Genomic DNA, 57,792 nt, shown 5'->3' with positions numbered 1-57,792 from the left:
CGACCGATGCCAGACAGTCCCGCTTCTCCCGTTTGAGTCTGGGTCCCTAGAGACTCGCTCAGAATTGGAGCTCAGAATCTGAGACTCCCTCCCGATTGAAAACGACAACCGCGCCCTCAGCCACTAGCCCGCTCTGCTTGCACCTCCCCACCTTTGTATTTTCCACACTGCGCCTCCTCTGAGTCTCGGTATGCTGTTCTCTTTCCTTCTAGTTGAAGAATTTCCCCTCAGCCAGCCTTCCTGTGGTTCTGGGTGATGTCCGTTCCGTCTTTTAGTTGTATTTTTGAAGTGGTTGTGCGAGGCAGCAAACTCCGGTGTTTACCTATGCCGCCATCTTCTCCAGGAAATCTTCTAAGTGAGAATTCTTCTCATCTTAAAGCAGAATGACAAGAGTCCCACCTCAAATTTTCCCATTTTCCCAAAAGGACTCTAGAAGCATGTACAAAAATATCCATGATAAACCTTCTTTGATCCCAGCATAAAGAGAATATAAGGCATCAAGAAGAAAAAAACATGTTGAGGAAAAAGAGAAACCACAAAACATATTTTATTTCACTAATCAAACTTTGAAACAATCGTCTTCACAAGAACGGTTTACCTTTAAAGACACAGCCTTCGTCTTCAAAAGACAACTGAAAGCATAGAGGTTAAAATTTAATCAAAAACCTTGTCAAAATGATTGCTAGAGATTGCCAACCCTTTTCAGAAATGGAAAGATTTTGAGATTTGTCCAGGCTGTGAATTTTAGATAGAAAGATCCTTCTAGAAGACATTTGACTGTCGGGGTTCTGTGCACAAAAGGGTTCCTGACAATACTGAACGTGCTGATCCTGCTGGTCTTGTGTCCTGTGCACCTGGTGTTTGGACATGCAGAGACAACCAGATATCCCTTCCTAAAAATATCTTTTATTGATATTTAGAGAGAGAGAGGGAAAGAGAGGGAAATGGGAGAGAAAGAGAGGGAGGGAGGGAGAGAGAGAGAGAGAGAGAGAGAGAGAGAGAGAAACATCGATTGGCTGCCTCCTGCACGCCCCCTACTGGGGATTGAGCTGGCAACCCAGGCATGTGTCCTGACTGGGAAAAGAACCAGTGACCTCCTGGTGCCTGGGACGAAGCTCACAGGTATCTCTTTTTATAAAAGTTTGAGAGCACAGAGGAATCACACCGAAACACAATAGGCTTTTATTTATCAGCTTATCAAGAGATTTCTGGGTCTCCAACAGATAGCAACACAGTGAATCTGAAAGAAAAAATATGTATCGGATGGAAAATCAATAGAGCGAAATGTTCTGTAGTTGCCATTGAAAATGGAAAGCGATGGTGGAGTGATAAGTGACTTGCGGATCATCAGCATGAGGTGCTTTGTTTGCACCTTTCAGTGGGGCTTTCCGAAAGCACCTGCAACAGGGCATCACGTCGCAGAAACGCTGGTCACACGCAAAAAGGGTGGAAGGCCAGGTGTAGCACTCGGGCTTTAGCGGAAGGTAAACCGTGCGACACATGGAGATAGCGAAACTGCTTCCACACACACGTCACCCAGTGGCACAGCATCCACGCTGGGTTGGAAAGGCTGTTTGGTGAAAAGAAGGTGTGATGCACGTTACCGATGACAAGACTGGGTAGTAGAACTTGCCAACAACCAACAGTTGTGAAGAAATAGCTGGTTTACTGGAACCCACTGAAGAATTCATCTTGAAAACACCAGCCTGCTGACTCAGAGCTGCTAGAGGACCCTGCCCTCCTTCCTCTACAGAGGTGGGTGTGTGACAGCTGAGCTGCAACCTGGGAAAGTTTATTAATGAACACCAAATGCCGGTCACGTTGCTCCATGGCCCAGTCTTAGATTCAAGGTTTAAGAACCAGCTTTTCTCAGGTGCTTGTATGGAACCCCAAGTGCATGGAAAAGTAGGAGAGATGGATAAAAGGAAAGTGAAGGCAGTAATCATGAGCCTGTGTCTTGGCTTGCGGTCCCCAGAAGGCAGAGTCCCAGATCCAGGCTCATGTGCTGGAGTTTCATCCGGGAATGTGATCATCCGGGAATGTGATCTCAGGCAGCAAAGGTGAGGGACAGGGTAGAAAGCAGGGGAAGAGGAAGGACCAGGACAAGGATGCCTTGCAGCCACTACCCCGGGTGCTGGCAGCTAGGAGACGCTTCTCCAGACTGTCCATCTTGGGGACGGAGCTGGACACATTTCTCCATCAGCTCCTGTCTCCCACTAGGCAAAGCTTTGCCCCAGTGGACGTCAAGTCCCCTGCACGTCCAGTTTGCACGTGTGGGTGCTGAGTGTCAATGGAGAAGTCCTGGGACCGGTGAGAGGATGACCCAGCCCGGACCAGGTGCCATCAGGCTGCACCTGTGCAAGGCAACTGGAGCCCACGGCAGAAAAGGCCCAGGGGATGGGAAGTGGCTCCCAAGAGGTGTCCATAGAGTCAGCTTCTGAGAACACAGTCATGTCTTCTTCAAGCAGCACACAATGAAATCGCATTGTCACCAGCGATGATATCTTTGATTCCAAGAGTTGGGGAGGAGACCAACTGTCACCTTAGTGGACTACCATGAGAGATAAAGAAAGGAAAGCTGAGTAACTCAGCGCCAACATGGCTGTGAGTACTTTCCCACACTGGCAACTAAACCCCAAACCGCTCCTCCACCAACCTGGGTTGGAAGCCAGGGACTATATCGTACCTCACACATGCTGCTGTGTGTGCGGTGACCACAGGGGCCACTGAACACTGACAGTCCCGAGAAGCGATGCCACACTTTAAAATGAGAGCGCTCACTTTTAATATGACATGGCGGTTATCATAGCATAGGACTGTAATGACTTGCTTCAGCAAGGGAACCAAATTTAGAAGAACACACACAATTGAATCACTCTCTGATTTAGTTGCAATAACTCTACTGTTATTCTCCAAGACCCATCCTTTTTATGTAATATGTGGCTCGGTTGGTTTAATGTCGTCCCACGCACCAAGAGGGCGCCGGTTCGACTCCCAGTCAGGGCACATGCCCGGGTTGTGGGCTAGATCTCCAGTAGGGGGCGTACAGGAGGTTTCTCTCTCCCTCCCATTGATGTCTCTCTCTCCCTTTCCCTTCCTTCTCTCTAAAATCAATAGAAACATAGTTAAAAAGGAGGTTTGATAGGAGCTTCTAGGTCTGCCTCTTTCTCATCTGTGAGGGGAAAATCTGCTATTTTACATGGGGGATAGTGTGTTTGTTTTGATTGGCAGGACAGGAAGTCTCCAATGGCTTCCACATGGATGATCCTCTCAGAGTAACTTTTCTCTACTGCCTGAAAGCCAGTGTGGGGATCCCACCCTTTGCTGACTCTATCTATCCCTGCACTGCACTTGGGGACTAATGAAAAAAAATCACAAGGTGGGTTCAGGGCCGGTTCAGTCCATAATGACACAAAGTCACATCAAAACTCTATCACCTGGCTCTCATAAGCACCTACGCTGTGCTGACCTCAACGATGTCCTGGGTTATTTATTTATTTGCTTATTTATATTTATTTATTTTCTTATTTATATTTATTTATTTTTACAGGAGGTTTCTCTCTCCCATTGATGTTTCTCTCTCTCTCCCTTTCCCTTCCTTCTCTCTAAAATCAATAGAAACATAGTTAAAAAGGAGGTTTGATAGGAGCTTCTAGGTCTGCCTCTTTCTCATCTGTGAGGGGAAAATCTGCTATTTTCCCGGGGGGATAGTGTGTTTGTTTTGATTGGCAGGGCAGGAAGTCTCCAATGGCTTCCACATGGACGATCCTCTCAGAGTAACCTTTCTCTACTGCCTGAAAGCCAGTGTGGGGATCCCACCCTTTGTTGACTCTATCTATCCCTGCACTGCACTTGGGAACTAATGAAAAAAATCACAAGGTGGGTTCAGGGCCGGTTCAGTCCATAATGACACAAAGTCACATCAAAACTCTATCACCTGGCTCTCATAAGCACCTACGCTGTGCTGACCTCAACGATGTCCTGGGTTATTTATTTATTTGCTTATTTATATTTATTTATTTTCTTATTTATATTTATTTATTTTTAACACTATCCTATTTATTGGCAAAGGTTCTCTCCTGATTTTTGTTTTGTTTTGTTTTTTGTTTGTTTTTAGAATTACTGTAATTTACAACTGGCATCCAATGATGCCTAACAAGTTTGAGTATCACTTTTCCCAGTACACATCAAAACTCTATCACCTGGCTCTCATAAGCACCTACTCTGTGCTGACCTCAACGATTTCCTGGATTATTTATTTATTTGCTTATTTATATTTATTTATTTTTTAACACTATCCTATTTATTGGCAAAGGTTCTCTCCTGGTTTTTTTGTTTTGTTTTGCTTTTTGCTTGTTTATTTTTAGAATTACTGTAATTGACAACTGGCATCCAATGATGCCTAACAAGTTTGAGCATCACTTTTCCCAGTACGTGTGATTCCAGCAAAAGTGGCTGCAGGCCCACTTGGGAAAGGCTGGAGTGAGGGTTCTCATGAGTGGCGATAGCGGAAAGCTCTTCCTCAAAGACGTGTGGTTTCCTTATCAGCAAGAAGCATGGGTTGTGAAATGACCCACTTCTGAGAATTTGGAGAGAGGCCACATTCTCTTCAAATCAACTCAAGACAGGCCTGGTTTTGGCCAGACCTAGCATTTTCTTGAGTAAGTCGTGATAGAACTCCTGGGATCGCCAAGGTGAATGAACACACTCAGGGGTTTCTGGATGCCAGATGACTCCTCGCGCCCTGATCGCCATCCTTTTCCTGTTGGCTTTTATAACGGCCACACCTATGTTGTTTCCAGCAGGTAAAACATCCACACTTAGTATATCCCCTGATATACTAAGATCAAGGATTGTATTTGAATTACAGCTCCTCCCACTGCCATTCCAGATGACCTTCCTCTCCAATCTTGTCTTCATGACAAAGGAGAGGAGGGTCTTCTCCACTACATAGAGAGAGAGTGAGGGAGACGGATCAGAACCCACGTGATAGAGGTAATACAGTGTTCCAATCTTCCTTTAAGTTATTCCAAGGGATTCTGGCCTTTCCTGCTCACCTGGCATGGACCAGTATTTGGTCCAAACCTGTAGTAGCCCAATCAGAAACCTCTTAGACCTTAGCCATTGAGTTCAGTGTTTCTGATGAGTACACATGCCCATAAATTCAGCCCAATCCAAAATTCTGTCCTGCCCTCTTTTATGAAGCACTCTCAAAATCCAAACTCGGGTTTCTGATACGACATATGAAACAAGTCCTATAATTCCTTAGGGAATCGACTTCTCTGCTCTGATTCTGCATGTTATCTTCTGGGCCATGTTGAATTCAAATCCTATTTACTATTGAGCGTGAAGAGTGGTACATGGGATGAGCTGTGAACTTTCTCATGCTCGGGAAAACGGCTTCGTTGGGAATGAGGGTGTAGAAGACAGCGTGTCTGAGGGCACAGGAGGCTCAGGGCTTCTCAGGTCCTCTGCGTCCTTCCAGATATTCCCAGCCCCATGGATTCTCCCTTTATCTCCATGCTTTCCATTCATACATGGTTTTCTCTTGACTACACAGGGCTTGCTGTGGCTCGGCATTAGCGAGGGCCCCCTAGTGTTCTCATTTCCCACTGCAACTGTAACTGAAATGTGTTAGCAAGTAGGGGACCATTGGAGGCCAATTTGCCAGGACAAACTGAGCCACGAAGAACCTTGTCCTACCTGAAAATTGAGAGGCTTTCCTCAGTTCAGAAAGTCTAGACTGCATCTGTTTATATCTCTATGTATATTTGATATCATTGCTTTTCCCTCCTCTGCCTTATTCCTCAGCCAGGATCTGGGTCTCTAACATCTTTTTAAACCCTGCAGGCTTGTCCTGAAAAATTTATGTGAGCTCCATGTGCACATGAGAGGGCTGAAATTTGGGGGTTTTGAATTTCCACCAGTATGTCGAACCAACAGGACCCATGTGGTATAAACAGAAAGAATCTTTATCATTGTGTCTCATGTCCCTTTCAATTAAATTAGAGGGTGAAGTTCTAGCCCCAGAGAAAACTTGGGCAGTCCCATGACTTCTGTCATCACACTTAGATCCTAAAAGTCCCCTAACCACTTGAGGTCACAGAAGGACAGAGTTTTAATTCAGAAATAGAAGAGTTGATCCCCATATGGATATCAAAATTGATTTGACATTGATATCTTACTCTCCACCCCTGCTCCAAGCTGGCTAAGGGATGGACCTGTTGCAGGAGAGAGAAATAGGGGTGCCATCCTTCTTTCCTCTCTCCCTCCCTGGCATTCCTCCCCTCCCCGCAGCTTGCTAAGCGTGGTTTATAGACCTCCGACTGGGTGGGCACTGGGATGGGAAGGGAAACCGGGGTTAGGAAAGTTTCTGGCCCCAGCATAAGATGATGTGACCCTTGGGATGGGCAGGTGTTTAAGAGTTGATTCTTTCTCCCACAGACTGCCTTGTAGTCATTGGACACATCCCTGGGAATATTTAACATAACCTCTGGGATTTTAAAGAAATGCATTTTCCCTGGCTGACAGCTTCCCACCAGCTTCTGTTGTCTGGCGTCCCCTGTACACACATTTGCTCATGGGGTCCCACAGACAAGCTCCATCCAGGCAGTCTTCTGGGGAAAGATTAGAAATCCTCCAGTCAGCACTCTCTCATCTGGTCCATGGAAAGGAAATCGCACAAAATCAACTCTCATGACCCTCGTTAGGCGACCCTAACTATCTGAACATAGATCCACCCTAAAGTAGTGGCAGTTTTTCTCTACTTCACCCCCAAAGCAGCCAACTGGCCAGTCTCTTGTCCCCTGATTTCCTGGGTGAGAGTCAGATCCCAATGCACAATGCTTCCTGAACCATGGAGACCTGTCTCAGGCTTACATGACAACTATATCATCAGTGACATTGGCATTGCTCTTACTGGGCTTGAGAGACTAGCACCCACCATGCCTTCCCCACCCCCCACAATCCAGGGTAGGTGGCACCAGCAGCCCTCAACAAAGAAATATCTCCCTAACTGTCATCAGTCTAATCTCTTTGTCCCCAGTACAGGTGAGGGGTCTCAAGAGTCAGGACACCTGTTTTTACAATGCCTTTGTAAATTCTGCGCATCCAAGATCTCTGGGCTCTTGCTTCCATGGAAACTTTCAATTTGCTACCTTGGCACAACATTATTCTACTTCACAATTTAACCCTATTTAGTTTGCCTTGAACTGCATCCAAGGTCAAGGTAGAACTACCCAGGGGATTTAAGCAGCTTGTCTACAGACCTCACATCCTGACTTTCCCCCATAACCTGGTATACCTGGTTAAGGTGTGACTATCAGAGCTCCAGAACCTGTGGGAGGTGGATTGTCAGGGTCAAAAAACTTCTCTAAAAGACAAAAAAAAAGTGAATATTTTAAAATGTGTGGGCCATGCAGTCTTTGTCATAATGACTCAACTCTGTCATGGGGCAAAAGCCACTTAACCAATTGGTGAACAATTGAGCGTGGCCATATTCCAGCGAATTCATGGTTCAGGCACGGGCCGGATGTGGCCTGTGGCTCACATTACACCCACCCCTGGATCAGATCGGTGCAGAGAGAAAGAGAGTGGTGGCCCTGCCTGTACTGGGATTTTACCCAGGGGCAGAAACAGAAGAAAACCCAGCAAAGTTATTGGTGGCCCCCAGGCTAGGAAAGAGAGGAACCTGCTTTGTTCAGATGTCAAGACTAAAATTTTAGTCCTGGAATTTGAAGAAAGCCCAGAAATTCAAACTGGGAAAGGATCTTTTTAAAAAAATATATATTTTATTGATTGTTTTTTTACAGAGAAGAAGGGAGAGGGATAGAGAGTCAGAAACATCGATGAGAGAGAAACATCGATCAGCTGCCTCCTGCACACTCCCCACTGGGGATGTGCCTGCAACCAAGGTACTTGCCCTTGACTGGAATTGAACCTGGGACCCTTGAGTCTGCAGGCCGATGCTCTATCCACTGAGCCAAACCAGTTAGGGCCTTTTTTTTTTTTTTTTTTTTTTTTTAGTAGCAGAGTATGATGCTCAACACAAAGGAGGAGGAACAGGAAGTCCACGCTGTGGTGTGTTCATGATCACCTGCTATTGTCAAGGTCAGATGGTTCCACCATCTGTGCAGTGCCTTTTGGGCCACTATGCCTTCCAACCAATGGACCCCCCTGCCTGGACACCACCCTCACTTCCACCCTTTGCTTCATGAAAAAGTGGTTCACAAACCAGTTCGAATATGTTGCAGACGCTTTACCCTCCAGCCTTAACTGAGTGTTTCCAACACCCAGCTTCCCGGGAGCTTTCCCCAAACTAGGAAGGGCCCTGGGCCTGAGTGCTGGGAAATCAACATCCCCCAGGAGCAGCCCTCAGGCGTACAAAGTAAGTACCCCAACCCCCTTACCCCTGGAGTTGGGTAACTGAGGTGTGACCTACACTGTTTCTCGAGTTTTCTAGCAGTTTTGAGCTCCAGGCACCCCCCGTGGAAGGAGCTTGGTGATGTACCCTTTGCTGGCATCTTCCTTTTCCTTCCCCACTCCCTGCTGGAGTTTCTTGTACTTTCCAAATAAACCCTTGGCTCTCCTATCCTTGCCAGGCACTGCTCTTGGGGGAACCCAACCTAAGCAGAATGTCACTCTCTCTGTGTCCTTTGTGAAATGTCTTCATTCTGCTTTCTGCAGCAGGGTCCCTGGGTCACCTGTCACATTTCATTATGGTCATTTGAGTCAGATGGGTCTCTTCCACTGAACAATGAGTGAGTTTTCTAGAAATGGGTCTCGTTTGATTTTGTTTGCATCACCGGCATTTCCCCTGGTCTGTGACAGAGTGTTCAAGGCATGTGTGTGCTGACTACAGGACGCTGGTTGCATAGGTAGAGTAGAGGTGAAGAGGCGAGTTTGAAGGGAATAGTGCTGCACTACTTACCACATGAGGCAGCCACTAGCTTCACGTGACTATTAAAATTGAATAGAAACTGCCCTGGCTGGTGTGGCTCAGTTGGTTGGGCGTTGTCCTGTGCACCAAAAGGTTGCCAGTTCTATTTCTGGTCAGGGACATGCTTGGGTTGTGGGCTCAATCCCCAGTAGGGGTGTGCCAGAGGCAACTGATTGATGTTTCGCTCTCACACCGATGTTTCTCTCTCTCTCTCCCTTCCTCTCTCTCTAAAATCAATAAAAAAAATATCCTCAGGTAAGGATTAAAATAAACTCTCTCTAAAAAATCAATTAAAAATGAATAAAATTTAAAATTTCAGTTCCTCAGTCACACTAGCCATATTTCAAGTGCTCATAGCTGCACGTGCTGGTAGTGAGCACACTGGATGGTGCAGATGTGCTGGGCTGGGGAGCACAGTGGAGCACCCTGAAGTCATGATTTGATTGTGGGCAGTTTGTGTGGGTCACAAAGCTCCTAAAAGCCTTCAGGGACCAGGGGAGCATATAAACAAGCACCTCTATCTGGCACTGTAATTACCTAAGGGCAGACACTACTTCTCAATGAAAGTCAGTCTCTCTCTCTCTCTCTCTCTCTCTCTCTCTCTCTCTGTCTTTCTCTCCCTCTCTCTCTTTCATATGATCTTGGCCTTTGATTTTTTCCAATCAACCATATATCACTCCTGGTGCTCTGACATCATGCTGTCTCTTGGCCACGTTCTTCTCTGGGTGCTCCTGCCACCTCTCTTCCCAGCTGTTGGTCTTTCGTTGCCTCCACACTTGCACTTGTCCCCTAACTTATCTCCTGCATGGTTCTGGGGCCTCCCCTCCATCCTCTGTGTATGACCTTCTTTATCTCCCTAAGGCACCAGGTTGATAATTTTCTCAGAACCTTTTACTAGCTCCCCTTGCCTTCCCAACAAAGCCCAAGATGCTTTGCCTGAAATTCATGACCCTTCCCGGCCCACCAGGCCCACCCTTCCATCCACACATGTTCGTGCTCTCCCCTCTCATCTTTGTATTGGGCATTTCGTTGGCTTAAGGTGCCCCCCAAATCCTCTCCCTTTCCAATCCTGTTCCTCCTTCATAAACCTGCTCAAAAGCCACTTCCTCCATGAAGTCTTCGTCTCTCAGACTCCCCCTTCCTGGACCAGGCATAGCATTGAGTTTGTTCCTCTTTGCACTGGAGTTATTTGTTTCTGTCTTACACCCCTACTCAATGAAAGGTTTCCTGGAGGCAAGGATTGTGTTTTCTTATATATTTTGCATCCTTCCCTTAGCTAAAAGCTATGATAGTGCATCCTGTCTATATTACCTCACACACAGTGGTTGAATGAGCAATGAGACAGGCATTTAGGAGTACAGTGTCTGTACATTGAGGGCTAAAAAGTGTCTATGAGCAGGCCCTTTATCCTCTATACTGAAAATGCCAAATTGCTCTTCTGTTGAGTCACTCATGGGAAATGTGGTCATTTGGTGTGAATAGAAAATCAACTCAATATTAAGAATAATCAGAGCAGGTGTGGCATACCATTATGTTACTTGAGAGTACATAGCCATAAACTGTAAAAAAAAACAACAACACAAAAAGAGCCTTCTTATCAAGCAAGGAAAGAGCTAGGCACCTTAAGAAGTAACATAATGGATTTATTGTATTTTGTGAAATATGTTTCATTCATGTCAATAGCTGGCTGAAGTGAAGATTTACAATATACAAAGCTTTGCCTGTTTGTAGCTGCATATCTTAACTCTCTAACACGTGCGTTAAAATGTATGTTAACTCTTCACAAGCAAAGCTCTGCTTTTCAGGGTTGACAGTAAGTAAATTGGCCAGCCATTGGCCTCTGGTAATGACTGCGTGGTGCATGGATATACCGCAACCATTGTGTCTATATTTTTAATGTCTTCAAGAGCTTTTTCAGTGTTGCACCGGAAGTTCAAAGCACGGATGTCATTGGCTCCAATGCATTTGCTTCACGTGCCCAGCGCATCTTCTTGAGGCAGTTTCCTGCATCCGACCTAAAATACAGCAGAGAGTTCCTGCTCCCCTGTTGACGGGGACACAGAGCTGGTTCTTTCCAGTTTCTCACTGGGAAGGAAGAGGTGGCATTTGCCCAGGCGCACCACCACCTGCCTGTGGAAGAAGTGGCGCAGGTGCTTCCGGAACCTCTCCCCGACGAAGGCGTAGATGATGGGGTTGACGCAGCAGTGCGTGTAGGAGATCACCTCCGTCACCTGCAAGGCCATGTCCAGCTGTTTGCTCCGCACGCAGCTGATGTCAAAGAAGATCTCTTGAAAAGCGGAGAGAAGGACCACCAGGTTGTAGGGGGCCCAGAAAATGAAAAAGACCACCATGATGATGAAAATGAGCCGGATGGCCTTGTGCTTTTTCCTGCTGGGGCATCTCATCAGCGTCTTGATGATTCCGGAGTAGCAGACCACCATAATGAGCAGGGGCAGAGCCAGGCTCAAGAGGTTCATCCTCACGGCATAAAAATGCTTCCAGGCGTCCTCCTCGTCCTCGGGGTACAGGGAACTACAGAACAGCATTCCGGACTGCTCCTGGGCCTTATGGAAGATAAATTCAGGGAGGGCCACCAGCCCCGCCAGGGCCCACGTGATGACACTGCTTATGATGCCAATAGTGACGGTCCGGGTCCGCAGGGCAAACACGGCATGGACGATGGCCAGATACCGGTCTAAGGTCAGCAGGATGATGAAAAAGATCTCCCCGTACAAGCCGATGCAGTAAAGCCCCGAGAGCAACTTGCACATACAGTGGCCAAAAACCCACTCATTCCACTTCAGATAGTGGATCCAGAAGGGCAGCGTGAAGAGGAAGAGCAAGTCACAGATGGCCAGGTTGAGCAGGTAGATGTTGGTCAGAATGCAGAGGCGCCTGTACTTTGTGAGGATCACCACCACCATCACGTTGCCCAGCAGCCCAACCCCGAACACCAGGGCGTAGAGTGGGGGCAGCAGCTGGGTCCCCAGCACTTGGACGTCGGCTTTGACACATGGTGTGGAGAGCCCATACTCGTAGAAGGTGGTCTCTCCCTCCATCTCAGGCCAGACTATTGTGGTTGCCATGTCTCTGGTCCCTGCGGTAGAAGAAGCAGAAACAACCCCACAATTAGGCACGACCACTGTTTCTGAATCCCAGTTGGTTTGTTACTTACCCAACAAAACCACATGTGATAAACAGCCTGTATGTGCAGAGGTACTTCAGTGTGTCCATCAGAGCTGCTATGAGGGAGGAGTCAGCAATGCCAGATGGAAGATTGGAAAGTCACCATGACCGCAATGAGAAAGGAGACAGAAAGGCTGTGGGTGGCGGTGAAGACTGGGGATGTTGATTTCTGAAAGCATTTGAAAGAAGTACAAAACAGGAAAACACAGGCTGGAAAACAATGACAATAACAATACTATCATCGTTATTCCTATGACTGTAACTTTTAAGATAGTTTGCATTTTATGTTTCACGGTTTATATATGACTTTCAAAATCATCTTACCTATTTAAAAACTAAATGCTTTTAATAATAATAGTGATAATTGTTATTATAAAAAATGGCCTCTCTCCCTGGCCTTATGATAATGTGCTGGTCACCATAGCTAATGGGGAAATTGAACTTTGAAGAAATTTAGTTATTTACTCCAAACTCTCTAACAAGTGAATACAAAAGTTCAGGCTAGCCCTGGCTGGTGTGGCTCAGTTGGTTGGAGTGTCATCTCATTCAGGTTATGGGTTCGTTCCCAGACAGGGCACACACCCAGGTTTCCTCCTGTTGAGGTGCATACAGGAGGAAACCAATTGATGTTTCTCTCTCACATGGATGTTTCACTCTCCCTTCCTTTCTCTCTAAAAATCAATGAAAGTGTGTCCGAGAGTGAGGATTAAAAAAAAAAAATTTTTTGCCCAGCCAGTGTGGCTCAGTGGTTGAGCATTGACCTATGAACCAGGAGGTCATAGTTCTATTCCCAGTCCAGGCATATGCCCAGGTTTTGGGCTCAATTCCCAGCAGGGAGTGTGCAGGAGGCAGCCAATCAATGACTCTCATCATTGATGTGTCTTTCTCTCCCTCTCCTTCCTCTCTGAAATCAATAAAAATCTATTTTAAAAAAAATATACATATATTTTTAAGTTCAGACTAGATCTTCAGTATCTATGACCCATTTTCTCATCACTAGAGTCAAATGCTGTGATTTTTAAGTTTAACTTTTGATGATGTAGCTATTAGATTTATTACTAACTATTATAACAATTACAGTTATTAGCAGTATTAACCTAAGTTAATTTACCCCCTTTCTGCTCCTCATTATACTGAGACAAGCCTGTCATGTAGGCCAATGGGATGGATTCCTTATCAGATTTGATATTTTTAAGATCAGGATCCCCAAGGTCAGTGCCTGCTTTTCTTATAATTACAGACTTCACCGGAGAAAGAGGAAAACCAGACGAAGAGGGCGTCCTAGGAAGGACAGTCAATCCCTGCACTACTGCCTCAGAGGACATTCTGCTGACTCAATCCTCTCCGTGCAGATGATGGGGAAGGACATGAATGTTTAAGACCAGAGGTCCTCAAACTTTTTAAACAGGGGGCCAGTTCACTGTCCCTCAGACATTCCACACATGCGCACTGCGGGCCCGGGACGAGTCGGCTGCTAAGCAGGACAGGCAGCGGCGGCAAAAACACCCGGCGGGCCGGATAAATGTTTTCGGCGGGCCGCATGTGGCCTGCAGGCCGTAGTTGGAGGACGCCTGTTTAAGACAGCGGGTGTTTCTCCAGGCAAGTCCTAGAAAAGCAACAACTAGAGCCAATGGCCAGGACTTGTCTTTGCTCCCTAACAGAGCACTGAGCCCCCAAAGATCTGCCCTACCAGGGTTCTGTGTGGGCAGGAGGTACAGCAGCCGATCCTGGCCCTTCCTCTCACCAGCTGCAGGCCTAGGACAAGCCCTCACCTCTGAGCCTCATTAGCTCATCTCCAAAATAAGGATCATGATACTGCTTGAGGTTGCGGTAAGGACCAGATGAGACCGTGCACATGAGGCCGCATGTGAAACTCAGAACAGCTGTAACATGGGAAAGAAGCAGAAGTGAAAGAAAGGCAACGAGAAGCCATTGCAGATGAAATTAGGAAAATGGGGCTCTGTGGACCTGTTTGCATGGCTCTGACCCAGTACATCAGTGACACAGGCAGGCTTTCCAGCTGGAACACGGAGGAATGGCCGATTGATCTGATCTTACCAGCAGTCTTATTCCTAATGGCATAATCCACAGCAGCTGAGAAAAAACCCACACCCTTCTATGTGTTATGCATTTACAACCACAGAGAGCATCCCTCTCTGCTTTAATGTCAAAGGAGTAGAGCTGCCCGCTCCAGACAGCAAAGGTGTAGTAGCCTCTATTCAGCATTCATTCTTTGTATTTCCTTTCCTTCTCTCCCAGACTGATCTAAAAACAAGACAATTTAAAATTTTTTCCTGAAGTTTTGTTCAACTTGAACAAATCACATGTCTTTAAATCGCATGTCACTTCCATAAAATCAACATGATCGGTGAGCTAACATTGGGGAACCTTTAGGGGGCGCTAGAGTGCAACGCATAGGGGAGCACACAAGCAGATTCTATAGAGTCAAGAATCCAGAATTACTAGTCACATGGGGTCAGAAATATGAAAACTGGCTTCATGTAGTTAGATGCGCTTTTCATCTGTCTACACAGTTTTAGTGAAAATGAATACTTAAATCTGAAATAGGAGGTTTGAATTAGGCTTTTAAAAATGGCTTTTTACATTTCAGAAAAATAAGACAACAATAGTAAAGAAACAAACATCAACAATAAAGGAAAGCAAAAAATGAAAGTTGAAAAGCACCCCAAATCTCCTCATGCTGAGTTTAGCACTAATATTAACATTTCTCCCTGCGATGTGTACACACGGGTATACAGTTTACCCCCCAAAAATGAGATGATACTGCTTTAGCTGGCTCACTAAAATTGCTCTTCGTACAGCTCCACTGTGCAATGCAAATGAAGCCTCTGTAGTGTCCAAAACTATTTGGATCTCTGTTACCAGCTTTGCACTCGCTGGGGAGCCAAAAACAGAATTCACAAATTTGAGTCAAAGTGGTTTAAACTTTGCCTGGCAACATATAGAGAAATTAGTAAAACCTAAAATTGTTGCCAGCTCATAATTTTAGTTTCTTGTCTTCTCTCATTGGTCCTTTCTAAAATGGCAGTGGTGCCCAGCTGACATGGCTCAGTGGATGAGCGTCGACCTATGAATCAGGAGGTCACAGTTCATTTCCCAGTCAGGGCACATGCCTGGTTTGCAGGCTCAATCCTCAGTGTGGGGTGTGCAGGAAGCAGCCGATCAATGATTCTCTCTCACCATCGATGTTTCTATCTCTCTCTCCCTCTCCCTTCCTCTCTGAAATCAATAAAAAATATATTTTTAAAATACAGGGTTGAGGCAACCTAGTCCCAACCCTGAGCCTTTTGCTGGCATGTGCTGCAATGGTTTATAGCTAATGGCATCATGATCCACGGATCTTTGGTCTTCCTTGGACACTGTGACTTCCTCCAGGTGAAAGTGTTCCCTAGGCTCTGGCTGGAACCGAGACCCCTCTGTCAATGCCACATCCCATCAGGGTCCTGGCTCAGGACCTGTGCCCCTTCAGAATGGACAGGCACCCAAAGCCTCATACAAACCAGGAGCTCTCAAGAGGGCAGACTAGATTTTTTTGCCTCCTGACCTCCTACTTAACTGCTATCCCATGTGGGCAAAGAGGTGAGTTGCAGGGAGACACAGGGTTCCCCCCAATTTATCAGAGTCCTCCGCACACAGCAACTCCGGTCAAAGCCTGGATGGGAAAGATAGGGAACCACAGGTGTGATGGCTTCCTCCCATGACCATTGTCTCTTTCCTCACGATTCCTGGAGGCAGGAGAGGAGCCTCCTCCCCACATTCCTGTCCAGCCAGGTCCAAAGAAATATATATGTTAGGTCCGTGCCCACAGGAGCCAGGCGAAGAGACCTCATTATCATGTTGGGGCCAAGCCGTGTTGCAGTAGAAAATGAGCCCTTTGGGTCTGATATTGGCTTTGAGGTTAAGATCCCATAAGAGGCAACCCAAAGGGGTGCTGGTTCCCCATAATGGGTTGGTGTGGTGGAGAAGGGGATAGGTGACTAAGAAGTTTATCCCGGAGGTGAGAAGTCTGAAGGAAGGCGTCCCAGCCAGAGAGAAGCGGAAGGCTGACTGCTATGTTAGGGTGTCCCACTAACACAGGGTCGCCAGGGATCTAGCGGTGTGGTGGAGAAGGGGATAGGTGACTAAGAAGTTTACCCCGGGGCTGAGAAGTCTGAAGGAAGGCGTCCCAGGCAGAGAGAAGTGGAAGATTGCTATGTTAGGGCATCGCACTAACACAGGGTCGCCAGGGATCTGGCCTGGCAGAGTGGACCCTCCTGCCTCGCATGCGAGGACTTTGGTGAGGCAAAAGCTGGCAAATCAGAGGGTCAAAGGAAGTGATGCTTATCAGAAATTTGAGTGGACCGTGTGGCCCGGAGAAGCCTGCAGTCAGATGTGGGGGTTCCCACAGGCCCGTGGTTTGGGCACCAAAATTAGTTCTGCAGGGGCAGGAGCCAAGTAAGGGACGTTGTGAGAGTATTATTGCATTTTCTCACAATAAACCATTGTGTGTGGATGTCAGCCCCAAGGGGATGGTTAGGTTCTCTTATGTAGGGTAGAAGTATGCAACATAGGGTCAGGGTGTGGGTGCGCCAGATGGTCAAGCAGAAGGAATGGAGGGGAGGGAAGGGCAGGAGTCGGTCCAGGGAGGCAGGGAGGAGAGTGCACAGGTCAGTCAGGTGGAGAGGAGTTCTTATCTTGCAGACGCCAGCTGTCTGCCCCAAGCTATGAGAAAAGGCTTATAACACTGTCTATTTCAGAAACATGTCTGAGCAGAAGAGATTAAGGGTAGTTCATCCTAACAATATATAGGCAGGCTCCCTTTTCAGTGTGGAATATTTAGCAAATACCTCTCCATGTTGACAAGCATCGTCTTGTAGTCATAGGTTTAAATTTTAATGAATTTTGCAAAGCTGAATTGAGTATAATCATTTAATATTTGGAGGCACTTCTTTAGAAAATATATTTAGGTTTAGAATGCCATTTTAATGATCACAAAAAACACACACACAAATTTTAATGATGACACTCAATGCTGGTGAGGTTGCTCCCAGGAACCTGGAGCACCGAGTCATTATTTGATAAGTTTTAGAAATCTTATATATAACAAGAATCATCAAGCTTTCTTTGATTGAAAGAAATTCCTAGTAGTTCATCTCCTAGGAATTTACCCTTAAGGGGAAAACACAATTGTGCACAAAGGTGTCCATTGTGGCATCATTTTCATTATAGAAAGAGACAAAGAAATGGAAACAGTCTAAATGTTGGACACATGAAGGATATTCTGAACAAACTGTAGTCCATTTACACAATAGAGTATTTATTATGCAGTCATTGTAAGCAGTTCTGGAGACCAGGTAGAAACACAGACAAATGTTCATGAAAAATGGAGAGAAAGGACGGTGCCTAAATTGAGATCACAACATGGAACTATATGTACATATAAAAGGCAATGAACAAAAAGTAAAAATAGCGGTGGCAGGAAAGTGGATGATCATTTTTAAAGTTGTAAAATTTGAAATTTTTCTATATTTGCTTACAATTAAATTGTAACGGAAGGCTAGTGCTTAGAAGCAGTGGCCACTGGAAGACTTAGCAAATACCTAAGGTAAACTGGGTTGAAACCCTAGGCAAATTACTTGACAAAGGGCTTATTAGTACTCATCAGAACTTGAAACCACAGCGGAGACCTAAGAAACCTGAGGTGGAGGCTATGCTAGATGAAGCATTTGATTTTTGCTTAGAAATGTTAGTGGCTTGCTTCTCCTTTTTGATCTTGGCTGGAGCTGATGTACAACCACCCAGACTGGGGACTGACTTTTGACCAATTTAGGATGCTGTGTAAATGGTCACTTTCCATGATTTGCATACAACACTTCTCTTAATGTGATCCAAGTTTACATGCAGGGAGTTTTTTCAAAAACCTCATCACAAGCTAACCTTATGGTCACCTAGAATTACAGATTAGCAGGTGATGAGGTTTTTAAAGTGGTCCAGGACTGTATCCAGAGCACTGTGCTAGGTCCCAGGCAAGACATCTAATGCGAACATTGCCCAACTGAAACGCAGTCAAGAGGAAACCCTACCCAGTGAAGATGAGCGAAGGAGCCAGGGGCATCCACCCTGCAGAAATGGCCCTTGGGAAGGAGAGGGAGCAAGGTGCTGGCTGTGGCTGGGGGTGTTCAGCATGATCAGAGGGTTCAGCTTCCCGGCCCCTGGTCCTTCCACCCCCGCCTGTGCCATGGAGAGAGAACCACTGTCTCTTTTCTAGGTATCATGTGTGTTGTCATTGATATCACCCTTGTGAATTATTTTATATTCTGATAGTTTAAATTTTATATCCTGCATCTAGTTCCATGTGGTTAAAAGTTATTAGAAAATATAATTTGTAATGATTCCAACATATTGTATAGATATTTGTGATTAATCATTGTCTTATTGATGAATAATTGTTTCCAATTTGCACTTTTATAAAAAATGCTGCAATAAACATATTTGCCTGCATTTTTTGTTATTTCCTTAACGTAGATTTCCCAAAGCACCATTTCTACTTGCAGTCATATTGCTAAGGCTCTTGATGCATTTTGCCAAATTGCTCCCAGAAAGTGTGTAACAATATATTTACTCTTGGCACTAGTAGGTGGTGATACCCTTCTCAGCAAGCATCCATCAACACAGAGAAGGTTTAAAAAGAACATAATTATTTTGCCAATTATATGGCCAAAGGGCTGTCATTATTGTTGTAACTAACATTTATTTAATTTCTTTTTAAACTGTAATTATTAGTCACGCGTATTTCCTTTTCTATGAATTATCTGTTTGTGCCCTCTACCCTTTTTATTCTACTGGCTATATCTGTTTTTCTCTTATTGAGTCATACAGTGCTTTCTTTCCCCCAGCAGAAGTAACTCAGCCTGCATGGTTCAATGTTATCATCACCACCCCTGATAAGAGCTGCAAATGTGTTCCAACTCCTATTGCTTCCATATGCTAAAGACACCCTATTCCCACCTTCCTCTCCCCAAACGCTCATCAAATAACACTAATTTCCATCTCCAGCCAATCCAAGGTTTCCTAGATTAGAAAAGATTTCTATCCCTACCCACCCTCTAACACAGGTCCAGGCAAAGCAGTCAACCTTGTAGATTCAGACAAAAAGACACCAGATCAGGCCACTGATTCATCTAATAGTCTGACTCAGAGTGGATTTTCAATGAAAACTTGAAACAAGTTTTCTTACAAGTCAGTATCAATAAACACAAAACTACTAAGTGTAACCCTCGCGGAGTGGTCAGTCAGCTTCTCAATTAGTTGAGAATTTATGAAAGCCTTAGGGAAGGCAACATGGGCACAGTTATGGGTATAGTGACCGAACAGGCATAAAAGGCTGAGTTAGGATGAGTGGGAGGGACAAACGTATCTTGGTGTGAGTGGGAGAAAGACAGGGAAATGGGAGAAAGCAAGAAGATAATGGACGTATTTTACAACACACTCTCCCACTTTGGCCCCATGCTACTTACTAAACGGGTGGATCTCCCTCCCCTCTGCCTCCCTCATTCAAGGGCACTCCTGGGAGGTGTTGCTTCCACCCGCCTAGACCCCTCGCTCCATCTCCTCTTTCCTAGAAACCTGACAGTCTACCTGGAAGTCTCTTCTAAATAAACAGCTTCTTTTGCATTTAGTAAATCCTCCCCCAGATGAAAATAAAAAGAAGACAAGCGGTACCTGCTAATTTAGCAAAGTCCGTTAGGCGTCCAGTGACAGCTTAGGTCTCGCCACTGATGAACTGGCGGTACCATCTGTTCAGAGTTAGAAAGGTGGGAAACAACCCAACTTCCTTTTCTGAACAGGCTACTGTCTCAGGTTTTGCAAGTTTTCAGAAAGATATCAAGTTGGGTGCAGTTCTTGTTTTCAATGATCAATATCGCACACTCAGTTGAGTAATCCTTAACAAGAACGCTGCTGATGTTGAACAGTTCCTAAAGGGTTCTTAGGGGTTCTGCATTTGCTTGGCATTGCTCATTTTTGAGGAAGGGGTGATAATTCTTTTTTTTTAAAAAATATATTTGTATTGATTTCAGAGAGAAAGGGAGAGGGGGAGAGAGAGAAACATCAATGATGACAGGGAATCATTGATCGGCTGCCTCCTGCATGCCCCACACTGAGGATCCAGCCTGCAACCCAGACATGTGCCCTAACCGGGAACCAAACTGTGACTTCCTGGTTCATAGGTTGATGCTCAACCACTGAGCCACGCCGGCTAGGCAGGGGTGATGATTCTCGAATAATTATTGCTTTAACCCACGGAGAAGCAGGATAATGAAACAAGATTGGAATTTCCCTGTGCAGGAAGAATGTTGACTAGAGCCGTGGTCGGCAAACTGCGGCTCGCGAGCCACATGCGGCTCTTTGGCCCCTTCAGTGTGGCCACGAAGTTTCAATCGCACTGTACGTGCGCGCCCACACGTGGTATTTTGTGGAAGAGCCACACTCAAGGGGCCGCAGTTTGCCGACCACTGGACTAGAGGATAACTTAATTGTTCTGCAGAGCTCAAGAGGCTATTTCAATGAGGCAGGTTGTAGCACAAGTTTTCACAACCCAAGAAAACTGGAGTTCGAGTTTCAGTTGTAGTACCTACAGCTGCATGACCTTGGGTTAATCATATCGTCTACCTGGACCTCAGCGGTCTCACCTGTAAACTGGAAATAATAACCACATCACAGGGGTGCTATGGAGCCAACTGGATAAATGTGCAAAAGGGCTAAGCAAGCATGGTGTGGGCAGAGTAACATATGGTATAAGCTTCACAGGGCAGAGCCCAGTGCCTGCTTCTGTGCGGATGTGTGCAGGGGACTTAGCACGGTGCTGGGCACAGAGCCGGTGCTCACCCTACATTTGTGGGAAGAGCTCTGACCATGTTTGGTGCCATTTTTGATGAAATGGCCAAGTGGACAAGTCAATGAAATTCACCACGTGTTTATGAACAGCTGCTAGGTATGTAGGACTGTGCTATATGCTTCAAATGATGCAGAAAAGATAGGAAGAAAGGACAGACATTCTACCAGAAGGGCATCTGGGCATCCTGGGGCCGCAGCTAGAGGGAGCTTAGCAGCCAGCACTCAACCAGCTGGGTCAGCGGAACCCCTGTCAGAGAAGAGGTAGAGGAACTGGAAGCTTCTGGTCTGAAAAAGAGAAGCTAAGAAGTTCTTAGTTATTTTATGTTATTAGAAAATTGGCCTTTGCCATGGGTTATATGAGGCATCCCTGGGTGGAGAGGTTACAAGGGTCTGATTTCTAGCCCCTTGAACAAGAACGGTGTTAGGAGAGTCTCCCAGAAGGGGGGCTGTCTTGGGAGCCTATTTCATCCAGAAATTCAGCTTTAGAAAAAGTTAAAACGGGGGTTACTTCACGTGAGGATAAATACAACCACATACGATTCCTGATAGGAATATGACTCAGGAGTCTGTAGACTCTGGCAGGCCATGAGGTGACTCCGGGGATCTCGCTCAGGTTCTTCCCACGTGGCCTGAAGCTTTCTCCTGGGCCATTTTTGGTATCAAGAGCCTCAGTGTCTTTCAGGTTGTGGCTCCTCTTTAGCTATCACTGGTTAAACTAACGAATCTAGCCCATGTATTTGATGTCTCTCTCTCTTTTTTTTTAATTCAGCCCAGTTTTTACCCTTCCTTTTTTTCAATACAGCCTCTTTAGCTATCACTGGTTAAACTAACGAATCTAGACAACGTATTTGATGTCTCTTATGATCCAAGCATTCCCTTCCTTTTTTTCAATACAGACTCCATTACAATTTTAAACCATCTGTAAAGACTGTAGACGATGTCTCTTAAGATCCAAGCATGAACGTGATAACTGTCAAGATGATGCCTGTGTCCTCCATGGAAGGACTGTTGTGTTCTCTAATCTGCCATTGCTCATAGAGGGTGTTGTGTGGAACCTCCCAGTTTTCCACATAATGCTTCTCTCCTACGCTGTTTGGAAAACACTCACGGAGATTCAGAGTACACGCAAGTCTCTGAGAAGGCCTGCAGTGAAGAACCGATTTATATTCTGTTACCCCAGAACGTCCCAAACCTATTCTTAACATTGAAAAAAGTTCTTTTCCAAATAACACCCATTAACATCCCTCAGAACTGGGGTTCCTTAGGAGAACTCTGGGAGATGCTGGCCTCCTGCGTGGCCATCACGACACAGTTGCAAACTGCTCTCTGGCCCATTCTCTCATTTTGACAGGGGTCTCCACAGCAGCCCCAGGAGGTCGGCAGGGATGCTCTTGCTACCTTGTGTTATAGACGAGGAAACGGAGATTCAGCAAGGACTTGGCAAAAGCCACCGAGAGAGTGACGGGCAGAGCTGAGCCGACCTCTCAGGTGCTCTTTTCCACCTACATGGTACAGCCGTCAGAAGGACAGGTGCCTGCTGTCCTTCAGCTGAAGATGAGGATGACATCGTGACCAAATGTGAAGGCAGGACCCGAACCGTTTTCCCCGAGGTCTACAGGAGCTTGTTCTGTCCTGGTCCTTCCCAAGTTGGGCAAGTTATTGTTGGTGCTGCTTTCAGGCTACTCATGGTCCTCAGCTCACAGGTATACTAAGTTATATGGAGCAACCTGACCCCAAAACTATTACCCTCCAACCTTCCAGATTCTCAATGTCACATCAACTAAAGCAGAAATCTTTTAGGAGGAAACAACCAAAACAACAGCCAGGACAAAGGAAGCAGCAGTCAGATTAGAACTTAGCAGCATGTGAAAAACAAACAAACAACCTTCAGAAGTTATGAAAGGGCCAGAAGTTTCTTGCAGGAGAGCTCAGGTCAACCCCAGCCTTGAGTGTGTGAGAGGAAGTAATTGCCAGAGCAGCAGGGACGAGTGCACAGCTTCCTTTAATTAGATCCATCCTGTCCCAGCTGCTGGGGGCAGGGTCTTGGGACCACCCTGGGACAGGAAGGTTGGGCTCAAGCCAACAGCTCCTTCCACTAATCTTTCTCTCAGGAAGTTATTGGAAGGATCTTTGTAGCCAGCAGGGCCGGCCTCTCGCACATTGGTGGAGTGTCTGGGTAGGTAAAGGCATAGGTGTCACTTGACCTACCACTAGACAGTTTTCCAAGTGGTTGTACCAATTCATACTTCCACCAGCAGCGTCTGAGCATTCCAGTCGATCCATGTTAACTTTGCTTCACAGAAGAGGAATGAGACACTTAGGAGCTTAATTAACATGCCCACAGTCAGTAAAAGGTAGGCCTAGGACAGTGATGGCGAACCTTTTGAGCTCGGCATGTCAGCATTTTGAAAAACCCTAACTTAACTCTGGTACTGTGTCACATATAGAAATTTTTTGATATTTGCAACCATAGTAAAACAAAGACTTATATTTTTGATATTTACTTTATATATTTAAATGCCATTTAACAAAGAAAAATCAACCAAAAAAATGAGTTTGTGTGTCACCTCTGACACGTGTGTCATAGGTTCGCCATCACTGGCCTAGGATAAATAAAGGACTGTCTGACTTCAGAGACCCGTCACTGACATGCACCCCTCCACATACACCCTGCTCTCTGCACAAAGGTGGCAAGTTCCAGGCCGATGGCCATCATTGTGTTTGTGTGTCACCTCTGACTTTTAATATTTTATTGATTTTTCACAGAGAGGAAGGGAGAGGGAATAGAGAGTTAGAAACATCGATGAGACAGAAACATCGATCAGCTGCCTCCTGCACACCCCCTACTGGGGATGTGCCCACAACCAAGGTACATGCCCTTGACCGGAATCGAACCTGGGACTCTTCAGTCCACAGGTCGACGCTTTATCCACTGAGCCAAACCGGTTAGGGCTCTGTTACCTTTTTACCTCTCTCTTTCACCATCTCTCTGTGGACAGGCTGTCAAAGAGGGGAGACCCAACCCAGCAGTCTCCTGGGATGTTCCCAGGAAGGGGACACTGGGGCACCTCATCTAAAGTCTTCATTTTTACAGATGAGGAAACTGAGCCTTGAAAAACTGAGCAGTTTCAAAGCACGTTCAGGTTTATGATTTCTGCATGGCACTTTGGGGCGGACTGTGAGAAAGGCTAACAGGGACAGAAAAGCAGATGGAAACTGAGATAGACTCAAGCACAGAGCAGGTATTGGTAGTTGTGGAGAGAATCGTGATAAGCATCACTTATCAGACATTTTCCCTTGTGCCCCTGGCATTTTTCACACAAGAAGACCTCGTGCATCCTCCTATGAGCCTCAGCATTCAATATTCTCATTTGATGGCGGGAGAACCAAGACTTAGAAAGGCTAGTGATTTGCCCATGTCTCAAGCGGAGAGCTGGGATTTGAACTTAGCCTGTGTTGGACCATTGCGAGAAACAGGAGCCCGGACTCAGAAGAGGTGGCTAAACTCTATCCTACAGACCTGTATTCACTTCAGGCTGGAGGCTCCTCTAGGTAAAATCAACTCTGTGGGGTTTTGAGGGTGGGGGTGGGGGAGGGGGCATACTGGGGAGAAGAGAGGGACAGTGAGCAGTCAGAAGTTAAGAATGTAGGGGGCGCCAAAGAGAAGCTGCTGCCTCTCTAGTAGCCAGGCCATTTTGAGGAACAAAGGACTCGGTGTTCCGGTTTAAATCCTCCCACTTACAGTCTTTATTATTATTTTTTTTTTAAAAAAAGGCTACTCACTGACCACAAGAACTCCACGCCCTGCATCTGCCTATCCCTCCATTTTCAGGCCTCAATTGCTCCACAAGTTCTGGGAACACCTCATTGCTCCTCCCTCGCCCAACTCAACTCCACCCCACTCCACCCTACCCAATCCCCTTAAAACAGAGCTCTCCAGGGAGAAGTGCAGTCAAGTGACCAAAAAAAAAAAAATCCTTTGAGTGAACTCAGCTCCAGGAACTGGCCACCGGTGGGCATTGTGGCCATTCATGGACACCCAGCTCTACAAAAAGAAGAATTTTTTCCCTTTCTTATTCTGAACACCTGAGCACCCCAGAATCCTATCTCCATCATTACATAGGAAGCTAAGGACTTCTTACTCTATCAGGACCTTGAACCTTGCAAACAGAGACTCTGAAAGCTCTAGAAACAAAGACTTCGTGGACAAAATCCCTTGACGCCAGAGTAAGTGGCACCTGTCTTTTCTGTCTTGTCAGTTTCTGTGTAGGGCAATCTGATTTGAATACATGCAGGCAGCTGGGCAGGACTGTGGTCCTGCTCACGCTGCTGGGGATCATTGCTTTATCTGTCTATCTCCTCAAAGGGGAGTGGGGGAGGGATTCTTCGAGGACCAGGCAGATGTCTGAGTAACCTGTTGATGCACTTGTAAGGCAGTGAACTGTGTAGCCATCCCGAGAGTGGGTGGATTTATAAGACTGGGTACTCATACATAAAATAGGTTTTCATTAAGCTTTCTTGAATGATAGGTTGTTGGCTACTGATTTAAAAAGTCAGCCCAGTATTAAGGGACAAGGAGCACTTTCTGTGGAAGGCTATTCAAGAGGAAATTACTTGCCAAGTTTCCCCCATGTAAATGAAAGCCATACATGTTGTATGAAGTCATTGTAGCAAGAGGGAGGTAGGAATTAGAAAAGCCCCTGCAGGTGCAAGGACGCTCTGGTACTGAACCAACTTCTTAAGAAGACTAGAACCAGGGATCCTCAAAGTCAGACGGTGGGCTGAGCTTGAAGGAGGTAGAATTTCACCCACCTGAAGGCAGGGAGTTGGCCAGATGATTTCTTGGGATGCATCTATTCTGTTTCACTAACAAAGAGGCAGCAGAATTTTGTTCTGAAGATAGAGGGGCATGGAGGCTGCTTGGAGGTATCTACTTCAACTGTTCCTCCTTATCTGGAGGGTCTCAGATTTCCAGAGTTAGAAGTTCCCAGAAGTTTGCAAAACCTGCCACCGGGCTGTGTGCCACTCGTTGACTTTTTAGTCCCCCCTCTGACTAGCAGGACAACTCTTGGCTATTGAGACTGGGGGGACGGAGGTGGGGGGAGGGGTGATGTGCTGCTAAATATTTCATAATGGGTTCTCCTGAAAAGAGCCCTGATTTCTAGTCTTGCCAATTTCCGCGTGTAAATATTCCCACTACGGTTGATTTCAAGCTACCAAATGCTGAATGTGGAGTTGGGAGGACACGCAAACAGTTGGTTCTTATGAGCCAGGATCAGCCAGCTGCACACCACCAGGCCTGGTGTCTTTACCCTCGCAGACTGCCCTTTCTCTGCTCAGAGACTCATCAATTCCCAGGTAGGAGGATAATGGCATTGAAAGGTTCCTGGCTCCAGGGCCAGAACTGACCACTGTGGAATGACCTTGGGGCAGACTTTTGCAGCTAAGACATGGCTGTAGGTTGGATGGCCACAGGGTCCTTGGTTTCTCCTCCAAGGCCCCACCCCAGCCCATCTCCCTTTGGGAGTGAAAGGTTTGGAGTGGGCCGGGGTCAAGCACCTATGACATGAAGCCATCATGTATCAAAAGAACTTTTATTTCAGGCGTCTGGGTGTAGGTGGGCTGAATCCGAAAAAAAGAGTCAGCCTTGACTGAAGGAAGGCTTTTGTCAGCTATTGCTGGCTGCAGGCAGTTTCTGTTGGCGTAAGGGTCCCGTCCTTCAGTCTCCCATTGCCAGGTATCCTCTGGTTATCTAAGCTATACGGTGCTCAAGGCTGCAAACTTCTTGCAAGATCTCTGCTAAGCACAATAAGTTTCCTCTGCCCCGTTTTATTCTCTTTAACCCTTTCAGGGAGCAGTGTGTCCTGGAGTTACTACATGGTGCCCACAAGTTGGGAAAACAGGGACTGGAGTTGGAGGTCGGGGGTATGGAGATGACTCTGTTTAAATAGCATCTGACAATGCTGGCTCAACGTGCCTTCGCCTTGGTCAAAATTCCCCCCAAAACTGGGCTCATGGGGTCAGTCTTGCACTAGTTGCTCTTTGTGCTTCCAAAGTGCTTGTTGCTTCCACTGTAAACCTACTGGGCCCCGAAATGCTGACTGTCGAGCGGATCTGCCAGCACTGGCAGTGGCAGCAGAAATCAGAAATTGTCGACACAGCTTTGTTAGTGACTGCCAGCTTGGGTTTCTCCAGAAAGAGGGCTAATTATTCAATCAAGGGGCAAGTCCAAAGGTGGAGGAGTGAGCCAGAGGAATGGATTTGGCAGTAAATAACAGCCCCCAGCTGGGGTGCCCAACACTCCCCATCTGCGTTAATTTCCAATGGTCACTGCAGAAGTATAAATTTCTAACCAAGAAGGAAGCATTCATTAAGCAGTGTAGAAGGAAGAGCACTAGAGATTCCAGATTGAAGATGGGGATTCTGATATTGTTAGGGTCACCGAAGGAGGAACGCATGAGGCCGAAGGTGGTAAAGAATTGTAAATTTATTAGGTCATCTGGAAACGAGATGGTCTGAGCCCCCAGATAACATCCCTGACTCAGGGATGGGGAGTCAGAGATTTTAAAGGACTCTAGATGGGCTTTTTCAGCGTGGAATTCTCTGGGTGGGTCCAGATCCTGGGCAAGTCCGGAGGGGAAAGTTACTGGTTTTAGCAAACAGAATGTGGTCTAAGCGAGAGGGAATGTCGGTTTCGAAATGATCTAAAGGTCATTTTCCCAGGGGAAGAGTATCAATTTGATTATTTTATCAGACCTAACATTCCAGCCTTTTTGTTTTATGGAATAGGGACAGATGTCATTTCTTCCATAGTTATTTTCCGCTAAGAGGGGACATCGAGATCAAAAGGGGATGGACTTTGATTGCAGTTGGCTGGAACACTGTATAGATGCCTTTTGGTTGGAGTGAGGGATTGCAGCAGCATGATTTCCCCCAAGAGCCTGGTTGGCGAAGGCTCAAAGGGGGTCCTAAAGGAAAGATGAAAAATAGTACAGAATACAGGGGTCAAAAACATGGATGAGGAATAGGAATGTCAACGGTCCTATGAAGGGAAGTAGCCAGGTATACCAATTTATATTTTTTAGCCAGTAGTCCCATGAAGTTGACTGACCTCTAATCTTTGTGGCCCTTTCTGTTAATTTTTGGATGGCATCCCTGACTAGGCCAGACTAATTGACATAAAAACAACATTCTTCTTCAAGAAAGAGGTGTGGTTAGGAGATGTAGTCCTCTCCAATTTTGGAGGGTGACAGCCACTAGTGAATCTATCTGATCTTGAATTTGAACCTAACTTTTGGCAATGTCATCCAGGCTTTCTTGTAGGTCCTGAGACAGGAGTTCAAAATATGATAGAGCAGTGGTTAAGCCCCCTATGCCAGTTCCAGCACCTGCTGAGATACCGTGGGTTATGAGGAGAGCGATTATCTGCACTGCCCTTTTGTGCTGGATATGATGGGTTACTGGGACAGCTAAGACTAATTATTAGGGGCTACGTCTCGTTGGGTGAGAGAGAGACTAGAGTACAGGTTCCTGTCCAGTTGATCGTCCCTGTTTTGAGTAGAACTCTGTCTCCTGTTAAGAAGGAATGTAGAAAAAAAAATCTCTAGCACATGCCAGATCATTCATTACAGTCAGTGTTTGATTAGGATGCCGGGTGGAGTTTATATGTGATACCCAAGGCTGAGGAAACCTGTTGAGTGACTAGGGAGGTAAAAGCTGGTCCTGAGGCAGCCACAGTGTCACTTGTCTGGTTTTGCTGCTTTTCTGGGCCTGGAGCAGAAATACAACTGAGGCCTAGATGTTATTTTTAGGGAGGAAAAGGTCAGGGGTCCAAACTGCCTGACTAGTGATAGGAAAGGGGAGGATAGGTTACCCTGGGGGCGAGGTTCTTGTTTTCCCAGTTTTGTCCAGAGCTTTCTGCCCTGGTGAGTTTCTGTACCTGGCCCATCGTCCTTGCTCTGGGGGGCTCTCTAACATTTCCCTCCTCAAGGATTTTTTGGCACTGAATTTTTTTCCTTCAGAGCTCTCTGTCAAAGGGACGATGAGGCGGTTGTGTTACAAAAGAAAATGAGGCGCTTGGGCCTGATCTGCTCTGTGAGTCTAAGGTGGTCAAGATTTTTAAGGAGATAGCCAAGAGAGGTCATTTTAGGGGATGCGGAGAGAGTGTTCCCCACAATAAGGAGAATTAGTGTGGCCCATGAGAGAGGAAGGGTGAGTGACAGACCATAAGTCCAAAGGTGACTATTTAGGGCAGACATCCCTACCACTATACAAATCACCAGGAGAAACGAGAGGTGACCCTCCAGATGGGGTGCCCCCAGTTTCGAAGGACCTAAGGCTGTATGGCCAAGGAATCTTCTGGCCTAGCGCTAGGACTTTCGAGAAGAGACTTTTGAGAAGCCAGTGAGAGTAAGTGGACAGAAGACTCGAGTTGAGGGAAATTGTCACTCACCTAGAGAAGATTAGCCAGTGTGGGGTGGAGGGTCAGCAATGGGAAGGAGAGGTTCCTGATCTGGTGTCCTCATTGGCTGGTTTGGGAGGAACCATATGGAAGGAGGCCTTAATTGCGTCCAATGATCATGTCACTCTAGTAGAATTTGGAAGTAAGCCCAGGACGAGCTGCCACTGCCTACCTCTCTCCGAGGAGCAAACTTGGGGTGACTGAAGCTGGGGAAATGGCTTCCATTCCCCAAGGAACCCTCCTGGCACCAAATGTTAGGGTCACTGAAGGAGGTACGCACAAGGCCGAAAGTGGTAAATAATTATAAATTTATTAGTTCATCTGGAAACCAGATGGGCTGAGCCCCCAGATGGCATCAGCACCTAGGGATGGGGAGTCAGAGATCTTAAAGGACTCTAGGTGGGCTTTTTTGGCAGGAAATTCTCTGTGCGGGTCCGGATCCTGGGCAAGTCCCGAGGGGAAAGTTACTGGTCTTAGCAAATGGAATGTGGTCTAAGTGAAAGGGAATGTCAGTTTCGAAATGATCTAACTTTTGGCAATGTCATCCAGGGAGGGGATATTGATTCGATTATTTGATCAGACCTAACAAATATAGGTGCCACCTACTTTACTGACTGGTGTTTAAGTCAAAGCAATTCAGATTGGCGGCAACATATTGAAAATTTCAAAGCACAGTTCATATTGGAGGGGCTGTTGTGTTTATCATTGTCAAGCAGAATTCACTTTCTAGATTTACTACATAGAGATGGGGAGGTGGGGGTAGGGGGACATCAGCCAGAATAGGATTGCAGCCTGGGACACTTCTGGTGGCAACAGGCCTCAGGGAAAGAAGTCCCCTAATACTTACTAAGGTCCTGGTAAGTGCCAGGAGTGGCTTTTTTCATACTTTACCTTACAGTAGCCCTTCAAGGTAACTGTTACTTTCCCACACTACAGGTGAGGAACTGAGGCTCAGAGAGGTAGATTAACTTCTTCAAGGTCACACAGCTGGTCAGTTACACCAAAGCCCATGCTCCCTTTGGGGAGGTGTCTTCAGTAAGTGGTCAGAAAGAATTGAAGAGGAGGGTTAAAAAGTCGGGTTGAGGAGTCCTGTAATAGCAAGCTATCGTTTTGTTTATGTTTGTTTTGCTTGTTTCAAGGCAACCTTGGGTAAAAATATTTAAAAGCTTATTTCAGCAGAACTGTAGCGTCCATCTGGTTGTTGTGTAACACCTCATGGCTTGAGGCTGTTCTGAGCTCTTCCTCCTCAGAAGCTCCTCTTCTCTGGCCAGGTTGCCCCACTCCCCCCAGCCTGAGCTTTCCTCTGAATCCTTACAGCTCTCACGGTAGGCCTACAGTTACTGTAGACCTGCCTGTGCCCCTTCAGGGCCGTGTAATGTGGGCCAGGCTGAGCTCACCCTGGTATCCCTGATGCCCTCTATGAAGAGACGGGGTTGGCCTCCTAGAATTTCACTATGGCAGCACTACTGGGGTTTGGGTGGGATAATTTCTGCCCTGTAGCACATCCTTGGCTCTGCCTAACAAATGACAGGAGCATCCCTAGTCTTCGTGACAACCAAAAAAGATCAAACGTCTACACATTTTCACATGCCCCCCACACCCTATGTCACTCCAGTTGAGAAACTTTTTAGCCCCCAAAGCCATGAAGACCCATTGGTTAGTTTTTGACTCTCAGCCAGGACTGTTTTCCTTCCCATGTCCTTCTGTGGACTCCAAAGTGCAAGGTCATTGCTCTGTGATTGGAGGCAGTGGTTTCAGGGATGGGCACCGGGTTGGAGCTCCAGCTCTCATTCTCACCAGATATGTGCCCTAACCACTCGGGAATTCTGTGTCATCTCTTCTAAAATGGGGAACAATAATGGTACCCCGCCAGGCTTGTTTAACACCAAGTCCAATGCCAAGTGCATAGGAAACATGAGGGAAGCATTGGTGATGAAGAATGTGGGGAGGTCTCCCTTTGTCTGGGTTCTCCATCCATCGGACTTTTCCTTCACAATGCTCATTGCCAAAGTAATTGAATTCATGACTTCTGCACTCAGTTGTTTACTATCCCTTTCCCCTCCATTAAACTATAGTTTCCACGAGGGCAGAGAGGACCTGGGTCCCCCTTGCTCAACGTTGGGTCCCAGGGCGTGGTGCACAGGAGGCACTCAGTAAAGAGTTGTCAAGTGGTTGAGGACATATAATCACTGCCTTGTCTTTGTTGTCCATAGCCTGCTGTCTTTGACAGCAAAGTCAATCCAGAAACCATCTTCCTGGACCCAGGGGAGAAGCCAGCATGGAAACGTCAACCACTCCAGAGGACTATGATGTGACCACAGAATATGACTATGGGCTATCAACCCCATGCCAAAAAGGAGCGGTGAGGGCTTTTGGGTCTCAGCTGCTGCCCCCCTTGTACTCCCTAGTATTTGTCATTGGCCTTATTGGCAACATCCTGGTGGTCCTGGTCCTCATGCAGTACAAGAGGCTCAAGAGCATGACCAGCATCTACCTCCTCAACCTGGCCTTGTCTGACCTGCTCTTCCTCTTCACGCTGCCCTTCTGGGTTGACTACAATCTGAAGGATAGCTGGAGGTTCAGCAAAGGCACATGTAAGTTGCTGTCGGGGCTTTACTTCGTAGGCCTGTACAGTGAGATCTTTTTCATGATCCTGCTGACCATCGACAGGTACCTGGCCATTGTCCATGCTGTGTTTGCCCTGCGGGCCCGGACTGTCACCTTTGGTATCATCACCAGCCTCATCACTTGGGTCCTGGCCATCCTGGCTGCCATCCCGGGCTTCTACTTTTCTAAGATCCAGAAAGAGAACAGTCATTACACCTGCAGCCTTCACTTCCCTTACCAACACCTAAAACAGTGGCAACAGTTCCAGGCTCTGAAACTGAACATCTTGGGGCTGATTCTGCCCCTGGTGATCATGATCATCTGCTACACAGAAATTATAAAGATTCTGCTCAGACGTCCCAATGAGAAGAAGTCCAGAGCCGTCCGCCTGATTTTTATCATCATGATCCTCTTCTTTCTCTTTTGGACCCCCTACAACCTGACTATGTTTATTTCTGCTTTTCAAGACGTCTTTTTGGTTGATGAGTGTGAGCAGAGCAAACAGCTGGACCTGGCCATCCAGGTGACAGAGGTGATCGCCCACACGCACTGCTGCATCAACCCCATCATCTATGTCTTTGTGGGCGAGAGGTTCCGCAAGTACCTGCGCCAGCTGTTCCACAGTCTCCTGGCAGTGCCTCTGGCCAAATGGCTCCCCTTCCTCCGCACCGAGAGTCTGGAGAAGACCAGCTCCATGTCCCCCTCCACCGCGGAGCAGGAGCTCTCTAATGGGTTCTGACTAAGGCCCCTGCAAGAGGGGCCTGGCAGGCCCGCTGGTGGAGAGGAGGCAGCTGGGCTGTCCCTGCCAGACCCGGACCATAGGCACAGCGTGGAAAGACGGACACCCCCTAGGGGTGAGGTGGTCTAGACTAAATCACCTCTGGTGCTTGAGTCTTCTCCATGAACTTCTCCCTGGAAATGAATGAGTGAACTGGAGAACATTCCAGAAGACTAGACAAAGGGTGCCAGTGCAGGGCTTGGGCCCAAACAGGGTTTCAGATTTGTGAACATTCACAGTTGTAAACAAAGCCACTGAGCATCCCCTCTCCTCTATCCCCACCACCAATGAACTTGCAGATAGTGATTTCCCACCGTTGACTTGGCTCAGAGGCTGGAACCATTCAGGAGCCAGCAGCTGCCTCCACGGCAACCCCCACCCCACTGCAGGGTTTGGGCTCCTGGAAACCCTGAGAAACAAAGAACTCGTGATGGAAGAACTTGAGATCTAATGGGAAATAGGATTGGGAAACTGATGTTGGCAGTGGAACTTCCCTTCAGGATGATTTTTGTATCCACAAATAACAAACAGTTCAGGCAGTGTGTACTTGTGGAAACAGCCATAGAAGGGAGGGAGTCATTATTCCCATGACCATTCCTTTCTTTCTGAATATTTCTGGAATCTCCCTTCCCTGTCAGTCGGGTGCTGGAGCAGGAGATTCTGATGGCTTTATGGCAGAAATTACTAACAGGCCAAAGGAGACCGGCTTGCTTTTCTTCCTCTGGATCTCTGGCTCCCACCTTGCGCCAATCATCAGAAAAACGACCAGTGTGTGAGCTGATGGTGTTGAGGCTGGAAGACAGGAGACTGTCTACAGGCAGCATGGGGTGGGGACTCTGTCTTGATGCAGGAGGTTGAGAAGGCCCTAAACTCAAACTTATTTATCCTAAATGTCTCTAACACTTCACCGCTCACCAAGCACCTCCCATTTATCATGGCTCTGTTCCCTTGTTTCTAAGATTTGTATTTCCTTAAAAATCATTTTCCAATAACAAAAATTGTTTCTAGAAATGCTTTAAAACGCAAAGGGGGGAAAAACTCGGACATCAAAATCACCCACAAACCCCACTGCCTACAGGCAACCGCTGCACGTTTTTTTGTATACTTTCTTTTCCTTTGTATACTTTCTTTTCCTTTGTTTTTTCTCTGGTGCATGTTTATGATTATAACAAAGATGGACTTTGGTACTCACCCTTCTGCTTGTTGTTTTTAAGTAGTAGTATGTGCGATTGCTCTTCCAAGTCAATAAATTATCTCAAAGCTTTGTTTTGGTGCCTGCACTGAATTCTACGGAACAGATACACTTGAACTTGCCCGTTTTCCCCATTTTTGCTTGCGCAAATCAATTCAATCCCACGTGGCAACTGAGGACCTGCTCCAGTCAAAGCAAACCCTGGGAGACACAGGTACAGGATGGAGGTCTGTTCTCGAAGAACCCTCTGCTCAGTGAGGTGGACAGACACAGGGACACCAACAGAGCCCAGGTGGGATGGGTGGGGCAGCCATGGAGCCTATGGTGCCAGGACAGCCAAGGGGAGGAAGGCATGCACCAGTCAGAAAGCACCCTAAGGGACTGGGCACCCCACCTACAACACAGTGACACCACTGGGCTGGCCTCTCTCTTTTTAGACATGCTCTTACAAAGCCACCCTCCCATTCAGGTGGGGACCTACTATGTGTTTTTTTAAATGTTTTTATTGATTTCAGAGAGAGGAAGGGAAAGGGAGCGAGGGATAGAAACATCAATGATGAGAGAGAATCATTGATCGGCTGCCTCCTGCATGCCCCACACTGGGGATCGAGCCAGCAGCCTGGGCACTGACTGGGAATTGAACCGTGAGCTCCTGGTTCAAGTGATTGATGCTCAATCACTGAGCAACACTGGCTGAGCGGGGACCTGCTATGTTTGCAGGTTGTCTTTGTGCAAAGAAACTGGTACCACGAAGGTTTAGCAAACTTTTGTCTGGGGAGAAGGAGGTCACACTGCCCTAGGCTTTTCTTGACCCAGCAATCCCACTTCCGGATATATATCCAAAGGATCACGATCCCAAACAGAAATCTGTGTCCCCTTGTTTATTACCGAATTATCCACAATAGCCAAGGGATGGAAATAACCTGTTAGCAGATGAATGGGGAAAATGGAATGACCCAAAGCTGAAGTCCCATTCTGAGGTTTTTAATGTGTATCATTTTATTTTATTTTTTCTGTGTTGTTTTTTTTTGTGGTAAGATACACATAAAATATACCATCTTAACCATTTTTAAATGCACAGTTAAGTGGTAGTATAAATACATTTATAATGTACAACCATCACCACCATCCAGCTCCAGAATTCTTTTCATCTTGGAAAACTGAAAGTCCATACCCATTAAAAAATAACTTCTCACTTCCCACCCGACCCCCAGGCCCTCATGGAATCATGGGATCATGCAGTATTTGTCTTTCTCTGAATGGCTATTTCACTGACCGTAATGTCCTCAAGTTCCATCCATGTTGTAGCCTACATCAGAATCGCCTTTCTTTTTACGGCTGAATAATATTCCATGGTACGTATATACTACATTATGCTTATCAACGTATTCACTGATGGATACTTGACTTGCTTTCATGTTTTAGCTATTGTGAATAATGTTGCTATAAATATGAAGGTACAAATATCTCTTTGAGAACCAGTTCTTGGACATCCCAGGAACTACGAGTTTGAGGTAGTTTACAGTTTCAATATTAGACTGTAGTACATTCCTTTCAAAGTTGCTATATCTTTGCAGAGCGGTTTCCAGTGGTTTGAGAGAAAGCCGTGAGGAGCAGGATCTGAGGGTGACAGTGTCCAGGGGATTCCAAGATTCGAGAATGGGGCTGTGCCCAACAGGTGTGCATATCCCACTGACACTGATTAATTAAAAATATAATCAAATATTATGTTTTCTTTCCATTTGTATGTATTTTCAAACAGCTCTACACAAAAGCACTTAAGTTGTTTGGATCTAACCACTTAAGTGGAACAGTTTGGTGTTTCTTTTGGCCTTGGGGCACTGAGGAGAAAGTACTGAGATGGGAGGGACTCCGTGAACTGAGAACTGAGCTCCTCTGGACTAAGGACTTGCTTAGAAGCTGGAGTGTATGCGGTTGTGGGAGCTGGCACGTGTCTGTGCAGGCTGTCGCCTGGCATCCAGGACTGGGAGGGAATCTCTGTGGCTCAGCCACACAGGCAGTCAGGGAGAAAAGCTAGATGTGGACAACGGCGAGGACCAAGTGGAACCTGGCAGGACTAACCGCTATGCACATGGACAATTAGGCCTCATGAGGACAAAGCGTGTGCATAGGGACCTGCAGGGAAGCTGCCCTTACCCATGCTGATGCCAGGCGCCCAGCCCAGGACGCAGGAGCAGCGGGACCTGCAGTCGCTGTGGGGCCAGGTGCTGCCCAGCTCCCGCAAGAGCGGCCAGCAGGTGGACAACAGTGTGTGGAAGCCACCACGGCCCGCGCCTGCTTGCATCTTCAGAGCACGACATTGTTGCTTCACTCTTACAGATGGCTCGCTAATGATCTCTCCTGGCGGACACTCACATGGACCCCTACAAGCAAGGGCTCCTGGGAAATGTTGGTCCAGCTTAACTAGACAGACACTGGACAAAGCCACCAGAAAGGGTGATGTTCATTTTCATCTGTGCCCTCTTTCAGTGCTATCCTTTAAAAAACAAACAAACAGCCCTGACTGGTTTGGCTCAGTGGATAGAGCATTGGCCTGCGGACTGAAGGGTCCCAGGTTCGATTCCGGTCAAGGGCATGTACCTTGGTTGCGGGCACATCCCCAGTGAGGGGTGTGCAGGAGGCAGCTGATCGGTGTTTCTCTCTCATCGATGTTTCCTACTCTCTGTCTCTCTCCCTTCGTCTCTGTGAAAAATCAATAAAATATATATTTAAAAAAATAAAAATAACAAACAAACACACATCATAAGAAAATCTATTCTTTGTGAAAAAAAAGTGAAGAAAGAGAGGGAAGAGGGGAGGGAAGAGCAAGGGGGAAAGTTGAGGAAAGAGAGTCAGAGAAAAGAAGATGAGAAGTTGTTTCTGAAAAGAACAAATTTGGGATGAGCATTTCAGAATGAGGGTTTGGTGTCAGTGGAGACCCTGAAACATGACACCCTCTGGGAACCAAAATGTTGGGTAGGATTTCCACAGTGTGCATGGGGAGCCAGGCGGCACCCGGGGTGGGAGGGATGAGCTGGCAGATGGTCAAAAGCAAAAGGCCACCAACAAATATTGAAGTTGAGACTGGCCAGCATGGCTCAGTGGTTGAGCATTGACCTATGAACCAGGAGATCGCGGTTCGATACCTGGTCAGGGCACATGCCCAGGTTGTGAGCTCCATCTCTAGTGTGGGGCGTGCAAGAGGCAGCTGATCAATGATTCTTTCTCATCATTGATGTTTCTATCTCTCTTCCTCTCCCTTCCTCTCTGAAATCAATAAAAATGTATTTTTAAAAATATATTGAGTTTGAGTTTTCTATCAGGAGGTGACTCACACTTTGAGCACAGGCTTTCTAAGATGGTATTTACATGCCAGGAGACCCTGGGTAACATCCCTCTGAACTTCACTTTTCACATTAATAGAAAAGTGTAGTTAAAATAGTGGGAGTTATAAAGACTTGAGATAGAGTCCTTGTCAGGTAGTACTAATTGCTCAGAACCCTCCTGTCCCCACAACTCCTACTGCTGAACCTCCTACTGCTCACCCCTCCTGGGTCTCCCAGGCCTCTTTCCGCCTGGTAACAGTGGAGCAAACGGGGTGGGTTGCCGCAGAGCTGCAAACGGGGATTTAATAACTTAACTGCCTATGAGGAGCTGCTGCCCCAGAGTGGCCCCCATATTTTATTTTTACTTCTAACAACGTTTTCTGAAAAGGAAGTTTGAGTGCCTTTTCTTTGAAACAGTGTCACACTTCAGTGATTTCCTTGTATTACTGTGATGCCCAAGACACCTTCAGGAAGCTGATGCTGTGGCCATTCACACTTGACATCACTGGGGTCTGTCAGGATGACTGCTGAGCCCTGCAGGGCTTGCTTAATTCACTACTTAGCTCCCGAGAGGGAGAGAAAAAGGAGAAGTCACCCTGGTAACTTCGCTTCTGAATATGTGTCTTTGCAAAATTGCAGAAGTTCAAGCAGCTTCGTACTTCTGTTTTGTCAAAATTCAGGTTTTCTCTGTTTTCACCAGGAAGCAAGGCTGGGTGTTGTCCTGAAAGTAAATAGAATGGCATTACTAAATGTGACAGCAGAAAGGCTGCAAGGATGTTGCCCACAGCTGTGCCTGTTCTGAGCGAGAACTAGACACTTCCTGGAGGGCTGGCATTCATTTAAAGCAGTGAATAAAATGGACTGCTGCTTCCTGCTTTCTTGGACACCTTTTATATATTGAAGGTAAAAGGGGGAACAAAAAAGAAGCAATCAAAAATCAGAAAACCCCAGGGGATTGGTCAAATAGATCCAGTAATGATGTTCTGCAGCCAGCTTGTAGCAGCCACAAGAACCAATTGCATGATCTCTTTCCCAACGCCATAATAAGTCATATAACATTGGTATCTTGGAACTGGACATGGTTAGCGTATTTACACCAGGGAAATTGGCAATGCTACAAATCAGGGCTGGGGTTTTTTATTTCTTTGTTCATTTTTTGTTCTGTTTTTTTGCTCATTTTGAGAGACAGTGGTTAAACATGAGGACTCCACTGTTTGTGGTATATTCATGAAATGGAATATTTAGCTCTTATCAATATTAACATTACCGAGAATGTTTAATGATAAAATAGTATGTGTATGGGAAAGATCAACTTAGACCCTCACCTCACACTACACACAAAGATAAACTCAACATAAGTCAGACTTAGATGTAAGAGCCAAAACAAACATTTAAAAGAAGACATAGAAGAAAATCTTCAGACTTTGAGCTAGGCATAGATTTGCCAATGCAATACCAAGAGCATGGTTCATAAATGGGGAAAAAGTGAGAAAATGGACTTCATCAAAATTCAAAACTTTTGCACTTCCAAAGATAACATTAAGAAAATTAAAAGACAGGAAATAGACCAGGAGAAAATATTGGCAAAACACATATCTGATAAAAATATTTTTATTCAATACTCACAAAGAACTCATACCTAACTGTGAACCTAAATGTAGTCACAAGTAAGAAAGAGGAAGATAGAGGGAGATTTGGCTACTGAAGAAGGAAAGGCAATGCAACAACAAAAGCAGAGACTGGAGTGAGGGGAGTCACAAGTCAAGGAATATGTCAGCCAAGAGATATTGAAAAAGACAAAAAAACAGATTTTCCCCTGGACCCACCAGAAGGAACAAGGCCTGCCAACACCTTGATTTTAGCCTCATAAGATTCATTTTAGACTTGTGGCCTCCACGACTGCAAGAAAAAAAAATTGTGTTGATTTGTTACAGCAACAATAAGAAACTAATACAGACACCCTGGTCACAATTTCCATCCTTCCTATTTTATTGATTTTTTACAGAGAAGAAGGGAGAGGGATAGAGAGCCAGAAACATCGATGAGAGAGATCGATCAGCTGCCTCCTGCACGCCCCCCAGTGGGGATGTGCCCGCAACCAAGGTACATGCCCTTGACCGGAATCGAACCTGGGACCCCTGAGTCCGCAGGCCGACGCTCTATCCACTGAGCCAAACCGGTTCAGCTATTATTTTTAATATTTGAAATTTTATTTCAAGAATTTCTTGACAAGTATTGAATATTGCAAGACTAGGGTCAAAACTCACTCATGACTTTTAGTTCCACATTTGACCCTTTTGGAGGCTGAAAGACTCTTTAGACGGTCGTTTCGATGTGGCAATACCCCCCTGTGATAGGCCAACAGAAAGCCATCCAGCCCCTTTTGCATTCTTCTAGTAACTAGGAACTTGCTTTCTTCTATGAATTTACAAAGAAAGTGTGCCCTTGTTCGGGCCAGCCAATCTCTAACTAGCCTGAGACCCAAGAACTAGACAACAGATGTTGAAAACAGAGGAGCATCTGAAAACCGGGATCAGAATTGAGACCTCACTTCTAACCACCCACATCTAGAGCAGCTACTTAGTATGAAGGAGCTACCGAGTTATATGTGTGGCCATCGTTGTATATGTGCCCCAACTGGTTGTTATTTTCACCCAGAAGTAATTTATCCATTGTATTCTTTTGATTCTCCCCAAGTATTGGGAGAGTGGGGAAAGGGAAGTAGACTTCATTTGTTTTCTAAGTCCAGAGATATTCAGATCTTTGCAATCAATTTTCCAGAAAAGTGTCACAGGGTTGGTTCTTATTGTCCTAGTTGTAAGGTAAGTCTTTTCCACTTTTGACGTGGTCACAAAGTAGTTGTTTCCCCTGAACTGGTTTCCATCCCAGATCTTACCATCTAGTTCTTGTGCAGGACTGATGTTTTAAGTATGAGAGCATGAATTTACTTTCTTTCCTATGAAATCTCATCTTGTCGGTTTCAGTTCGGCAGCCCGGTTAATCAAGATCCATTGAAATCTTCATCTTTGCTGTTCACCTTTGCATTGCAGTCATAACCCATGTTCTCCCTCTCAAAATTGACCAGCTGTAAATGCTTCACGGAAGGTTATTGTGTCAACTGTTATAAAATCAGCTCTGTAAGAAAACTAAAAATTTGAGCTGTATTCACTTTCTCTCCCTTGAGGAAGTTAAAGGTCAATGCAGTAGAGATAGGAGTAGTACAGAGTTCATTGGGCACTGTGGCTTAGGAGCCGTGATTACAGAGCAGAGGATCTAGGTGTGTACTCATGCATGTGCACAGAATATGTCAGCCAAGAGATATTGAAAAAGACAAAAAACAGATTTTTCCCTGGACCCACCAGGAGGAACAAGGCCTGCCAGCACCTTGATTTTAGCCTCATAAGATTCATTTTAAACTTGTGGCCTCCATGACTGCAAGAAAATAAACTTGTGTTGATTTGTTACAGCAACAATAAGAAACTAATACAGACACCCTGGTCACAATTTCCATCCTTCCTGGAGCTGGTCATCCAATCACCATCTGTCACTTTACTCCTTCTCTATCCAGACACTTGATCCCAAGCTGTCCTCATGGCATCTATTATCTTTAATATTTGAAATTTTATTTCAAGAATTTCTTGACAAGTATTGAATATTGCAAGACTAGGGTCAAAACTCACTCATGACTTTTAGTTCCACATTTGACCCTTTTGGAGGTTGAAAGACTCTTTAGATGGTCATTTCGATGTGGCAATACCCCCCTGTGATAGGCCAACAGAAAGCCATCCAGCCCCTTTTGCATTCTTCTAGTAACTGGGAACTTGCTTTCTTCTATGAATTTACAAAGAAAGTGTGCCCTTGTTCGGGCCAGCCAATCTCTAACTAGCCTGAGACCCAAGAACTAGACAACAGATGTTGAAAACAGAGGAGCATCTGAAAACCGGGATCAGAATTGAGACCTCACTTCTAACCACCCACATCTAGAGCAGCTACTTAGTATGAAGGAGCTACCGAGTTATATGTGTGGCCATCGTTGTATATGTGCCCCAACTGGTTGTTATTTTATCCCAGAAGTAATTTATCCATTGTATTCTTTTGATTCTCCCCAAGTATTGGGAGAGTGGGGAAAGGGAAGTAGACTTCATTTGTTTTCTAAGTCCAGAGATATTCAGATCTTTGCAATCAATTTTCCAGAAAAGTGTCACAGGGTTGGTTCTTATTGTCCTAGTTGTAAGGTAAGTCTTTTCCACTTTTGACGTGGTCACAAAGTAGTTGTTTCCCCTGAACTGGTTTCCATCCCAGATCTTACCATCTAGTTCTTGTGCACGACTGATGTTTTAAGTATGAGAGCATGAATTCACTTTCTTTCCTATGAAATCTCATCTTGTTGGTTTCAGTTCGGCAGCCCGGTTAATCAAGATCCATTGGAATCTTCATCTTTGCTGTTCACCTTTGCATTGCAGTCGTAACCCATGTTCTCCCTCTCAAAATTGACCAGCTGTAAATGCTTCACGGAAGGTTATTGTGTCAACTGTTATCAAATCAGCTCTGTAAGAAAACTAAAAATTTGAGCTGTATTCACTTTCTCTCCCTTGAGGAAGTTAAAGGTCAATGCAGTAGAGATAGGAGTAGTACAGAGTTCATTGGGCACTGTGGCTTAGGAGCCGTGGTTACAGAGCAGAGGATCTTGGTGTGTACTCGTGCATGTGCACGAAGAGCAAAAAGAAGAGGGCTTCTGTGAAAGAAGGGGATCTGGGAGGGTAGAACCAGCCCATCGAGATGAAGACCAGGAAGAGTGGACACCAAGACTCCCTGAGCTGCCTTGTAACTACTTGCACGACGTTAAAGCTGTTATCTGCTCTGTTTTCAGGTCCCGTGGAGTGAAGGAGAGAAGGAACCTCAGCAATTCGAAGGCGCTTTGCAGAGAGGTCAACTCATGGAGAAGGGAAGCAGAGGCATGAAAGTGAGTGTGGGCAGAATGCAAGGCAGTTGAGGGAGGAAGGGGGTGCTTAGATCCCCAGCTCAGACCCGTATAAAGAGCCATCCCTGTCCCCGCACAGGTGGGGAGCAGCAAGATAGGATGGAAAGCAAAGGTCTCTAAACTTTTTTTAAAATTATTTTTTAATTGATTTCAGAGAGGCAGGGAGAGGGAGAGAGAGATAGAAACATCAACGATGAGAGAGAATCATTGATCAGCTGCCTTCTGCATGCCCCCCACTGAGAATCAAACCCTAACTTCCTGGTTCATAGGTCAATGCTCAACCACTGAGCAATGCCGGTTGGTCAAGTCTCTAAACTTTTGATGACAGGCTGCTGTCAATAAGTGCTGGGCAAGTATCTCCAATGTGGAAATACTCGTTTATTTGTTATGATATATGTGTTCCAACTCCACTTTTCTTAGCTATGTGACCATGGGCAACACTTCATTTTCTCTCAGCCTTGGTTTCCTCATCTGGGAGGTGGATATTGACCTCAGTATTCACGACAGAGGATGTAGAGCCTTGGGGAGGGTTCAGAGATACTTATACCGCACAAAGAGTGTGTGACATCTGGGGATCAGTCAATAAAAGCTCATGTCTCTAATTATGACCAAGGAAAATGAGGAGGGGATTTGGGGAGTTCTGGTCCTCAGTCTAGTTCAGTCCTCCGTGGCCTGAGCAGGTCATTTTCCCTCCCCGGGTCTCAGTTCCTCCATTTACAACAGGAAGCCACTGGGCCCAGCACTGACATCACAGAGGAAGCTGTAGACAGGGGTGTTAGGTCTGCACTGAAAGACATTGCGAGAGTTTAAGAAATTGTATTGCATTCTCTCACAGCGGGCTGAGAACAGTGTGTCGGTGTCAGCCCCAAGGGGATGGTTAGGTTCTCTTATGTAGGGTAGAAGTATGCAACATAGGGTCAGGGTGTGGGTGCGCCAGATGGTCAAGCAGAAGGAATGAAGGGGAGGGCACGAGTCAGTCAAGGGAGGCAGGGAGGAGAGTGCACAGGTCAGTCAGGCAGAGAGGAGTTCTTATCTTGCAGACGCCAGCTGTCTGTCCCAAGCTATGGGAAAAGGCTTATAACGCTGTCTATTTCAGAAACATGTCCAAGCAGGAGAGATTAGGGGTAGTTCATCCTAACAAGGGGAACAATGATCTGGGATGTCCTGAGTCCTTGTGGGATGAATAACCTGGTTCAGACTCAGTCAGATAAGCCTTAAGCAACGATCACATGATCTAATCAATTAGACTTTATATTTCCTGTCTTATTCACGTGACCAGCTTAGGGTATGGTTGTCATTTGCTACAGTAACAAAAGAAACACCTAAAGCTTGCTGTCTTAAAATAACAATACTACTTATTATCTGGCATAATCCTGTGGGTGCTGAGGGGTTCTTCCGGGTCACGTGGCATTGGCTGGGTGCCGAGAAGGCTGGAAGGTCCAGATACACCCAGTGTTAATATTTGTGCCCCCCCCCCTTGTGCTATCATTCTCCTCCCCCTCCATGTCTAATATACGCATTATTTTCCTGGACAATGGGGAGGAAGTTGTAGATATCATGTCCTGCATACTTTCTAAACACTTCAGGGTGTATTTCCTAAGAACAAGGACATTTTTTTGTGTAGCCACAGAACAATGATGGAAATCAGGAAACTTAACATCCATCAGATGCATGGTCCATCCTCACATTTTGCCAATTGCCCTGAAACAGCCCTTGGCAAGCTATCTCCCAACTTGGGATCCTGTTTTGCATCAAGCCGCCACATCTCTGTTTCCAGCCGATTTTCACCTGGAAGAGCCCTCGGCCTTTCTTGGTCCACACCTGCTCTTTAGGCAAGTGGATTTCTGTGTGAGGGCTGGGGGTGCTTAGAGCCATCTCCTTCCTGCCACACCCGCTGCCTGCCCGTAAGAGTCCATTAGAGTCCATTAGGGACAAAGAGTCTATTTGCTCTTTGTCCCTAATCCTTCTGGGGGTAGACCAGGAAGTCCCACTGAGCAGCCTCGCCCTGGGGCTGAGAGAAGAGACAGGGAATGTAAAATATTCCTCCTGTGCTGTTTTCTTGTGACTTCTTTCCAGCCAGGAAAATGTGATTCTGGTAACCCATGCTTGTTCCCTTTTCTTTTTAACCACATTTTGTTACAAAAACAATATGCTGGCCATCATAAAGGGAACTTCCCAACAAGGACTTTCCTCTCTGAACCTGTTTATTTTGACATGTGCTGGTCTAGTGATGCATTTTGGGTTTTTTTAAATATTTTTATTGATTTCAGAGAGGAAGAGAGAGATAGAAACATCAATGATGAGAGAGAATCATTGATCAGCTGCCTCCTGCATGCCCCGTATTGGGGATTGAGCCCTCAACCTGGGCATATGCCCTGACAGGGAATGAAACCGTGACCTCCTGCTTCATAGGTTGACGCCCAACCATTGAGCCATGCCGGCCGGGCTAGCAATGCATTTTATACACTTGAAGCCACTGTGCTATGCTTACATCCTCTGCTTTTTCACATTTTCTAAAATCTGATTGTTCCCTGTCACTCCCCTCCACATAGGACACTCAGAATAAGGTGGGGACATGACCTCCAGTGGCTTGGGAGACCCCTGCCTGTTCTCACCCCAACACGTGGCTCCTGTGCTCCCCACACCAGACCACCAGGCTCTCTCTCAGCTCTGCCTTTCCCTGCCATTGATCCATAGTGTCCACCTGTTACATGTCCCTCGGGGTGGCCTAAGCATCACCTCCTGCTCTTGCCACCCCAGCTGCTCCCTCAGACCAGACCAGTCACTCTCGCTGATTCCAAGTAGCTGTTACCACTGTTTTGTAAATGGGCTCACGTGTCTGCCTCCCCCACTGGACTGTCATTTTCTCGGAGTTTCAATGTCCCCAGCACCAGGCTTACCACATGGAGGAACCCCCGGAACTCTGGGGGTGAATAAGGCAGATGTGAGGAACAGTATCAGAACCCTTTTACCCTGATTTCACTTCCAAGCCGTGCTCATAACACTCCTCTCTTTGAGCATCATGACATCTGCTGTGCCCCTCCCCCCTTTCCACACCCCCACCGGCTTCACCCCCTGGTCTGACAGCTCCTTTTTTGGATTCTAAATCTGTTTAACAAAGGTTCTTTGCTTGATCAAACTTGAATCAGGCTCCTGAACCTTCTCCTAGGCCCATACATCAGGGCACTTCTTTGTAAAATTCGGTTTTTATCAAGAACCCTGCAGAGTGGTTGTAGTAAGAGCTTCCATCCTTGATATCTGATCACCCTTAGCCCCTGACTGGGTTTCTCCGGCTCTGCCACCACCCTGACCAGCCTCAGCAAGAATCCTGTTACCTTGCTTTCGCCAGAACCCCTTCACCCTGGGCATTTCCTTGTAGTAATTTTCCATGCACTGCCCCCACCCATTCCTGGGTTATAAATTCCCACTGTTGTCCTCACTGCAGTGGTCCCTGCGCCCACTGTGATGGCTTGAACCAAGTGCTTTCACATGTGTCAGCGAACTTGATCCCCTCTAACAATTCCATCTCCCCGGGGGACCAGCTGTGTAAAAAGGTGCGCTACCCTTCCGCCCTTGAGTTTCTTGACCTCAAATTCTTTGTCCTCCCCGCCCTTCAGCCACCCACATTACAAACCTTGTCACCTCCAGAATCTGCCTTACCAAGAAATCTTTAACTTAGCATCTCCCTCTCTGACCACAACATCCTACTGTTCCCACCCCCTCTTACCCTCCCTCAGTACATCACTCCCTCCTGTTTTCCACCCCGTCAAGATCTCTGGCAGCTTGGACCTGCTATTTTTATTATTATTATAATTACTAGAGGCCCGATGCATGAAATTCGTGCAAGGGGCTCAGCCCTCGCAGCCCCAGCTTTGTCCAGAAGGTCGTTCGGCTATCCAGTCTAATTAGCATATTATGCTTTTATTATTATAGATCATTATTATCAGCCCCATGCTGTCTTTTTGTTTTGTCTTGTTTTTGTTAATCCTCACCCAAGGATATTTTTTCCTTTGATTTTTAGAGAGAGTAGAAGGGAGGGGTTGAGAGAGAGAGAGAGAAACATCGATGTGAGAGAGATATATCGATTGGTTGCCTCCCTCAGGGTGGAGCCTGCAACTGAGGTATGTGCCCTTGACCAGAATCGAACCCACGACCCTTCAGTCTGTGAGCCAACACTCTAACCACTGAGACAAACCAGTCAGGGCCTCATACTGTCTTGACTTAATTCTTCCTTCAACCAGACACATGGTCACTACCTCAGTCCATCTGGTACCAATACACTCTACACGCTGCCCTTCTGGCACCTCTGCCTCAAGGAACCCTGGCTCTATCTAGCAGTTCCCCTTCTGTATGGATGCTCAGCCTTCTAGAGACATTCCCCCAGGGGTGAAGACTCCACAGACTCATGGTCTCCAGTGTCAAGTCCTGGCTCTGCCACTTCCGGCCATGAAATGCTTGTTACTTCATCTCTGCAAGGCTTGGCTTCCTCACCACCAAGTGGGAATCAAGAGCACATGGCTCTCTGGAGTGCGGGGAGGACCGGCGCGGCATGCAGCACACTGCAGTAAATGTGAGCGACAGCAATTGCCATCATTGCTGATGGCCAACCCTCCACATGAGGGCAAGGGGAGGTTTCTCTGAAACCACTCACAGCGGGTCCAAGCCTCCGTCTTCCTTCTCCAGCCCCTCATCCCACCTCTTCCATGCTCATTCACCACTCAGCTCCTCCTTCATGGAGGAGAAGAAGCCACTGGCATAGGTCTGAGCATTCTGTCTCATTCTCATTTGTCCGCACCCGCTGCCATTCCTAGCTCCATGTTTAGGATGTGCTCTTACCCTGCCCCTGCCCAGGGCTGATTCCCCTCTTCGGCCTTCGGGTGTCAGCCTGCCCCTTGCCCTCACGTCGGCTTCCATCAGCGGGTCCCTCGCTGTTTTGCGCCTTCGACCTCTCCAGTGACCCCGTCCTTCCAGCAACAAAAAAGCGAGCACCTAAAGAGACATCCACTTCTGAGAAGATGGAGTCAATATCCTTTTCCTGTTCCCTTCTCTAAGTACAACTAAAAACCCAGGATGTTATAGATAAGACAAACATAGGAAGACTGAAAAGTGGAGAGAAGAAGAAAGACTGATTACAGATCACAGGACTAGAGGAAGTACACAGTGGTGAGTTACCTGGGTTTTCGTTTTCCCTTATCTATCCCAAAATTGGAGCTGAAGAAGCCAGCAACCAGGACATACCAACAGGGAAGGAGGCAAAAAGCCCACAGATTGGATGGCTTTGGTATTGGGATATGCTTATCTCACAGAGGTGAGGTAGAAACTGTTCCTTCCTCTTTGACTTTTTAGAAGAGTTTAAGAAGGATTGGTGTTGATTCTTCTTTATATGTCTGATAAAACTCACCACTTAAGCCACAGGGTCCAGGACTTTTCTCGGTTCAGAGATTTTTGATTACTCATTCAATCTCTGAACAAGCGTTATCTGAATACCAAAGCCAGATGAAGAGACAAGAAAACTACAAGCCCATATTCCTTATGAGTATTTATTCAAAAATCCTCAACAAAACACGAATAAATCAAATTCAGCAGCATATTAAAAGGAGTATATACCATGACCAAGTGGGATTTATTCCTGGAATACAGCTATGGTTCAACACCTACAAAACTCCGTCGACATAATCTACCATTCAGGAACTGAAGCTACAGTGTTAATAAATCATTACAGGCTTTTCTGCTTGGTATGTGCTTCTTCCACATTTTGCATTCTCATCAGCATGTGACCCTTTCTGACTGAACGGATCAGCTGAGATTGAATTAATTCATTTATTTCAGCAAAACCATGAGGATGTGCGTGCGGACGGATGGACCTCTCATTCACAGCTGACGGAGGTGCGTGGATGCCTGCTCCCTCTCTAACTATAAGAGGGTGTCTTTCTCTAACTATATTTTAGATCTTAAAATTGTTCATATCTTTTGACTCAGGAACTTCATTTCTAGATATGACCCTAAAGAACTAATCAGGCATATGCGTGCAAGAATATTCAATGTTCTACCAGCATTCATACTGAAAAGTGAGAGAGAGCTGAACCGCCTAACAGTATGTGTGTGGCTAAATCAATTGTGGTCAACCTGTGTGACTAACTGTATGTGGTTATTACAAATTATTCTAGAGAATTGGAATGATATAGGGAAGTACAATGCCATGCTAAGTGAGAAAAATGGAAAACAATTTGATTTCAATTCCACCCAAAAAAACCTAGAAGGAAATACTTCAAGTTATAAGTGGTTATTGCTGAGTTGTCTTATTGATTGGGGGTGAAGTCTTGTTTTTATTTTTGTGGTAGTTCTCTAAGTTTTTGTTAGTAACTCTATATTTCCTTTCTAATGGTTTTCATTTATTATGAACTCGTTCAAACATTCAAAAAATAGAAAGAAATGAGCAGATATACATTAGGTCTCTACCTCATACAATAAAAAAGATAATTCCAGATTAATTAATTAATTCCAGACAGTGGAATGGAGAGACTTTGGTAAGAGAATAGAGAAGAGCCTGTCTGATCTCAAGGTGAAGACCTCTACTGCTGACCTCTTTAGCAAAACATGTGCTGTTTCAATATTCCCGTCTAACAAGCCAGCCCAAAACTCAGTGGCTTAAAGCAGCAACCAGCTTTCCCTGTTGACAATTCTGCAGTTGAGCAGTTAAGTCTGGGCTTAGTGGGACAGGCCTTTAGGTCTTTGCTGGGCTCATTCGTGTAACTGTGGCCGGCTGTCAGGTTAGCTGGGGACTGGGTCAGAGGGTGTCTGGGCCACATGTCCATCATCCAGGAGGCCAGCTTGAGCTCATGTACCTGGCAGCTGGCAGAGTTCCAGGCCTCTGAGCTCAGAGCTCCCACAGCCTCACTCCCACCGCATTCCCTTGGCCAAAGCAGGTACTGAGAGTCCAGTTAGTACCACCTCCTGGCCGGAGGAGCTGTACAGACATTGCACGGATGCAGGAACGCAGGGAGTGGAAAGATCGTGCCATCTGTGCAATCGACCATAAAGTATAAAATGCACAAACCATAAAGGAAAAGATTGATAGTCTGAATACATAAAAATTAAAACTTCTGCATGAAAAATGACACTATATATGTATTACTTGTATAATCATAAAACAAAGTTACAATAAAGATTTCAGGATACTGCACATTATTTTTTTTTAAGCACTGAAGAAAATATCTGTGTAAAAATATCAACTTCCAAAGTGGGAAAATTATTGGGTCAATAATTTCATTATAGTTGGATGCTTCCTCCTCAGATAAGCGTATTACAGACTCAGTCAAATAGTAAAGCCCACCTCCTGCATTTGAAAAGGAATTCCTTCCACAGAAATTCTTATTACACATCTTATTACATGGTACATAAGAAATTGTGTCTATTTAAAACTGTAAGTGCTGCCTTAGCCGGTTTGGCCCAGTGGATAGAGCATTGGCCTGAGGACTAAAGGATCTCAGGTTCAATTCTGGCCAAGGGCACATGCCCAGGCTGCAGGAGGCAACCGATCAATGATGCTCTTTCATCATTGATATTTCTATCTCTCCCTCTCTCTTCTTCTCTGAAATCAATAAAAAATATATTTTTAAATAAATAAGTAAGTAAATAAATAATAAAATTATAAGTGCTTCTTTATTGTAATTCTTCTCATTCCAGGAGGATTACCGAATCAGTCACCAGAACCTTGGAGGTCTCCTGCTAAAGAAGCAGGAACATTGAGGGGCTTGAACTTTCCTGTCTTCAGAGAGAGTGAGTAAGAAGGGACTGGGTCTAAGCACAGACTGAGGGACCTACATTTTTTTTTCTGAGTCAGGGCTCGAAAATCCAACCTTTGCCTTTTGTGTGACTCTGGGAGTGCCCGAAACACCAGCGCCCGTGGCCCCCTCCAAGGCCAAGCGTGAACAGTTTGGGTCAGACCATGAGTTACCCAAGTGGCTCATGGCCCGTCGCAGTGTGAGCAGAGGGGGTTGCGGTGTCTCCAGGACGTGATCACAAATGCAGCCCTGAGCAGCAACAAGCCTGAAAGCAACCTTTCAGCTGAGAGCAGCAGCCCTGGGTCCTTCCTGGCTTGTACCCACAGATGAAAAAAGAAAGGGAGTACCAGAGATCAAGTGAGTGGGGGGCACAGAATTCTCCAGGTGCCTCCACTCATCTGCCTGCCCTTCAGACCCACCGCACTGGCCAGCATCCTGGAAAGAGCCCCTCAGGTAAACAACACATGGGTAGTGAGTGAGTCACCTCTGTCTTTGAAGGACCGACCAAGGTGAGAGCTGAGAGCTGATGTAATCTCTTCACCCAGCTTCCTGCCCAAGTGGCTAGAACACCCATCACGACCCTTGCTGTCTGCTGGCCCAGCTCTGCGAGGGGGAGGGGGCGGCAGCATGGTACCCCACCTACATATGTCAGGGCCCTGCTTACATCCTTGTGGCGTTGCTTGACGATAAACATGGCGATTTCGCCTTTACAAATATTTACCTGCACCTCCAAGGGCCACAGGAAGGATTCACAAACACTTGGTTTCTCACAGAAATGCTCTGCAAAGGAGCGAGGGAGGGTCTCTTTCCCTTTTAGCCACCAGCAAAGTTCAGGTTTTAATCTACCCTTCACTCGGGGGAAGGCAAGGCCCCAGGACCTGGGAAGCACGGGCCTCCCTTCCCCAGTTTGGGGGGAGACTCCAGCCGGCTACCCTAGGAACGTGCAGAAGGAAGTGACTGAGTACCAGTGGCCAAGCAGAGGCTGAGATGCTCCTGTGGCAGCTCAGTGCACAGGAAGTGCCTGACCATGTGTGAAACCGACCCTTATCTCAGGTCTAATCTCGGAAGGGCCACTGCATGGGCCCCGGGGGTCTCTTCCTGTGGGCCCCCTTTTGACACCTACGCCATCCCACCTCTGCGTGGAGTACAGTCATTTCCCGCGAGATGCTCCTGTGGCAGCTCAGTGCACAGGAAGTGCCTGACCATGTGTGAAACCGACCCTTATCTCAGGTCTAATCCCGGAAGGGCTACTGCATGGGCCCCGGGGGTCTCTTCCTGTGGGCTCAGACTCCCCTTGGGGGGCCCCCTTTTGACACCTACGCCATCCCACCTCTGTGTGGAGTGCAGTCATTTCCCGAAACAGAAAATTTCCAGAATTGCTTCTGAAGTACCCCATCCCCCACAGGCAGGCAGGCAGGTGAGCGGTCAGGAGGCAGCGGTCCCGGATTGCAAGAGGGATGTCTGACTTTGCTTTGGCTTTATTTTGTTGGTTCTGTTTGCTTTTAATAGCTCTTTGCACAAATGTATTAGCCTGAATGGGGTCTTGGTACCCCATCCCCCCACCTCAAATCATGGGTGTCATGGAGATGGCAGTGACCTGAGCGGGAGGAAACATTATCTCTGGAAGAGCAGGGGAGCCCCCACGGTGACTGTGGAATTCAGTCTGTTGTACCCAGAAACCTCTCCCCCAAGAAAAATGATGCTGACTCAGCTGCTGAGAGACTCAGAGACTCCAAGAGGGCTGGGATGCTATGACTGAATAAAAGAGCATGTGTTCAGCCGTGGCCGGTTTGGCTCAGTGGATAGAGCGCCGGCCGCGGACTGAAGGGTCCCGGGTTCAATTCCGACCAAGGGCACACGCCCAGGTTGCAGGCTTGATCCCCAGTAGGGGGTGTGCAAGGCGGCAGCCAATCAATGATTCTCTCTCATCATTGATGTTTCTATCTCTCTCTCCCTCTCCCTCTCTGAGATCAATATATATATATATTAAAAAAAGAGAGCATGTGTTCAGAAACCATCACTAGGTCCTCGTTTCTCTCCTCGTGAATTTTGTATGGTTTCAAGGCCCCATGCGAACAGCCCTTGCATGAAGTCTGCCTGCGTCCCTCCATCCCCAGCTGCCTCTGATCTTGCCCACCTCCCACCACTCCCCAGCCCAGAGCCTGGGTTGGCTTCTTCTGTGGCACCCTCATACCAACTGAAAAACTGAATGATTGCAACACTTTAAAATGTTCTGACTTCAGGAGCGAGAAGTGGTCACTATAGAACAACCCAAAAAAGCACAAAGAAGAACATTTTTAACAAGAAGAATGAACCAGACTGAATGTATTGCCCTGCCTTCTACACCACCCTTTTGGTGCTTCTGGACCATGGTTGACTTGAGGCAGCAGAGCACAGTGATGAGAAGTGTGGCTCTGGAGTTGGACTGCCTGCGTTGAAAGGCTCGGTGACCTTCAGCAAATCAGTTAACTTCTCTGAGCCTCAGTTTCCTTATCTGTAGAATGGGGACATCCCTCACGAGTTTGTTGTGAATACAAATGTATCTAAAGCACTTAAACAGTGCCTGGCCCATGGAAGCACCATATTAGCAGCCACCATGTTCTTGATTTGTTCACAGTCTCATGGAGTTGAGCATATAAAGGTCAAGGTTACTACTCTAAGTATCGCTGCATTGGCCATCATGGTGTGTTGTGTGTGTGTGTTTTTTTAAGGATAAATGGAACTTCTGCACATTTTTAAGGTTTTTATGTGTATGTCAAGTACCTTTCTATTGACATGGAACCAGTTTTAAAATCACTAGTGCATGTGATGACGGTGCCCATCGACAAGGAATGATGGAACATTTTGAGGCAGAGGAAGACCTATCAGGTCATAGAAGGCTCAGCAGTGTCCTACTCATCCACCTATTACTACTCTAGATAGTATTGGACTCTACGTCAAACCAAGACCCCATTCAGGCTAATACATTTGTGTAAAGGGCTATTAAAAGCAAACAGAACCAACAAAACAAAGCCACAAAGCAAAGGGTTTTGTTTTTTTCCATTGAAAGTGGGAAATGCATGGGAGTTGTCTATGCTTTTTAATATTAATTGTATTAGGTGGAAGTCGAAACAGATGTCATATTCTCCCCCACAAATCCAATAAACACCAGAGTTCTGTTGTTTTTAAAACAGGCAAAAACACTCCAGCGGCTCTCAAACCAACAAAGGAACAGATGTCACAATATGTACTGCTTTGCAAAGTGCTGTCGAAAACAGAACTAGAATGTTCATTCCTGACATCTCTGAGTGGCTGCCCCAGAAGCGAGTGATGGCACTGGGGCGGGGAGCAGGCGGAAGTGCACCGGAAGCTGAGTGGACAGAGTGTGCAAAGTGTGACTTAAATCCCCAATTTTAAGGAAGTAGGTGGAGAGGAGCAGTTTCTAGAATAGAAACCCTTCCTATCAACGTGTCAGGGATAAAACCAAACTCACAACAAGTACAAAGAAGAAAATAAGCATTATTTGCTATCTCATCCCTCACTGATCACACTCATTAATTTGAATATGTGTTTTACATCACTGAAATCATGTGATACATACAATTTTATATTCTTTTTTTCACTATTACATCAAGAAATTATCTCACATCATTAAAAATTTCCCACAAACATCACTTTTAAGAACTATAAAGTATTTGTAGATGATACCATAATTTTCTTATTTCTTTATTGGTAGATATTTTCCCCAATTTTTCTTTCTTTTTATTGATTTCAGAGAGAGGAAGGGAGAGAGAGAGAGAGAGAGAGAGAAACATCAATGATGAGAGAGAATCACCCATTGATCAGCTACTTCCTGCACCCCTCCCCCCCCACTGAGGACCGAGCCCACAACCCAGGCATGTGCCCCAACTGGGACTAGAACTGGTGACCTCCTTGTTCATGGGTTGATGCTCAACTACTGAGCCACACCAGCCAGACCCCAATTTTCAATATTATAAATAATACAACAATAAAACCACTGTGTATCCTATCTATGTTTTCCAGAGATATACTTCTCTCTTAACTTTTCCTTGTAAACACCCAGAAATAACTATGGCAAATGTTGGAAAAGAGAAAACACTCATATTGTTATGAAAATAGAGGTTAATGGGCTGGTAAAAGGCAAAAATATTATATTATAACATATCACATTATTAGAATATAATTTTACCCACAAGCTTGAGGATATTTGAATCATTTAATTATTTCCCAAATTATCTACAATGAATATATATTACTTTATAACTAAGGAAACGACAAAAAGGGTAATTTGTGAAAAAAAATACAGGAAGTGTCACTTCAGGTTGGCCAACATATGTGTAATAGGAGTTTCAAAAAAGAAGAGGAGTGAAAATGGAGAAGAGAACATTATCAAAGAAGTACTAGAAAAGGATTCTCCCAGGGCTGAAGAAAGACAAAAGGATTTGTCTGAAAGATCCCGAGTACCTGGTACAATAAACAAAGGATAATTCATAGAAGCAACCTCAGGGAATTTCAGAGTTCTGATAATAAAAAGAGATCCTAAAACACTCAGTGAGAGGCAAGAAACAGATAACCAACTAGAGACTAAGAGGGGGATTGGCATCATTCTTCTCATCAGCAACACTGAGGCTTGAAGACAATGGAGCAACTACCTTCAAAGTTCATAGAAATAATTTTGTACCTAGAATTTGATATCTTGCGAAATGATGGATCCAGTGTCATGCAGGAACTTGGATTCCCATACAGTTTTTGGAAATAAAATTACTTGATGATGTACTACCCAAGCAAGAAAAGAATATGAGAATTAAAACCAATTAAACCAGCCTCGAAATGCAATTTAATGAAACTCCAGTATAACGTGCAGTTGGCCTAGCCGAAGGTCTGTATATTTGGAACAAACAAATGATATAATTAAAAGAGCTGGAAGGTATTTGTAATATTATAAAGAAGATACATGCTTCTTTGTCAATCAACTAAAAATTCCAGAAAATAAGAAGTTATGAAAACACACACACACACACACACACACACACACACACACATCATGGCCCAAATATAAAACCAACCAAAACGTATGATTTTGTACAGTCGATGGAGCCTAAGAAAAGAAGACCCACTTGGCCTTGACATTGGAACATTCCCCTCTACAGATCCCAACATAATACCTGCTTCTGTAGAGACTAATATTTACAATATCTGTACTTTAAATGCAGCTTGTTCGTTGGCTTTAAATGATCAGACTTAACTGACAGAACATGGAGAACAAATTTACTAAACAGAAGGCATGTGCTGGAAGCCTTGGCAACATTACAGAGGTGGTATAGCTGAGAGAGGGTGAGGAGTAGATGGGAGAGAAGCAGTGGACAGAAGAAAAGGGGTATTAATTTTCCATCTTACATAGAGGGGAACCAAGAGTTACCACCAACAATTAATGGGTCAATAAACAGAAATTGAATATTCTGTAAAATCATAAGGTTAACCATCAGAAGAAATAAAAATACACAACTATCCACGATTTGCAGGTGGGAGAAGGGGATCTATAAGTGAATAAGTTTCTCACCTATTGCAGCTAAAAGTTCTTCGATAGTGCTTGGAGCTGATAATCGAAGATGTAGGTGTAGTATGCTACTTAGCACTATCAAGATAAATACCAGAAGAAATAGAAACAGAAACAATCAAATGAAGGAACCTATTAGGAGGAAACTAGGAAAAGAATGGAAAAGAAGACTTACTTTTATGGTGTTCTATGTGTTTTTAATGTTTATTTCCAGGCAACTATATTTTAATAATTAAAAAGCAAAATAAGAAAAATACCAAAGGATTTTAAAGTAGTAGATATGCATCAGGTAAAAAAGATAGAGCAGGTGTTTTTTCCCCTCTGTTTTCTAATTATACTGTATGTAATATGGTATTTGTTATTTCCATAATGGAAAAATTCATAAAAGAGAGAAATAATGCATTATTTTTATCACATCATAGTTAGAAGTTGTAGAAAATGGGGATGACGAGGCAAAGAAATACACCTAAAATATCTGTGGGAGGATTCTACAACGGTCATGAAGGCCAAGCTAGCTGTGTGATCTTGGCTAAGTCACTTAGCTCCTCTGGTCTCAGTTTCCACCCCTGAAACACTGAGGAGTTGCCTTTAGAAGTTCTCAGGCCAAGTTCAGCTCCAAGAACGTATGAATCTCTGAATTTCCAGCAACTGTGAGCATTGCCATTGAGATCAGTGACCCAGGCAATCTTGACTACAAAACAACTGGGTCCTCTTTTCTGTTGTTGAGGGGTTATTTCCTCTTGGAAGTTGAAGCTGGGAGGGGCTGCAGACCTCATGTTTTTCTAACAGAATTGCAGTTGTTTGCTCCAACAACAAGTACAAGGTCCACATAGATTATTTGCCCTGGTGTGTGCTCAGAAAAAGGCCAAAGGATGTACCCCAGTGAGGACCAAGGATGTACCCCAGTTCCGACCCAAGCCCTCGAAGAAACCTGTCATCATTGGGGCTGTTGCTGTTTTACAAAAAAAAAAAGCAGTAAGTGTGTTGAAAGCCATAACCACAATAAAACTGCCACATCAATCCGGGAGGTATTTTTTTTACTAATAAACACAGGAAATCACACACCACCAAGACCCGGCTAGAACCAGATCCCGCTGCCTGCGGGGTTCACCATCTCTCTAAGTCTTGGCATTTCATCCACATTGAAGTTCTGCCTCTAGTAGGTTATTTACAACAGCAACAAAACAGAAATGAAAACAGAAAGTTTGTGGTGAGATCAAGTAACAGATGGCAATTCATTTGCTTGTTGTAATAGAGTGTCTGAAATTGTCGGGTCACGTTTTGAACACTGAGGGGCAGTATCTAAGGAATATCCACAGGTCAGTGGTAGATTCTATACTCTTGCCATAGGAAGTGGTCCTCAGAGCAGTGGCATCCCGGGAAGCTTTCACATGTACAGAAGTTTAGGCCCCAAACAGACCTGCCCAATCAGACACGGCTTTTTACCAAAATCTCCAGGTGACACGTTTGGGCAATAAAGTTTGAGAGATGCTGGTTTACAAGACCTATGATGTCCACACACCTTCCCACATCAAAAACTGAGGATTTAACTGTACACAAGGTCAAGTACCTAAGTCCACAAAGCTCTCCAAGAAAGATGGTTTTGGGGTTTTTGTTTTTTTTTAAAATATATTTTATTGATCTTTTTTACAGAGAGGAAGGGAGAGAGATAGAGAGTTAGAAACATCGATGAGAGAGAAACATCGATCAGCTGCCTCCTGCACACTCCCTACTGGAGATGTGCCTGCAACCAAGGTACATGCCCTTGACCGGAATCCAACCTTTCAGTCCGCAGGCCGACGCTCTATCCACTGAGCCAAACTGGTTACGGCAAGAAAGGTGGTTTTTGTTGTTGTTGTTATTCTTATTATTCCTCCCATGTACAGATGAGGAAACAGGGCACTTCCGCAGGACTGGGCTACCAGGAGCTTGCAGAGGAGGCTTAGAGAAGTTAGAAACTTGCTCAAGGTCATAGGCAGCAAAGGGCAGAATTGGGATTTGAAACAAGATCCCTTTGAAGCCCAGACTCGTATTCTTAGCCATTACTTTCCGTTGCCTCGCTAGAGTTGACTGTTTTCAAGGGACTC

At 45.7% G+C, this 57,792-nt stretch overlaps 3 protein-coding genes across 10 annotated transcripts in view; 2 read left to right on the top strand and 1 right to left on the bottom strand.

Moving 5' to 3' along the window:
* Window positions 1-10,570: 10,570 nt before the first annotated feature.
* On the bottom strand, window positions 10,571-19,944 carry CCR3 (chemokine (C-C motif) receptor 3). Its single transcript, XM_005877069.2, has 2 exons — window positions 19,847-19,944; window positions 10,571-12,035 (listed from the first exon to the last, which is right to left on the bottom strand). Exon 2 carries the CDS (start codon window positions 12,022-12,024, stop codon window positions 10,954-10,956), a length of 1,071 nt encoding a protein of 356 aa, XP_005877131.1. The 5' UTR covers window positions 12,025-12,035; window positions 19,847-19,944; the 3' UTR covers window positions 10,571-10,953.
* Window positions 19,945-24,882: 4,938 nt separating this feature from the next.
* On the top strand, window positions 24,883-34,131 carry CCR1 (chemokine (C-C motif) receptor 1). The gene is made up of 2 exons (XM_005877067.2): window positions 24,883-25,246; window positions 31,694-34,131. Exon 2 carries the CDS (start codon window positions 31,759-31,761, stop codon window positions 32,824-32,826), a length of 1,068 nt encoding a protein of 355 aa, XP_005877129.1. The 5' UTR covers window positions 24,883-25,246; window positions 31,694-31,758; the 3' UTR covers window positions 32,827-34,131.
* Window positions 34,132-48,163: 14,032 nt separating this feature from the next.
* XCR1 (chemokine (C motif) receptor 1) overlaps window positions 48,164-57,792 on the top strand; it is a 49,993-nt gene continuing 40,364 nt past the window's right edge. For 6 of the 8 annotated variants that reach the window (XR_001364189.1, XR_001364190.1, XM_005877066.2 and 3 more), the window contains exons 1-2: window positions 48,173-48,250; window positions 50,051-50,143. The gene's annotated coding sequence lies outside the window, so the exon portion shown is untranslated. The other 2 variants (XM_014548401.1, XM_014548402.1) reach the window with 2 other exon arrangements.

Source organism: Myotis brandtii, unplaced genomic scaffold (assembly GCF_000412655.1).
Source record: "Myotis brandtii unplaced genomic scaffold, ASM41265v1 scaffold506, whole genome shotgun sequence".
Lineage (NCBI taxonomy): Eukaryota > Metazoa > Chordata > Mammalia > Chiroptera > Vespertilionidae > Myotis > Myotis brandtii.
This window is presented reverse-complemented; position numbering and strand designations above follow the sequence as displayed.

Coding starts and splice junctions, on each gene's coding strand:
- CCR1 (XM_005877067.2), top strand. CDS start 31,759: ATGGAAACGTCAACCACTCCAGAGGACTATGATGTGACCACAGAATAT.
- CCR3 (XM_005877069.2), bottom strand. CDS start 12,024: ATGGCAACCACAATAGTCTGGCCTGAGATGGAGGGAGAGACCACCTTC.